General features: G+C 45.7%; 1 protein-coding gene and 2 pseudogenes across 1 annotated transcript; 2 read left to right on the top strand and 1 right to left on the bottom strand.

Annotated features, from left to right (window-relative positions):
• Window positions 1-20629: 20629 nt before the first annotated feature.
• Window positions 20630-26738, top strand: LOC120836576. Its single transcript, XM_040205548.2, has 2 exons — window positions 20630-20884; window positions 26172-26738. Exons 1-2 carry the CDS (start codon window positions 20630-20632, stop codon window positions 26736-26738), a joined length of 822 nt encoding a protein of 273 aa, XP_040061482.1.
• A 1677-nt stretch (window positions 26739-28415) lies between these two features.
• LOC115311352 lies at window positions 28416-31785 on the top strand (annotated as a pseudogene).
• Window positions 31786-50639: 18854 nt separating this feature from the next.
• On the bottom strand, window positions 50640-55731 carry LOC120836268 (annotated as a pseudogene).
• Between the last annotated feature and the right edge of the window lie 16358 nt (window positions 55732-72089).

Genomic DNA, 72089 nt, shown 5'->3' with positions numbered 1-72089 from the left:
AGGTCGGAACCACTGCACATTGGCGGAACAACTGCATCGAGGAACGTGCAAGTCATTCCATAAGATAGCAAACGTTGGAGCGCGGCCAACACTACAAGCCGACGAGCCAATAAAACGGCGTCAAAAGTGCAACGTCACTGCGCTCCTCATCTTTTTCTGTGGGTGTGATTTTTCCAGTGTGCCGTGACGTTGAGGTTTTGGTCCGCCATTGTGCAGGTATTCCACAGCTGCCATCAGAGGGCAGTATTTCGAAAAGGGTCTATTAATTGCCATAAGCGTCTAGTAAAAAAAAAAAAAAAAAAAAAAAAAAAAAACGCGCCACCGCCGGTTTTTTTTTTTTCGGTTTTGTTGTTATTGGACACTGGATCAAGCTCGTTTCTGGACAGCGAGTGCCGCAAGTTACAAATACAAACGTCAGAGTAAAGTGAAACGTTGCTCCAGAGGCGCATACTGTTTCACACATATTTCTCTCGCAAAACACATTCACACGGCGTCGCTTCTGGATCGGTATCCAAGCGTGCGAAGGCACAGAGACGCACCACTTCGGCCTCTTCGGCGTGCCACGAAAGCTTTGATCATGCCGCGAGATCGGCGAAACTTGCTTTCCACTAATTGTACCTCTATCCTGCGGCGCTGCGCTTTCTTAAAAATGTTCACGTGTTCTCAACGGCAAGTCTCACTGCCTACAGAGAGTTTAAAAAAACTTCTTCGACGAATGATAACGAACGAGTAGAAAACGTGTCTTCAGCACGCTGCCGCCAGCCTCTGCAACACTAGCGAAAACGCGATTTCTGAGCATGCAATATGGCCGTCTGGTGGCCGCACTCGCGCTGCAGCGGTTAAGCGGAAAAGCGCGATCCGGAAATTGTCAAAGGGGATCAGTGGTTTCATTTATTAATCCCCACTTCCACTACCACTCCGTGCAGACACATATATGCACACACGCACAGACATACACGCACACGTAAGTACACACAGGCATACGTAAGCGCACATGCACAGGCGCCTTCTTCCTGCACCTCCATCCAGATCGAGAGATCAAGACAGCAAGCCATAATCCTTGTTTTTATGTGCCAATGAAAATCAGTTTCAACAACAAGAACAACAATGAACTGCACATAAATAGGGTGTGTATTTTCCGGTTTTACGCGAAAAACACCGATGAACATCCGTCGGCGACGAAAATACAAAATCGGTTAAAACCGAAAAACACCGGTGGTTGGATATTTTCGCCCTGGTTAAAACCGAAAAACACCGGTCGTTGCATGTTTCCGACCTAGCGAAACCCTTTCCCCGTAGAGGTTCGTCAAACGTGTTATCTCGTGGATCCTGCATTCTTCCAGTGTCCATACACGCTTATGGCCTGAATGTCCAACGAGACTGAATGTCCAACGAGCCTGAATGTTTAACGGATATAGAATGAGCCTTGCAAAGAATTTAGAAGACATTTCTTTGTTGAATTGTAGGATTACTGATAGTTACGGCGGTGAAAAATGCGTTGGATGAAATGGGAAACCGGACATTTCAGTGCGGAGATATCGGTACGCGATCATTTCGGTTGGGACCAGACATTTCATCGAACGCCGTTTCGTCGAACGCCGCTTCATCGAAGCCGTTTCATCGAACGCCGTTTCATCGAACGCCTTTTTATCGAATACCGTTTCATCGAAGCCGTTTCATCGAACGCCGTTTTGTCGAAGGCTGTTTAATCGAACGCCGTGTTATCGAACGCCAGGGTGGCATTCCCGCTTCCTGAAGGTGGTCGGAGGTGTCCATCCCGTGTTCTGGAAGTTTTTGACTTGCATCGCCGCGGAACATCAACTGACGGAAGACAAGCTGGAGGCGATGTTGAGTTCCCAAGAGCCTCCTCGCCAAAAGAAGGCCATTGCAGCAAGAAATGAGAAGGTCCGCCTTTTTTATGAGAACCGACGGAGCATGGCTGTGGGGAACTTTTTGAGAGCAATCACTTATCATTTGAAAGGGTGAATGGCTGTCGCACGAACATATGAACCCCCGAAAGTTTTCAAATAAAATTTGAAGTGACGTACTTACTTTTGACTTCACTAAGTCTTAGAACTAAAAAGGCAATGTTTCGTTGTAGTTTCACAAATAGCACCTCAGTTTTAGCTAATGCAAGCTTCGAGCAGTAAAAAAAGTATCAATAGAAAGACATGAGAGCTACGAAGCTCACATGGTTAGAGTTGTTGCGCTTACGCAAAACCTAAGTCGCCTTCTGGCCTCCATGAGTTGGAGTGCGCTCTTACCGGGACTGCGACTTTTTATTTATTTATTACAATACCCTCAAGGCCCATCGGGTAATACAGAGGCGGTGAACAGATTAGCACAATATGCGAAACAAACATAAAAATCGGTGCAAATATCCTCATGGGTTACTTGCATCAAAATAAATTGTAACAGCTACATGTTTGGACATTAAAGAGCCTGACCATGAAATGGGTGAATGACACGAAAATGCACTCGATCCGTGCATAAAAGAACATCTTTCACACTTTTTATATAAAATACATTCGATGAAACGGCCGTCAGCGATTCGATGAAACGGTTCCCGGACATTTCATCGAACACCGTTTCGTCGAACGCCGTTTCATCGAAAAATTGGACGTTTCATCGAACGCCGTTTCATCGAACGCCGTTTCATCGAACGCCGTTTCATCGAATCGCTGACGGCCGTTTCATCGAATGTCTTTTAAATAAAAAGTGTCAAAGATGTTCTTTTATGCATGGATCGAGTGCATTTTCGAGTCATTCACCCATTTCACCGTCAGGATTTTAGATGTCCAAACTTGTAGCTGTTGCAATTTATTTTGATGCAGTAACCCATGAGGATATTTGTACCGATTTTTATGTTTCGCACATTGTCCTTATCTGTTCAACCCCTCTGTATTACCCGAAGGGCCTTGACGGTATTGTAACAAATAAATAAAAAGTCAGACTCCCAGTAAGAGCGCACTCCAACTCATGGAGGCCAGAAGGCGACTTAGGCTTTGCGCAGGCGCAACAACTTCAGCCATGTGAGCCTCCTAGCCCCTCATGTCTTTCTATTGATACTTTTTTTTACTGCCCGAAGCTTGCAGTAGCTAAAGCTGAGTTGCTATTTATGAAACTACAACGAAATATTGTTTTTTTTTAGTTCCAAGACTCAATGAAGTCAAAAGTAAGTACGTCACTTCAAATTTTATTTCAAAACTTTCGGGGGTTCATGTGTTCGTGCGACAGCCATTCACCGTTTCAAATTATAAGCAATTTCTCTCAAAAAGTCCCCCACAGCCCTGGTCCGGCGGTTCTCATAAAAAAGGCGGACCTTCTCATTTCTTGCCGCTACGGCCTTCTTCTGGCGAGGAGGCTCTTGGGAACTCAGCATCGCCTCCAGCTTGTCTTCCGTCAGTTGATGTTCTGCGGCGATGCAAGTCAAAAACTTCCAGAACCCGGGATGGGCACCTCCGACCAGCTTCAGGAAGCGGGAATGCCACATTGGAGTTCGATGAAACGGCGTTCGATAAAACGGCGTTCGATAAAAAGGCTTCGATGAAACGGTGTTCAATGAAACGGCGTTCGACGAAATGTCCGGTCCCACATATAAATATAAAGATGATTTCTATCATTAAAAAAGAAAAAAAAGACGTTTAAAAGATTACACATGCTACAAGATCAAAGACCGAACTCGTTGACCATTGACAATCTGTCACGCGTTTGATTTTAGAAAGTCGTACCTCTGGAGCGGAAACAAATGTGGGACCCACAAGCGTCCTCAGCCACCGTTTTTCCGTAACGTACGAGTTGCTGTATTTTTCTTATTTGTGACCCTAGTCCCGCAAAGATGATGTCCCTCGCATGGGAGAAAAACACCTGATTGAATTTTTACTATTACAATTATTATTAGGTGAATTCGGCGTAGTATGTGTAATTACTCTAAATCGTAGTGTTTTTTTTTTTTTTACAAAACGAGCGTGAAAGTTTTAGACATTTCTGATTGGACTTCTCGGCCCCCAGAAACAAAAATTCGATCCTCATATCAAAATCAGTGATAGAGTACAGCGTTCCTTCCATTAAGCCTTTGTGCAGCTAATCTCCTCAATTGGTGAGATTTTGTCCAGTGATTGTGCGGAGGATTCGGCACATTGACGCTTGTCGCGGCGATTAGTTTTGCATGCTTCGGCCACCAACGCGATTACTGTCGCAGTGAACCATGTATTAAACAACAAGTAGGTAATATTAATAATTAATACAACACTTTTTTAGGGTTGGCTTCCGCCGTTTCTGCCTTTTCTGGTCACGTGGCATGCAGCAATCGCACCGATACGCGCCCAGGTAGCATACGAAGGCTGCGATCGGATTTCAACTGATTCTAACTCTGTCACAGAGCCGCTTCGACAGTGCGACCGCGATTTATTCATATGCGCACATTACAAGTGCACATATGACCACGGGATCAGGAAGTCAGCCCTTTGCTCGGTCTTCCCAAATTCCATAAGGCTAGAGTTGCGAGTGAACATATTCACGAAGAAGCCGACTTGTATAGTTTTGAATAACCCGGGTACGATTCACTATCGGACCCTTGCCAATTCTGAGAGCTGCATTTGTCATCCTCTCCTTTTTTGGAAAGAAGGTCTGACTGTTAACCCCCACTGCCACCGGCAATCTACACACCCAACCCTAATCAACTCTTTTCGACAGTTCGATTCTTCATTCTGCGAATCGGGACGAATTGTCCTTCTTCCAGTTGTGCAGAGACCAATGGAATTTCGACGAAGTGACCGGATTCGCGGTGCAATACACTTACCCTACAAGAATAGAAAGCCACGTGGAACGATCTATTGTTATATTCAGACATGATGCAGGCTATTAGTACATCCGGGTGTGAAGCTTCTGCTGCACGCCGACATAGATGCGTTCGCGTCCTTTATCAGTAGTCAAGCTCCCACCTACCAAAACGTCATGAACTACCTCGACAGAATGACGAGCTTTGGAGTGTTTCCAGAAGCCAGTTAAATTACATGGGCTACTGAAAACCACTATGCATGTCACATGCCAAATAAAAAATGTTCCGTACTGTGTGATACTAGTATTATCGCTCTACTCACTGACATACAAACCTATTGGCAGGGAATGGATGCGTATGCAAACTACTAACGACTGCAGTGTACAGTGAGTAGTTGTCTGTTCCAAAGATAAACGAACAAAAATAAAAATTTGTCAAATTCACACTATTGTTCTGCATTTACTCAGGAATTGTCGGCTCACACCAGCCACCACCCCCATGCATTTATAGGCGCGTTAGATGTAGGTTTTATTCAACAAGGCGGTAAGTTGGGCTAGTTGGTTTAACATCGTCAAACGTGAAAACAGCGTAAAAAATTGAACAAAGGACAGGTGAAAGGAGTGCACAGACAAAGCGCTGTCCGTGCACTCCTTTCACTTGTCCTTTGTTCAATTTTTTGCGCTGTTTTCACGTTTGACGAAGTAGGTTTTATTCTTTTTTTTAATATATCTATATTTTTTTTATTAGTGGGAAATTACGCTTGTGCAAACTCTTGATGCCTCGCACCCACAGCTCCCAAAGCACCTTTTAAACAATTAAGTATTGACTCTGCGCATAGTCAGCGGCGCTGGCGGGCGGTCATGTGTTTACAATGCGGGTCTCCGTATGTAGCTCATCTATATAACTCCAAGTGGGCAGGGATGAGGACTGAACTAGAAATTCCTGGGATCTGAAGCGCGGCTTTCATAGACGCCCCCCAATTGCGATCCACTAGAGCACCCGCACATTGCACCCCTATTATATATTTCAAATTGGCTGACCTATGTCATCGGAACATTCCAAACATTTGAACTGTTAATATCAAAGGAGTGTTTGGCGTCGTACAATCGACACCTTTAACCGATTGGTACGGGCGGCGGAGAAAAGCTCACCGGAGATAAGCTCACCGGAGAAAAGCTCACCGCTAAACCGGCAGATGCGATAAAAAGCTCACTGATTTTTTTTTTTTTAACTTAGCGGATTTTGCGTTAAACGTGGCAATTTAATACAATTCGCATTCGCCACTTCATTAAAAAAAAAAAAAATGTCCTCTTTCTTGTAATATTCTTGAAGGTCATTGGGCATATTTACTAAATCCTCAGAAATTAGTAATCACCCATTAATATACATTCTGTATATTAATGGAGCCACAAAAATGATATCAGAACATCGTACACCGGTAAAAAAGGCAACAATTTATTGATAACTGAGGGTGCGCCGTCGGTAGCTCTGTCAAATAAAGAGGTTTGTTCTTTGTGAGCTAATATGAATAGCGGAGTGTGAAACGTTTCAGCTCCAAATATTCTGTTGTGCCTAATAGTTAAGTAGGTATTTGTTGATGCAATCAGTGTCGGCCACGCTGTCTTCCTTCTGTTAATTTCACTAAGAAAACTTTATTTGCGAGAACAGCTTCGTCCTGTCGTGTTTGTTGTCTTCACTCCGTCGTCGTCGTTTGAGCGGTTTTCATCATGTATAACGTTTACCAACTCGCCCTATTCGCTACCTTACAGAAGACTATTTTTTATATAGGTCATGAGTAACAACGGTGCCAGTGTGCAGCTCTGAAAGTCATGAGTGGCTCACCTTAGAAGGGCACTATCACACAAAGGCCAGGCGCGGAAACACAAGCACGAACGGCTAGAAAACGTGCATGTCCGTGGAAGAAAGAAGCCTCGATATCCTACTGACTGTTTTATCTTGTTTTCAAAGGTTAATAAAAGCTTCAAAGAGAATTTTAGGCACCGCGTTGTTGGGCATGCACTTCCGGATTTTTGGTGTTTACAGTTTTGATCTTTAGGTTTTAGGGAGACATAAGTTTTCGAACTTTTTCATGTTATTCAAGTACATAAAATGTTCAGTTAGGCTTTAGTTGCATAGAGAGTAAGCCGCACAAAACACTGGCCCGCCATTATTAATTTGGGAGCAATATACTTAATAAGCTTGGCAAATAATACAAAAAAGGACATTTTCTTTTTGACAAAGCTGACGAACTTTAATGATAATAAATTGGTATATGTTACGCATGATCCAACAGCCTCCATATAAAAAATTAAAAATAAATCGGGGAGCTTTTCTCCGCATCCGCCGGTTTTGCGGTGAGCTTATCTCCGGTGAGCTTTTCTCCGGTGAGCTTTTCTCCGGGATTCGATTGGTACATAGCTGCGCATCGGCACTCAGTAACTAACTATCAGGCCTTCAGGTGAAATTATAATATTTGTGTCTGCTCTGTTTCTTTGTCGGTCCGTCAACGTCGGCTTTTGTGGCACGACATTTTAGTATGATGTAACTACGGCAACGTCTGCAGGAATGCGAACTAAATATACACACATGTCTGTACATATAAGAGGGCAAATTATTCTAGCACGTGACAGGCGAGACGGAATGTCCAACGTGCCTGAATGTCCAACGAGACGAAAGATCCAACCGAGACGGAATGTACAACGAGCCTGAATGTCCATCGAGACGAAAGATCCAACCGAGACGGAATGTCCAACGAGCCTGAATGTCCAACCGAGACGGAATGTCCAACGAGCCTGAATGTCCAACGTGCCTGAATATCCATTATTGGATCTTTCGTCTCGTTCGACATTCAGGCTCGTTGGACATTCCGTCTCGTAATCGTCCATACAAGGCTTGCACGTGGCGTCAGTCCGCCCTCGTTTCTGAATCCCGGAGAAAAGCTCACCGGAGAAAAGCTCACCGGAGAAAAGCTCACCGGAGAAAAGCTCACCGGAGATAAGCTCACCGGAGAAAAGCTCACCGCAAACCCAGCTGATGCGGAGAAAAGCTCACCGATTTTTTTTCTTCTTTTTATATGGAGGCTGTTGGATCATGCGTAGCATATATCAATTTATTATGATTAAAATTCGTCAGCTTTATAAAAAAGAAAATGTATTTTTTGTATTATTTGTTAAGTTTATTGAATAATATTGCTTCCAAGTTATTAATTGCGGGCGAGTGTTTTCTGTGGCTTACTCTGTAGGCAACGAAAGCCCAACTCAAAAGTTTATGAACTTGAAGAACAGGAAAAAGTCCGAAAATTTAATAACGTCTGCATAAAGCCTAAAAAGCAAAACTGTCAATGGCGAACATCCGAAGTGCATGCGCAAGAACGCGGTACCTGAATTCCTCTTTAAAGCTTTTGTTAACCTTTGAAAACAGGATAAAACGGTCAGTAGAATATTGAAGTTTCTTTCTTCCCGGACATGCACGCTTTGTAGCCGTTCGTGCTGGTGTTTCCAGGCGTTCCCTTCGTGTGATAGTGCCCTTCTACGGCGAGTTACCCATGACTTTCAGAGCTGCACACTGGCAGCGTTGTTACTCGTGACCTATATACGAAGTAGTCTTTTGTAAGGTAGCGAATAGGGCGAGTTGGTAAACGTCACACATGATGAAAATCGCTCAAACAACGACGATGGAGTGAAGACAACAAACACGACAGGACGAATCTGTTCTCGCAACTAAAGTTTTGTTAGTTAAATTAACAGAAAGAAAACAGCGTAGCCGACACTGTTTACATCAACAAACACCTACTTGTCTATTAGGCACTACACAATATTTGGAACTGAAACGGTTCACCACACCGCTATTCGTATTAGCTTGCAAAGAACAAACCTCTTTATTTGACAGAATTACCGACGGCACATTGCCAGTTGTCAATAAATTGTTGTCTTTTTTTACCGGTGTACGATTTTCTAAAGGGGCGAATGCGAATTATGTTAAATGGCAACGTTTGACGCCTAACCCGCCGAGTTAAAAAAAAATCGGTGAGCTTTTCTCCGGATCTGCCGGTTTTGCGGTGAGCTTTTCTCCGGTGAGCTTATCTCCGGTGAGCTTTTCTCCGGTGAGCTTTTCTCCGGTGAGCTTTTCTCCGCCGCCCCTCGTTTCTGGGGGTCAAAAGCGTCTAGTTAGCGCAGTGGAAGCTAAGCTCTCACACACCTTTCCCCCATTGTGCCTCCCATGGCCCCCTTTTATGGAAAAACTAACGCAATGGAGGGTATGCTCTCACGCGCCCTTTCCCCATTGTGTCTGGCCAAGTAATGTTAGTGCAAGCCATGTATTCAGAGGTTGATGTGGTTCCTGGAAGACACTGCCAACATCCGTGTCGTCGTACGGGGCTACTGACCTTTCAGAACTGAGACGCGTTCCTTGTTATCTGTTTAGTTTCCATGGGCTTTTGGGGAAACGGAAAAAGGGTTTTGTTGGCGGGGGAGTTTTTCGGCTGTATATAAAAGGACCGTTCTGTAAAATAATTTGCAGACGTGTTTGAGAAGGCGCGTCCGTCCCGCGGCTACGGGTTTTCTCAACGTGAGACTTGCTTCCCTTCGTCGTCACGCGGAGTAGAACGCCACCAGGATGGGAAGTAAGCGGAAAGCTCAGGATGACTACGCTACAGATTTCATGGATGAATCGTCGTTCTGGTTCCGCGTGCCAATTGTTAATCCGTGCATAAACGTGGAGCTGCCAGAGGGATTTGTGCCTTATGAAAGTATTTATCGGCCGGTCCTCCGAGACGAGAGCTAGCTGAGTGACCTAGAATCAGTTTCTTTGTTACCGCCAGTATGCTGTAACTAGCACCGTTGATCTAGTGTTATTTTGAAAACTTCATTTACCTGACTGGCCACTACTGTCCCAAGCCTCGCTGGACATTTTGGGATTTCCTGTGTCCAGCGCAAATGTGGAGCGTGCGTTTTCAAAATTGCGGGTTGTGAACCGCAAGGAACGTGCTGCCATGACGGATGCCAGCCTCTCGAAGTATGTTTGCATCTACTATAATAACCAAGTGTGAGAAATATATGCTTCCTCAAAAAAGTGTATGCATGTGAATAAAATTGGAACTCTCTGTCTGTGATCAATCGCATTTTTTTCCACCGATAATCACCGATTTTAGCCTCGTCATGAGACGTTCCACCGAAATACACCGGTGTTTCGAAAATAAATAAACACCAAAAAACATCCGCCGATTTTTCTCAGAAATAAGCACCGGAAAGTACACACCCTATACGTAAACCATGTTATGATGAAATAGAAAAACCGCAGGGCGCAGGAGTCCGATGCCCGACTTGTAATTAAGGATCGGGTGTCCAGAATTCCCAACCCTGTTCCAAGAGGATTTTTTTTTTGTACTTGTTCCGGCGCATGCTTAGTGCAAGATGCTTACAACCGACTGACGGACGCTTAGCATAGGAGTGAAGGGAATAAGTGAGGTGTAGGACGTTTCGGTGTGTGACTTTTCGGTGCGCGGACATTCCGGTGCACGGCCAATCAAAATCGCGAGTTCTTTTTTTTTTTCTAAATGTAGTAAGCACTATTTTAGCTAGAAGTTTATTTTTTCGCACTTTACACTTTTCTGGACTTGGTCATCCATTTACGGCCACTTACTGATATACCACCTAAGTGACTTTGTTAGGCGCATTACCATCCTACGTGAGGACTGGAGACGTTGGACGTTCTGGTTCGTTTGTCGGTGTTTCTTTTCGAACGTACACACTAGTCGCATCTCATGTCTCGGGTAATTTTGTAGAATCTCAAGCTTCTTGCTGTTGGGGCCTTTGCTACGCAGGTTACCAATAATAAAGCCCACACCTTTACAAAAGGAGCCGAGAGCGCCTGTATCGACTCAACGCGTAGACACGATGTGATGCGTCTAGTGCGTCCGTTGGAAAAGAGACACCGGCAAACAAACCATAACGTCCAACGTGTCCAGCCCTCCTGTAGGATGGAGCTGCGCCTAACAAAGTCACTTGGTCGTATATAAGCAAGTGACCGTAAATGAATGACCAAGTCTACATATTCATTAAGTGCGAAAAAAAACAACAACAAAGATTTCTTGCTAAAATAATTTTAGAAAAGAAAAAGAAAAAAACGCGATTTTGAATGACCGTGCATCGAAACGTCCGTGCACCGAAAAGTTCATGCACCAAAATGTCTGCGCACCGAAAATTCCGTGCACCGAAATGTCCGTGAACCAAAACATCGGTGCACCAAAACGCCCTGCACCAAAACGCCCAGCACCGAAATGTCCGGACCCCACCAATGGCACATCGATTGGTCTTGCTTTCGCGCAGTACGACGAACTAGGGGAATATTTCGTATACACGTTTGACGGTTTCCCGAGTCGACGAACCTGTTTGAGAATGCAGTGTCGGGTTGCGGACCTCTTTAGCAATCTTAGAAAGACGGTTCGCCAAACCTGTCTATTAACAACGCAACTTCAAACATTAAAGCAAACCATAAAGATAAAAAAAAAAGAAAAGAAGCACTTACTAAGGTGTTTTCGCTGATAGTTGTCAGTGCTGCCAAAGCCGTCAGGAGTTCCTCGTGCGTACTGCTTGACAGAGAGAGTTTCTTCCCTTCACCTGTCTCCAGTATCGCAAAGCAAACCAAGTTACACGCCGTTTTGCTTTGTTGTAGAGGCTTCAAAGTGAATACTCAGTGCGTTGCACTCGGACTCCTTAGCAGCTGGACATGGCCGGCCTTAATAAAGCTTTTTTTTTTTCTCTCTCTCTCTCTCTCGAAAGAGGAACCTCGTGCAACACGTGAGAAAAAACAACAAAAATTCCCGAACAGATCTTCCGAGGTTAGGCTGTGAGAGGACTATGAATTGGGGAGGCGATTAAAGGAGATGGGGGAACCTCCTTGTGCGTGCACGCCTCCTCCTCTCCTCTGGTTAGAGACAACCGCGTCGTCTGCTACGGCGCCCGCCAAATTTTGGCCCCCGTCCATTCTTTTTTTTTTTTTTTTTGCAGGGGTAAAAGTGGTGGGGGGGGGGTTGTCAAAATATGCTCGTGTCCCTTCCCAAGCAGCACATAAACGTGAAGAAAACGTCGAAAGAACGTCGAAGACGTCTGTAACGTGACGTCGTAAAACGTCGAAGGTCCGGACGTTACCTTCCTTCGACGTCGATGAAACCTTTAAAGGGACCATGAAATGATTTTAAAATCGAGTTTCATCCACCGCACGTCGTAAAAATTGTGAGAAGAAACACAAAAACACAAAAATAGGGAGCCAAAAAAAATTATTTGCTATAGAACTTTTAAAAGAAAACTGGACTCTTTTGCGCCTTCCTTCCTTCGCCTGTTCACTGCGATGCATCCGCGGAAATGGAGCACGTCAGCCAAATCCAGGTCGCCTATTGGGTAAGAGCCTACCTCACCAGCACCGCGATCGTAAACAATAAATAGCCGGCGAATGTTTCCTAAAAGTTTTGTTAAATAATATTCAGATCCACATTTTGTAGCCTAATTAGAGATGTGTGGCGAAAATTGCCAAATTTGATAATGCTGAGAGCCAAGCGCCATCTATCGTGTGGTAAACCAAGCAACTACTGCGCGTGCGCAGTAGGGCAGGGCCGACAGTTACTTGGGTGACGGCGATCGACGAACATTTATTTTCTTTGTTTTCCTTCCTCTCAAAACTCTGACTGACTGAACGTTTATTTTTCTACGTGTTCTTCCCGCGCGTGCCGACTTCAAGCAGCAAGAAAACAGTACTTAAAACAGACCACGACGAACAAGAACGCTGGATCCACTGACTCCGACGAAGCGAGCTGTTCGGAATATAGGCCTAGCAGGCATTCCGACTCGGCGCTGCGTTGCTTTGTCGCAAGACCGTCTGCCTACGACCGGCTGGCGTGCTAAATGGAATATGCCCGCGCGACCCTTGTGGACCCTTCCCGTATTATAGTTTGATCACTGACCTCAATTCTAGATTAAGAGGTGAGGTCAATCTCTTCCCTTTGTTTTCCGAGGCAGTGTTGACGAACACTCGTCGAAAAGGGACTCTCGTCAATTCTATCTTCTTGTTTCGTGTGATATGGAGCTGAAATAAACGCCGTATGGATTACCTTCGTAACACGGTATGTACACTTTATTGGTATGCCATTTTTATTCTGACAGACTGCACGTCACTGTCGAGCTATAACAGTTCGTGGGAGGTATACGTACAACCCCGGTCCAACCTTTCTTTGCCGAGTGTCGCGTCAGTATCGAGTTGCAATCGTAAAATAACGGTCCCGAAACGCTTACAAACAGCGCGAATACAGCACTTCCATCAAGTGCGCACGTCCGCTCCGAGTGTAAACAGGTATTTACGTGGCTCTTGCTGACACTCGTAGTTCAAACGTATCTTTTTTAACGTCAGCTCGCTCCTGCATCTCCGAGGCCGCGAAAAACGCCATCTACGTCGCTTTGCAAACGACTGACACGGGCGGGCCGGCCCTTCTGCCAACAATGACAGGGTGGTTGACTTCTGGAGTCTTCACCGGAAGACTCGCTGCACTTCCCAACAGGCATACCGGCGTATGGGACTAGTCCCATGCTGTCGCTGTAGCGCAACATATCTCATTGAATTTCGCTCAGCTGCGATGCGGCGATGAGAGGCGCCGATTCAGGAAATACGTCGGTGACATCAGCGCAGTAAAACCTACCGGCGCACCCCAACTCGTTGCCGCTAACCAACCGCTAACACTCCCATTCTCCTACTGCCGAGAGAACTTCCGGTTCCGGAAACGGTCTACGTCACGGCTTGTTTTGCGGTCAGTTGGAGAGAATGAAAAAGTCGATATTTCAATAATTTTTTGTGTAGAAGTTAATAAACCGAGACGAAAACGGATGCCTGTTCGGCATTCAGTGAACATTGACGGTTTAATGTAAAAGTTATCTGGAAAAAGTAAAAAGGTCATTTCATGGTCCCTTTAAATGTCCGCGAGAAAAGGTGCACAGAATTTCGAGGGGACGTTCCAAATGAGGTTTGTTGCACGTCACATGCACGTCTCAGTGGGCCGTTGCGTCCTCCCTCGACGTTTATGATACGTGTGTTTACGACATCCGGACTACCAACGACATTCCCAGAACGTCGAGAAACCTTTCCAAATTACGTTCCCTAGCGGTCGTGGGAAAACTTTGTGTCCCCCCTCTCCACCCCCCCCCCCCCAAAAAAAAAAAAAAAGTAGTTTTTTAGTATTATTGCGAAGGCAAGTTGCTATCAAGCAAGTACGAAGGAAGTAACTAAAACACAGGTTTAGTACGACCTGTTTATTTGAGCATGTTCAGACACGAGATGCAATACGGAGCGCCTCCAAAAGACGTCCCTGGATGTGCCAGCCTCAAAGATATAAAAGAACAAATTCACGTAAATAAATGAACAAGAGACGATGTCACGGGGCGCGGAATGTTCCACCACTTACCTCGTTCTGCTTCTGACTCGCGTGCTTTAGCCGTCCCATTGCGCGATAGCTGGTACTCTCGCTGCGTGCACGGGAATGGTCTTAGAAGGGGGGTCCCGTCCGGCTGGGCGCTCTTGATTGGGATCATCGGAGCCGTCTGAAGGGTCTTGATCGGAGACTGGACTTGACGCGCCGTTATGTGCACTGCCACTTGTTTTCTGGGGGGCGTCATTCATATCCTCACAGGCACCTTGATCCGAGCAGTAGTACGATTCAACGTGTGAAGCGTTACGGCCTTGAAAAAGATCCTCGAGCCGTGACTGAATACGACGGCGTTTTTGGCGATCACCGACTTCTTCATGGGGGCGACTTGAACGACTCGTCCAATCGCAGCACTTATACTGTATGCAGACTCAAAAAAAAAAAAAAAAAATCACGGCGACGTAGCGGTTTGCTTCGTAGACCTGTAGACGTGACGGCCGGTGCTAGTGACTGGCTTTCGGAAAAGCTGTTCTCTCTCGGCCAATTCGAAGAACAGAACATTCAGTGGAATATTTTGGGAACGACTCACAAAATACGCGCACCCGGAACTTAGGCTTGTCAATTGTTCGTCGTCGCTATCTTCCCCCACTTTTCTCTCTCGCCCTCTTCTTGCCGAGTTTCCCAACGCATCGATGCAGATGCCACTGGCATCTCCTCTGCCTGCCTTTCCCCCTCTCTCTCGCGCCGTGCCGGATAGTTTTTTTTTTTCTTTTTTTCTTTCTTTTTTTTTTTTTTGTGTTTTTTTTTTTTTCGGCACGTAAGCGCGGACTGGGCTTGAACGCTTTTTGGACCGTCATCTGGGCCGTTCAGGGGTTGGCATTATGAATGTCAATTTCAACAAACCGTTGACAGTATCTACCGGATTTCGTCATTGCCGGGCATTTTATTTTTTTTTTTTGAGTCAACTCCAAAAATGCGCAAGTGTGCAGTGAAGTTGTGCTCTGATATAGGCTCCTTGCAGTGACGTCACATCGCATACTTTTGAACACCAAGTAAAAGGAGGAGAGGGAAGCTGCTTTTGTAAGAATTTAGAGTGGCAGGTTAATCTTCCATAATCTTCGGGGAGGAGAACAGCGACGTCTGTGCTTATCCGGGAGGCACAAAGAAGGATCCTGATAAGGGGGGAGCTCCTTCTTTCCTTTTTCTCTGGAGGGGCATCGGAAATGACGTCATGTGCACTGGCATGCAATTTTCGTTTGCGTACGTCACCAGTGGCAACGAAAGTCAGATCTGTACTGACAGTCACGGGACAAGACTTTGCGCCCCGATCTACCGAGAGCGCTAAGGCGCTGGAAGTTGGTGTTATGGATGAACTGTGATGTTGATGCGAATTTTTTGGTTGTGCGCAGGTGAGCATGGGTTACAAAATACAAAGAGAAATTGACGAACCTTAAAACAGTATGGATGCTCCTAGGAAAGGATGCAGGCCTGAAATCACCCGGAGAGGGGATAGTGTAGCCAGTGTAGCGGCGCCCCTGAGGCGCGTGCCAGGGCCCAGGACCCATGGAAGACGACAACGCGCGTGCAAAATGCAAGAATGGTACAATTCGATCCGTTCTAGACGCCATGGGCTTCGCAAATTAAACCCGTAACAATATTTTAAACAAACCAAAATTACAACAAGCACATCTAAAAGGAATGATATTCCCAACATGCTTTCATACTATTTTTTTTCTTCCGCGTACAGTGAGTTTTGTAAATGCCCTCTTTAGCGTCATCGATGTGCAATTATTAGCATTTTGAAATACGCAAATTAATGTATAAATAATTAAACTTCTCAAGCTCTCAAAAATTAAGTTTTGTTTGCGGCTCTTGAACACTGTCACCTTGACCACAGTGATTCTGCGGCTGGAGATTAAGCTGGAAAATCCAAAAACGTCGAACAAAACGTGAGTGGTCGACGTTGCCAGCACGTCTTGACGTTTATGACATTTAGGTGAGAACGCGACGTCGCTGAAACGTCACTCACGGGGCAATAATGTAACGTCACCCTGGGCTTTATTTTAACTTTGAAGACACGTCAGTGTTCGACGTTGCTAAAACGTTTTGTCTAGACGTCGTGGCGACGATGACGACATTAAAGTTGAAACGTGACGTCACCAGTACGTCACGGACAGGACGATAATGCGACGTCATTTATGAACTTCAGTTCAACGTCAAAGAAACGTGAGCGTTGGACGTTGTGAGAACGTCGTGCATCGACGTCGTGGGAACGTTGACGACGTTTGAGTTGAAATACAACGTCGTCACAATGTCACTGATTAGACTCTAATGGAACGTTATATAAGGACGTCACCTCAACATCTGAAAAACGTGATCGAAGTCATGCGGGACGTCACGGACGTCCGGAACTTTTTCTCGACGTTTCCACGACGTTTTGTGCTGCCTGGGTTACGAATGCCTTGACCATACTCATCTCGTGGGTCGGGGAAGCTACCCACAGGCCCTGTTAGCTGTAGGTCAATCGCCCAAGACCTTGGCTGCTCTTCAAGTCCCGAAAACAGGCAAGGGAAAGGCTGTGTTCGAAATCTCACCCTAATAGCCCAAATAGATCCGCGTTACTCCTGCGGGTCGTGTCACACGATGACACAGATAAAGCGACGCTGGACACAGGTAGGCTTCCGAACGCAAAGGTACAAAACACCCTGGAGTAAGATCGAGTAAATTTTGGAACACGGCCAAGGACGTGAGGGTGCCCGACAAAACAGATGGACAGCACTGGCAAGTGGCACGTGGCGTCAAGGCTGACGAGCACTGAGGTCACCGAGAAGCCAAGGAAGCGAGGACGAAAGTCGTGATATTTGCTTGGGTGTTAAACAGACACTCTACCAGGTTGACATATCCGCGTTCTTGTAACTAAATATATCTATATATATATATATATATATATATATATATATAGAATAAAGAGCCATTTCAAAAACTTTACTCCTTTACTTAGACGGGTCTTCATCAGTATGACAGCAAATCAGGAAAGCACTCTGGTAACCCCCGATCGTTGCAAAAAAGAAAAAAGGGAGGAAGGAGGCAAACAGGCACAACAATGTATTCACGCACACAAAATGAAAAAGGTCGCGTAGGGGGGGGGGGGGGGGGGGGCGGAAGGGAAAGAGAGGTGTAGCGGGACTCAACCAGGGTGAGTCCCCGGAGGCGCAGGTTCGCCCGGGCGCAAGCGCAACTGCACAGATTCGTTAAAATCTGGTTTGCGGGTAAGGCCACAAACACAACAACAAACGACAACAACAACAACAAAAAAGAGAATGGTGGAATTATTTTAGGGGACAGCAGGATCCAAGACATCAATCACGCTAAGTGTGCCCCGGCTTCTATTGATCCCATTCCTACGTGTGTCAAACTTGTGGATGAGGACGACTCCCTTTGGTCGCGTTCGTAGTTTGATTTAAAGCCGGTCTCGAGAATCGTCACTGTTACTTCCTCGAACGAGTGATTTTCCAGCCTCATATGTTTGGATAGTGGCAAACCAGGGAGAGAGTTGATGTGCGACTTGTGATTGTTAAATCGAAGTCTAAATGCTGTTTCCGTCTGTCCCACGTACTGCATTCCGCATACGATGCAATGGAGCAAGTAAATTACTTTCGCTGAGTCGCAAGTAAGGCGTCCGCGTATCTTCAAGCCGAAGTTTTGATTTTGAGCTTCTTGCCATATCAGTGGAAACAAGGGTCACACACCTTGCAGCCTGATTTCAGGCATGGCCCGCAGGAGGGAGTTGCGGGGGCAGATACTCGGGAGTTTACCAGTGTGTCTTTTAAGTTTTTTGAGCGCTTGTAGCTAACGCGGGGAGGCGGGGTAATAGCCTGGCTTAGTCGGGGGCTTTGTTCAATTATGTTAAAATGTCTCTTCAAAATTTTGTTCGGGTTCGGAAGGTTCGCGTCGTACGTTAATACCAGATTGGTGGGCGGGCGGTCATTCCTGATCTTCGGCGGATCGGATAAAAGTTTGTTACGGTCCAGTGCCGCTGCCCTGCTGATAGCCTCATCAACAATGCCCTTCGGGTACTTCTGCTTGTCCAGGACATCCCTCAGCTGATCGGCGCTGGAATTAAAGTCGCTTTCGTTTGAGCAGATGCGTTTAAATCAGTGAGCTTGTCCATATGGGATGTTATTCTTACAGTGCCGCGGGTGAGAGCTGTGGTAATGCAAATACTCCTGTCTGCCTGAATGTTTTCTATAGACCTTTGTCTCTAATACCGTACCAGATATCCGGACCGTGACATCTAGAAAGTTAATACTAATTTTTGAATATTCGTGGGTGAAGGCAATACTAGGATGTACAGTGTTGAAATCTTTAATAAATTTGAGTTCTTCTTCCGAATGCGTCCATATAAAAAAAATATCGTCAATATAGCGTCGGTAGAACAAAGGCGTAAGCCGCTGAGGAGAGAGGATTTTAGATTCAAAGCTACCCATAAAGATATTTGCATAATTTGGGGCCATTTTCGTCCCCATAGCCGTACCGCTGATCTGCAAAGAGAATTTGTCATCAAATTCGAAGTTGTTGAGCTCCAACACCAGTCGCGTGAGAATCGAGACCATGTAGCCATCAGGTGTGTCAGGGCTTCTATGAAATTCGTAGGCCTCGATAAGGGCGGCGATACCGTCGTCGTGGGGTATGTTTGTGTAGAGCGAGGAAACGTCAAGCGTTACAAGAAAGCTGTCCTTCGGGATAGAGAGGGAAGAAATCTTCCTTAAAAAGTGATTAGTGTCCTTTATGTACGAGGGTAAGCTAGGCGGAATGTCTTTTATCATTACGTCGACAAAAATAGAGAGGGGTTTTGTAAGTGTGCCATTACCTGATATGATGGGGCGTCCTGGATTGCCGGGTTTCTGAATTTTTGGTAACATGTAAAATCGCCCGGGCGAAGCTTGGAGTTGTTTAAGTGATTGAGAAAGCTTTAGCGTGATTTTGCCGCGTCCAACCAAATTCGCTAGGGTGTTGGTGACAATCTCAGTGAGATCCGCAGTAGGATCGCCATCGAGGGCAGAGTAGAAACGAGTGTTACCAAGTTGTCGGTTCCCCTCCGCGAAGAAGTCCGTCGTGTTTAAAACCACAATCGCACCTCCTTTGTCTGCCGGTTTGACAGTTATCTCCTTACGCGTGCTCAACGATCGTAAGCCATTTTTCTCAGCTAATGTTAAGTTGTGGCGTGATGTGGGGTTGCTTCCACTCTAGGCCTTTAAGACATCGCCGCTGAACTGCCTCGATCTTCATATCGAGGTGCTTCTCTCTTTGCCGTTTAGGTGTCCAACCGGTTGTAGAGCGCCAAGGCATTCGGTTGTTTGAAGAGTCCGGTTTGTCACCAAAAAATTCACGTAATTTCAAATTGCGTGCGAAATTTTCCACGTCTCGCAGAAGGCTGAATTCATCGTAGTAGCCTGTCGTCGGGCAAAAGCTCAGACCCCTAGAGAGCAGCGTTTTTTCCTCCGACAAGAGGTCAGCAGACGAGAGGTTCACAATGTTAGTGTCATAATGGGTTTCAATGTTTTGGTTCCTGTTATCCAGTGAATGTACGCCTGGTGATGCCGATTGAAGGGTGTTTGATTGTGCCTCTGTATTCGGAGACGGCGCGTTGGAAATTTGATCTCTGTTAATTTTTTTTTAATTGCTAATGAACAGTTCCTCGCGTTTCTTTCTTTCAAACTCGTGAAGATCTCTCGTCTCCACATCTGTCAAACGCGCAGAAGCAAGCAAATCCTTCGCTGCCTGGTTAAGTTGAATCGTTATCTTTTGGCTGTGTTCTATAACAATGTTTACAAGCTCCAGCGATGCCCTAGAGAGAACACTGTGCCATCGTGAACTATCCTTGGAATCCAAATCAATCATTGCGGGCCTGAGCGATAAACTTAGGCCATGCCTACCTCTAGATACTTTTTTAGCGTTTCTTTGTGAAGTTCATGCCTAATGTGCCTATCAGATATTTTCCGTAATTTTAGAAACAAAGCGGTTGGGACAGTCGAACGGGTCTCACGTGTTAGTCAAGGTTGGGAAGCGGCCGCAGCAGCGTAACTGCTGCGCAAGTTGTGCGCGCGCCCGGTCGGCCGGTCGGCCGTGGAGGTCTCGCGTCGTGGCGGGCGCACCGCTGTTGTCGACATCGAGCTGGGGGTCGCCGAAGCTGCGGAGACGGTTATGGGTCCACCAGCAGGTGCCTGGCTGGTCCCTCCGGCCGAAGTGATGCTCTCATCCTCGCGACGCTCCAGTGATGAGGCCTCGGCATCCCCGTCCTCACGGCGTTCCACAGGCGAGAGCCCGGTAGGGTTCGTCTCGGCAGCCGCGTGGTCAAGCCACCGCGGAGGGGACCCCCTTCGTCCCCGGAGAAGCACAAGTTGTAGGTTCCCGGCGATGAGTGCCACGCCCCCGAAGCACGGATGAAGGCCATCGGCAGCCAGAACCCGACGAGCGGGCAGATGCTCGAAGGCATGGTCAACGAAGAAGATGTTGCGTGTTCGTCGACAGTGTTGCCGGAGCATGCCATTAAACCTACAGGCCTCCGCGTTAAAGCGCCGCACAGGAAGCCAGTTGGGCCGTCCCCGGCGACGGTTCACGGTGCGCGGGAGCACGAGAGTGGCGTGCACGGTCCGGATCTCTGGGCGCTCGGCCCCCACGAAATGCAGAAACTGTTGGTATTTATCAATTTACCGAATGCTACGTCGGCTCCAACGATGTCCAGATCGTTCGTCCCCACGTGAAGAACCAAGGTGGTGACGGTCTGGGGAACAAAATCCATAAGGTTGTAGAGGTCCGAGATCCCCGCTCCATTTTGGCAGATGAAGGCCGGGCAGCACATTGTTGTGCCTGTTTGCCTCCTACATCCTTTTTTTTTTTTTGCAACGATTGGGGGTTACTAGAGTGCTTTCCCGATTTGCTGTCATACTGATGAAGACCCGTCTCGGGTCGAACGTTTAAGTAAAGGAGTTAAGTTTTTGAAGTGGCCCTTTATTCTATATATAAATATATATATATATATATATAAACATAAACAGTGGCAGTAAATAACTAACCGCTGAATTACATGTATTGAAAAGTAACTACAGCAGTCCTCCCTTCCCTTCTTCAAAAACAAAGTGTTTGATTGGTAGTTTTAACAAAATTGCTAGAGCGAAAAGTGGTCGCTATAGCAGACTTTTATAAAAATGCTTCATGAATGAACACACAACGACTAAATGAGATATAGTATTCATATTCAGAATGCATACCTTAAGAATATAAATTAATCAAATGATTTTCAGGTGTAAACTTCGGATTCTGACCCGCGACATCCTCGCAAGAAAAGGGACCTGCCTAAATAGGGCAGGTCCGGGCCCCTTTCATTATTACAGCTGGATTTTTTAGGACATGTTCCGGTTTTTGAAAATATAATATAATGTCTTTATTGCACGAAGAAAATATACATCATAACAAACAGGTCCGCAAAAGCACGTGAGTGCTTGTAGGCGTGACCTGGCAACCAGCAGAGAAACTACTAACATCAAATAATGCGCAGCAAAAAATAAACAGAAAAACAAAATACTCTTGACCCGTACAACAATTTAACCATCGTAGTTACAACACCAATTTCTCAGCTCTTTTTTTATCACTTTCAACGACTAGATATAAAAGTTCATTAGGCAACAAATTAAAGTAATAAGGAACGTAAAGAGACCGAACCCGCTTTCCGTAATTTGTGTGTACTCTAGGGAGGGCGAACCGCTCTATTTCGCTCAAAACCTTTTGTTTTGTTACAGGTTTCTTAAGCGTATTATTAAAATAATTCTTAACTAGTATTTCATAGATATATAATCTTTCAGTTGACAAAAGCTGTAGCGAACGCATCTTTGACTTTGTTCTTAACTCATTCGATTTGGTTCCATATGCTAAATTTTTACAAATGTTATGCAAAATATTATCTAATTCACTTTTTCTAGATTTCGAACAAGAACCATAAAGTGTGACACCATACCGAAGCACCGACTCTCCCAGAGCTTGAAAAACCCTCATTCTCAAAGTCAGGTTGGTTACAACTCGCAAACGATATAAAAATGGCATTTTTATATCGCTTGCGAGTTGTAACCATATCGTTTGGGAGTTGCAGATATCGTTTGCGAGTTGCAGATACTGCGCGAAGTCGATTTATATCGTTTGCGAGTTGCAGATACTGCGCGAAGTCGTTTCGCAAGATACTCAATGTAATTATTCCAAGAAAGATGCTCATAAAAAAAACACCCATACATTTTATCGAAGATACATATTCAAGCGGCCTACAATTACATCTCTCGCAGTTAGATCGATGTAAAACCATCGGTATATTAAATGTTATTGTTTTATGAGGATTACGGAAACACATTAGTTTTGTTTTATTCATGTTAACACAGATACGATTGTTCTTGAACCATGCCATTAGCTCGTAGATATCGGCTTGACGGGACGACAGAGCTTCCGATTCATTGTTTCCCGCGAGTTCAAGAGCGGCGTCATCGGCGTATTGAAAAACGCGTGAACAAAAGTTTAATTTACCTATTTCATTCACATAGACGTTAAAAAAAAAAAAACCGAAATAGATCCTTGGGGGGCACCAGAAGGAATTATCAGGAAACTACTTCTAAAATCACATACCTTTACTAATTGATCCCGTTCTGAAAGGTAGCTGATTAAAATTTTATAAATGGGCCTCTAAAGCCCAGGTGCTCAAGTTTGTATATCAGTAAGCTGTGATCAATTGAATCGAACGCTTTTTTCAAATCTAGAAATAAAGACAGGACGAAATTATTTCTATCAATATTATCATGAATGTGGTCGCACAAATCTTCCAGCAATGTAATTGTTCTTCTATTTTGTCGAAACCCGTACTGTGAGTGACATAGTAAAGAATGCATATCACAAAAGGAGGTCATAGACCAAAATACAAACTTTTCCATAATTAGCGATAGTACGGGAAAAATAGAAATGGGTCTATAGTTTATCATCTCTTTTCTACTTCCTTTCTTAAAAACAGGCCTCACCATAGCAATTTTAAGACCATTCAGAATATTTCCCTCAGAAAAAGATGAATTCACTATTTTTAATAAGAGATGTTTTAGTTTTTCGAAATTACCTACAATGTCACTTAAACAAATTCTATCATGCCCAGGTGGTTTGGCCACCGACATACTTTTAAAAACTAATTTTAAGGCTTCTTCTAAGATCTGTGGCAAGTAGGCGGAATTTCGACACCTTTCTTCGCACGTGGTGAAAACGGTAGAAGAGCCATGTCCCAGGGGACCTATGTTGGACAAATGTTTCGTTTCTCCTAAAAGAAACGGAAGTGACGACATCGCGTCTGATTGGTTGAGGCTCGAATGACTTAAGTTCCCTACGAAAATGTGCGCGGAGAGGGCGAATCGCCCCCACCGGAACTGACAACAGTTTCACGTATCGTTTCCTCGGTGTTTCGTCTGAAAAGGGGAACGAGTCTGTCGCTGATCTCTTCGCCTCTTCGCAATGGGAAACACGGCATCGACGGCGTCTCGGAGGCAGAGCGACAGCTTTCCTATTGTGGAACTTTTTTTTTTCTCCGGAAAGGCTTTACCGGCAGCACCGCGATGCCTTTGAACTACCGGGGAAGCTTTTCGGAGGCAGTACCGTCTCACCAAAAATGTGGTCCGCTGGTTGTGCGACGAACTGCGCGAGGAGCCTGAGTTGAGGAGGCTGCGACGCTCGTGGACGGTGATGACTGTGGAACAGCAAGTGTTGTGCGCACTTCGCTTTTACGCCACGGGGAGTTTTCAGGGAATGGTGGCGAGCGACGAGCACATAGCGAGGGATCAGGCTAAAGTCAGCATCGTTGTGCGGGCTGTGTCCCTCGCTATTGTGCAGTGTGTGGGGATCCGGCGCGGCTAGATCGACTTTCCCCAGACAACCGGCGAGAGGGACGACGTTGAGAGGGGCTTCCAACGGCTCGGCAGGATACCCGGCGTCATCGGTTGCGTCGACAGGACGATGATCGCCATCGTCGGCCCGTCAGGGAACGACCCCACCGTCACGAAGGCGGCGTATTGGTGCCGCAAGCGATACTACGCTCTCAACGTGATGGTGGTCAGTACGATCACATATATACTACGTCTCACCTTAGCATGAACTAACTGAGAAGACTGTGCAAGCGCGAACGGCTTGACTGGAGCACTCGCTGCACGAGCGCTCGTGCAGCCGCCGGGGCTTTATCCAAAGCAGCTAGCTCGCGCTTTTAGCTCTAAGCCAATGCCCGTTCTGAATGGGTTTGAAAAAGAGCGTAACGCTAATGCGGTGTGGATATGTCATTTCATAAATTAGAGTTATGGGTTGTTAGTGCTCGTTGATCCTCCGCACAAGCTTTTGCTTGACCGACGGAGGTAGGCTTGTTTTCATGTCGTGCTAAGCTTTTAAGCAATAGTTCCTATCCTGCATGATAAAGTGTAAACTCTCCTTTGAAGAAAAAAAAAAACAAATTTGTCTAAACTATTGCGTGTATCAAAGGTAGTGGCTATTTATCATATAATTTTAATCTTTGTAACACAGACAGCGCTCTGTCTGTGTCCTTCATCCAATCCGTCGTTTTTCTTTCTTTTTTTTTTTGCGCTTAGCGCTTTGTCTATATCCTTCTTCGTCCAGTCCGTCGTTTTTTGTGCTGTTTTAATATTTTAAGTTTGTAAACCACGTAATTTATGGTGGTGTGTTGGTCAGCATGTAAACAGTGTTTGACAGGGCCCCATGACCATGAGTGCAATGAACTGTTTGTTGATTTAGTTGAATTAATGACTACATATGTCTCACTATTGCAGGTGTGTGACGCCGACTGCCCGGTGATGAGCATCGACCCACGGAATCCTGGGTCGGTGCACGACTCCTTCGCGTGGCGCTACTCGTGGCTCCGGAGCAACTTCGAGCAAGGCCGGCTGATAGACGACGGCAGGTTTCTGCTCGGTAAGCATACTCCATTTGTTGGTACTGTAAATGATGGCTCTGCACCACTTATAAGCTACAGTATCACACATACTGTTCCGAACATGGATAACTGGCATGCGCTTTGGCCATACCTGTGACACGTCTCCTTGAAAACACTCTGACGCAGCTGTGAAGTACAGGGGGAAAGGTTGCAAACATGCGCCGTTCTTTGCTTAGTTGTCAACAATTTTAAAGGGATGCTACAACAAAATTTCGGTGCTTCTTCTTTGGTCTATACGTGTTCAGAAGAGCAGTATCACATCGGACACGCCAATATCTTGTTAAAAAAGAAACAAAAAGGCATTAAAAAAATTAGGCGATTAGGAAAGAGCACCTTCTAGATGTTTAGGAACCTTGATAGGTAGTGACGATAACTGTCTCGCCTAGAACTATACATGCTTTGAACCTGACGTTATCTTGACAGCTCAACGGGCAGCAGAACAGAAAAGGGGAGGGAGGAACTGCACACTCAACGGGACTCTCTTTTGTGTGTCCCAAGATTAGAGAAGATTAACCCGTCACTCAAAATTACACAAACGCAGCTTTGAGGTTTCTTACGGTGGCCTGATCGCTGGCATGCTTCGACCGATTTTGTTGCTTGAACAGCTAGGGCGTCCTGACGATGTCTGCCTCGCCGCAGCTTTGCTCATCTTAAGAGAAATTACATCACAATTGCACCGGATGTGACGTGCTCTCTGCTGGCTGCTCTCCGAGCGCTTGCCAGTGTGGCCTGTTTATAACGAAAAATATAGCCATAAGGATCAAAAGAGAAATGTACGATTGTAATTTACGGGTAGTGTGGATAATGTTCAGCCTATTTCTGAACACGACGGGTACATTTCAAATTTCGTTGAAGTATTCTGTTAAAGAGAACAGCGGCTATGCCTTGGAGCCTTGGCTCATCCCCCCTGTCCCTGGATTCCACGCGACTTCCACCGCATGCGGCCGGTTTAATAAGGCACATTTTTTGATGAGGTGAGGTCCGTTTTGGAGCGCTGCATTGGGCTGTTGAAGAGCAGATTCCGGTGTCTGCAAAGGCACCTGGCTCTGTTTTATCATCCCACAACAGCCATTGTCATTATATCGGCGTGTGCAGTGCTCCACAATATTTGCCTTTCATCGAAGGAGCCAGAACCGGAGCCAGACTCTGACCCTGACAAGCCAGGGTTGGAGTCTGGGCCGAGCTCGGACGGTTCTGAGTCGAGCTCGGAGGGGTCAGCGGCGGATGACGAGAGGCCGGTTTCCGCCCACCCTCGGGTCAGCCTCTCGGACAGGGGGAGGGCTCTGAGGCAGCGCCTTGTTGCCCAGTTCCAAACCGGCCACAGCCGTGCCGCCCCGGAGCCCCACGCAAGCCACGGTGGCAGTCCCGCCCACCAGGGACACCACCAGCGCCAAGGAGTCCGTCGCCACAACGGAGGTCCCGCCCATCAGGGGCACCGTCGGCGACAGGGAGCCACTCATCGTCCTCGCCACGGTGGTACTCCCGCACACCAGGGACGCCACCGGCGACAGCGAACCCTTCGTCGTCCTCACCTCGACTGACGCCCTCGCCACCAGAGAAACCCTCCCCGTGGCAGTATGTACTGCACTTGTTGTTCCACAGTCATGGCCGTCCATAAGCTCCACAGTGTCAACTCCAACGCCTTGCGCAGTTCGTCGCTCAACCACCATGCTACTTTTGCGGACATGTAGTACTGCCTCCGAAAAGCTATTCGGTGCATCACGGTTATGTTGATAGAGCCTTTTTTATAATTTGTAAGCAGGGTGCACAAAATGTGTGGGACAATAACAGAACATTTTTTATGGTTATGAAGCTAGTCCTTGTAGGAGATTGAGAACAAAAGGAGGCTACCGGTGAGACCCATTTTCTTTTTTTTTTTACAACAATATATTGTTTGTATCGGGTTTGAACATCGATGCATTTTCTCTACACTTCTATTGCCCTGCTCCATTTTACAAACTATTATGGCTACCACAGGGCCAGGTGTATTACTCGATAATCGCAGATTGGATGCGTGCCAACTTGAATGTATAAAGAAGACAACAAGTAGTTCGTTTTCGAAAGTGCTTTCTTTTTTATAACAATGCCGTAACGTGAAAGATAAACATGTTTGAAAACACAGGTTGCAATGCTTTCTTTAAAGTGAAATTGAGCATGGACTAGTAAACACCGTATGAATTATTTGTCATTATCAAGGATATATCACAGACATTATTTCACACTTCACTTAATTCAGCACAGTGCCATTTCGTTCGTGTTTTGTCACACAATTGAAAACACAGGTTACAATGCTTTCTTTAAAGTGAAATTGAGCATAGACTAGTAAACTCCGTATAAATTCTTTGTCATTATCAAGGATATATCACAGACATTATTTCATACTTCATTTAATTCAGCACAGTGCCATTTCGTTTGTGTTTTGTCACACATTTAAAAACACAGGTTGCAATGCTTTCTTTAAAGCGAAATTGAGCATGGACTAGTAAACACCGTATAAATTCTTTGTCATTATCAAGGATATATCACAGACATTATTTCACACTTCACTTAATTCAGTACACTATCATTTCGTTTGTGTTTTGTCAGACATGGAAGCATGACAGATTCCATAGCTGAGGCCTGTTGAGATCAACAATGATATAAGAAAAGAAACATACAAAAAAAAAACACAGAGACGCAGACGAAGGGAAACAGGACAAGGCGCACTCTGAACTGAAGTTGAATTTAACTCCAATTGAGAGTGCGTGTTGTCCTGTTTCCCTTCGTCTGCGTCCCTGTGTTTTTTTCAGCGCTTTTTTTGTTTGCCATGAACCAACCGGCTCAAATTTCTACTTTATTGCGATATAAGAAAAATGGCAAACAGAGAGGCTAGTTTCAGCCGGAAGAAAACTACAAGTATAAAATTCCCATGGCACAAGCCACTTGACACCGTTGGTGAAAAAGCACACACTACATATTGCTGTCCTACAAACATGACGAATGGCTAGTTTTAGCATATATCTGTCATGCCTGTTGCCAAGAGCATATTACTAACATGCTTCACTGGTTATAGTGACTCCTATAAACAAATGCAGAAGGCACAGTTCTTTGTAAACAAAATATGGACTGAAAAGCACGGACGGACTTTCCCATAACGTCAACATTGTTGCAAAGATGTTTAGACAGCAGAACATCAGCCTTCCTTTAAGCAGTGGCTCACCCATAGTATTATTCACGGTATGACGAGCCCAGTGTGCGTAGGAACTTGTCCATTAACACGCACCACATACCAGTGGATCAAAAGAACACATTTCTTGTCTCTGCCTGGAGAACAAAACAAAAACAAACAAAAAATACCGATTTGGCACATAAAATAATCGTCCATTAGAGTAAATTATACGTGGCTGGACTCGGCGCTGCTGGACTCGGCGGTGCTGGGCTCGGCAGTGCGGGGCTCGGCAGTGCGGGGCTCGGCAGTGCGGGGCTCGGCGGTGCGGGGCTCGGCGGTGCTGGGCTCGGCGGTGCTGGGCTCGGCGGTGCTGAGTTTGGCGGTGCTGGGCTCGGCGGTGCTGGGCTCGGCGGGGCGGGGCTCGGCGGTGCTGGGCTCGGCGGTGCTGGGCTCGGCGGTGCTGGGCTCGGCGGTGCTGGGCTCGGCGGTGCTGGGCTCGGCGGTGCTGGACTCGGCGGTGCTGGACTCGGCGGTGCTGGACTCGGCGGTGCTGGACTCGGCGGTACTGGGCTCGGCGGTACTGGGCTCGGCGGTACTGGGCTCGGCGGTACTGGGCTCGGCGGTACTGGGCTCGGCGGTGCTGGGCTCGGCGGTGCTCGGCTCGGCTGTGCTCGGCTCGGCGGTGCTGGGCTCGGCGGGGCGGGGCTCGGCGGTGCGGGGCTCGGCGGGGCGGGGCTGGATTAGGCTGGGCTGGAGGGGTGGCTGGGCAGGGCTCGGCAGGTCTTGGCTTCGCTGAGCTCGGCTTCTCTCGGCAGTCAGCAGCAGAACGACCTCGGCGAGCACGCGGGTCGTGTTTTGGAGTTCCAGGGCCACCGCCTGTGTGGCGCGAACCTGCTCCTGGTTCGCCTCCGCAACAGCCTCCATGCGGTGGCTGAGGGTCTCGATGGAACGCAGGAGCTGGAAAGACGGGGCATTTAATGCGCAGCAACAACATATTTCTAGACACCCAGAGGGTGTGAAAACCTTGCATATGTCACAGTTCGGTTTGCATTATGCTTCTGTGGATCTTCATTGCTCTCGGCTGCAGTCCCACTTTCACAGTGGCATCTTTGTTAAACTCGTGCCTATTTAGTCATGTTACGGAGTTCCATGTTTGAGCCAATACCTGGCCTTGGAACTCCACGTCCCGCGCGTCCCTCGTCTCGTTCTGCTGCGGCTGGAAAGTCTGGTTGGTGACAGCTTGCATGGCAGCCTCGTCGTGCCGCTCCTGCCTCGACATTCGGGGGTGGCACGAGGCGCCGTGGGCCGCACCGGAGGCCTTGCAGGTGGCCCCACATCTGCCAGGAAACAAGGAATGCTTCTGTCATATCACACAATCCTGGTTGTCTTCATAAGAGATCTCAACCCGTGAGGTGGAGGGCACTGGCTCGGCTGCCTGCTGCCCGTGACCTGCCTGGGCACCTGCGGGTCTCCCCTAGAAGGGAATTTATAAGTTCTAGTCAGCACACAGAACTTGTCTGTATTTTCTAGATATTGAGAGTGGGTTTGTTGAGGCTGCATTCCACTCAGGAGAAACAAAATTAGACTGTTTCAGAGGTAGTGCCATTCATATCAAGGATTGACTCCCCAAATACGTCTAGTGGCAGTTCGAAAGGTTTCACTTCCCCTGTTTTTGTGAAAATGTACCTTTGTGATACAGAAATTGAATCTGACGACAGCGTGCACACAGTACAACTGAGGGTTGCAACAACCACAAAAGCAAGAGGAAAAGAACTACACAAAAACTACACTTGTTTTGGCCTTAGAAACTCCAGTATTACTGCCCTATTGAAAATTCCATCAAGCTACGTAATTTGGGACACTGACTGCCAGTCAGCAGCCTTGGTGGAACGTGATGGACCATCAGACGTCATCTGATGGTCCATCAGATGACGTCTGACTGCCACTGCCAAGGGAATTTCATCAACAAGGGCAGCATTTATATAAAAGAGTAAAGCTATACGCACTCATAAATATCGCCAAATGCCTCGATAAAACAAAATGTTCGAGAAAAAAAAAGAAAAAAAAAGCAGGATTACCGCGGATCGAACCCGCGACCACTTGCGTACAAATCGCACACCGTAACCGCTATGCTACGCCGTTTCTTAGAGAACCAGATTTCACCATCCGTTTTACACGAGATGCTTCGGTTGCAAATGCAGTTAAGCCGTCAGCATGTTATGCAAAGCACTCGTACATCACTCGCCGTACTTCAGTTCTACTCACCTACCATGTAGAGTACTTTCGCGTCGTAGAACGATCCTTTTGTTCGCGCGTCACCGGCCCAGTAGACCTGGTACACCTCGTCGTCTTCAACTACACCGCTAAAGTCTCTTACATCGTCGGAACTCACAACAGGCTGGGTCTTGTCGAGTAGAAATTCTAATAAAACATAAGACATTGTAGAGCCCGGGCAGGATCGACAGGTTGGAGCAAGCGGGCAAACAAAACGAGTTGAGAGCGATCGTTCATGAAAGGTCGGCGAAGCCTCTATGGGCAAAGCGAAGTGTCGTGTTCGGCCTGTTCGGCGCTTCGGCGGGCTTCTGATCAAGGTTGTCGGTCGGTTGCGTGTCATATCTCTAACGTCAGCGGTTTTATGGGCTCACGTCCCGAAATCGTTTTCTCGTGCATAGATTACTTTTCGTATTCATAGATTTGACGAAATAGTGGTATCCGAACGAACTTTACGTCCTTTGACCGTACGTCTGTCTGCACGTCAAAGCTTTTTGACGTACAGTCAGAGACAATCGATGTACAGTCAGAATCACCACCAAGACATCCTGATGGCATTTCGCGGCGGCCGACTGCCACCAGGAAACCATCAGAAAGCCGACAAGCGGGGTCTGACTGGAGTTTGACTGTCGGTCAGAGTAACTTGTTGGCCAATCAGACATGCTTGACGCACAGTCAGGCACAGTCAGCGGTCCACTAGAAAACATTGACTGCCAAACAGGGCTACATTGATGGATTTTTCCTTCGGGTAAATATAGTGTTTTTTGTTGTAAGTGATTTTTGTTTTAGATTTTGCCTTTACGTAGATGAATTAATCCACCCTCCGATTCGCTGAATCATAAAAAGTGCCAGCACCTTTGATGCATATATTCACGTTCATATTTATCACATTTCACTGCAGTATACATCTTAGCTCACTGATAACAAAACCATGCACGGATATTCTTCTCCCTATTGGGATTGAACAGCTACATCTGCAATAGTATCTTATGTTCAAGAGTGCACTCACCTCGGCCTCGTCCTCAAAAGCGGGGACGGAAAACCCAGGAGCGCCAAGGGCCGAGTCCTCGCCCACCAGCGTCAAAATACGTGCGTATGACGACGCCAGTGAGCGCACCCGGCCGCCTCTTCCCCCTGTTTGCCTGCGAGTAAAGGAAGTAATTGAATAGCTTGGTCCACACTATGAGCAGACAACGCAAATTACCTCGCCTGTTTCGCCAGCTCCGTAGCCCGCGCCCGCGCCTTTGACAGCCGCACGGCCCAGTAGCGTTTCCAACCTTCCGGCTCCTTCCTCGGAGGCCCGAAGAAGCTGAGCCGGGAGGTTAGCTCGGTCCAGAGACGAACTTTGTCGTCTCTGGACAAAGCCGGGCTAAGCTCAGTTGCTCCACGTACCAGAGAGGGGTGCTCGAACATAAATGTATCGAGTTCCTCCCTCTGAGCCGCGGTCACGCGTTGCCTGCTCCCGTCGTCCATGTTGTTTGAACCATTGTCACTGATAATTTAAGAAACGCAGGGTACTGCAAGACTGGAACCTTTTATTATCGCTCCGCAGCCAATGAGATAGCCGCATCAGCCGATGAGAACGCCGAGGAACCAATCACGACGCAAGAAGAGTGAGCATGACAGGCCACATCCTCCCGTTCCTTGAGCCGTCATCAGCGACAGCGATTTGAACGAGGCGCTCATCCGCGTCCCGCGTGTTGTTCTAACCTTTTATGTGAGTTTACTCGATCTAATATTTTCTGGAACCGCTACAAAATCAGTTGTTCATTTCAATAGAACACGTGTATTTTTTTAGTTTGACAAGTCTCTTTAAAATAGAGCCGATGTGAAATTCGCCGCCGCGAGGGATTGGCTGCCATTGCTTCACAAAAAGCAGAAAATGCTCCTCCGGTTGCCAGAGAAACGGACGCTTGCGTAGGGACATAGATTCCAGAGAGGTACAGCAGGGAAAGCGTAGGTACTATCGGGGAAAAATGAAATGCGAACAGAGGAGCGCGCGGCTCGCGGTACAGGCTGCGCCGCCTGGAAGTGAACCTAGGGGCGAGGGTGCGTGGCCTACTTCGATGTGTTCACGCCCCTCGATTGGCGCCAACGAGGTAGAGGGGCTTAGAGTGATAAACCGGAAGTTCGGAAGTGGCACCCCCCCGGTTGCCGCCATATTTTACGCAAATGTGACCACTCGTCACGTGACCACCCAAGAGCCGTGACGTCACAGGTAAGATGGCAGCGCCCAGAGCTGGCGGATGCGAGTTTGTTCGGTGCGCGGTAGCCGTGATGTGCAGCTGCTTTGCGACGACTTCGGGCTTCTTCGTGCTCGCTGACGCAGGTATAATGTGAAAATATGAAGGAATGAGACTTTATACCGTTTTTGCGCAAGATCGCTCTGGATCATCTGGATATTAATGCCTGTGAGACAGCATCAGCTCTGCATCGCCGTACCGGTGCTTGGATTCCGGGATGTGTCCGAGGATTGATAGAACTTTGAGTGCTTTTAACATGAAATTTTCGCATTCTCTTAGCTTTGTTTGAACGTTGAAATATCTGAGAATCTACGCGAAATGTATACGTCGCGTTAGGGCCTAAGGGAAGTTGTTTCAGCCCTCCGTCACCGAACAACCATAGCAACGTTTAGCGAGAAAGCTCCTGCGATTTTAACCTTTTGTGCTAATCCACGATTCTACATTCGATCGCTTTTCTTCCTTTTTGTGTGTGTGTGTGTGTGAGTGCGAAGTGCACCCTTATTTTCAGCTACGAGGTTGGCGTTTTATTGAGTATGGGGAAGAATAAATCGTTGCAGGCACCTGCTTCAAAGCTATTCGACTTGCTATAAGAAGAACTGTTTCGGTGCATGCATAGATTAACTGCGCATTTTTTCTGTTTTGTAGGATTTATTGCTGATATACTCTTTTCCATCAAGAGTGCATTGTATTAGTCGGTCAATTATTTAATTGTTCTAGTTACCCGGATAAGATGATTCATATTTGTGTTCATCCCTTGCCTGGAGAGCATTCTTGTTGAAAAATGTTGACTACCATTCCTTTCGGTCTCTTCAATAGACTCTTTGTAAAAGTGTGGGCTGTCTATACTTCGCATCACCGTAACTTGGAAAAGGCCAACCGCCACAGCCCCCTCGAGCCAATCAGAGAGACGGAGCGAAGGTGTGTGACAAATCTGTGCAGACGAGCACTCTGATGATATGCTGTCATGTGCCTCTCTCCAATGTGCATATTGACTCACCGAGAGCGTAGCCTTTGCCGTCTGCCAAATTCTGATGAAACAAATTACAGTAGCTACTACTGTAATTACCCCAGGCTTTCATACTTTGGGTATTTGTTCGACAAGAATGTTATGTCCGCCATCCCTGTGAATTCGGCTCAGCACCTATTGGACTCGAATGCTGTATTGGCGTTCGACGTGAACTGGGGCCCATTCGTGTGCTTTGCGCCGAAAAAAATGGTGACGGTTGTGTTGCTTGATAAGGTTCTGCAAAGGGTCTATTGTGTCATACATATAGGAAGTGTCATGCTATATAACAATGCATCGACACATACTATTGAACTATATGCTCAGAGGTGTGTTTGTTTTTCCAATTAACAAGTTACAGCAGTGTGCTTTAATGCTATTATCATGTGTGTAGTTTTAAGTATCCTCTCTGCAATGCCTACGAAGGCCCCTGGAAGGAATAAATTAATAAATAACATTTTCACATCACTGGAGTTGGTTTTCGGATGCACCACATGTTCAGGAAAGGTTGAACGAGTGCAGCCCCTTGCAAGAAGTCTGCCAGTCTGGTATGACCCCTTAATTAATATTGAAGGGTCAGAGAAGCGAGTGTCCTCGTAAGGTCCAGAGCGTGCAATGGACACAATTCTCGGTGTGTAGACTCTCAAGGCATGAAGGCAAGCGGAAATATGTTTATCTGGTTAGTGTATCAAATATGTTTATTTCCACTTCATTACATAATTATTGATTCTTAGTAAATGGTTCCATAACGAGTTCTTTCTGCGACAGTCTCGTGTCGGGCGTTCAGTCGTAGTACCTGTGGACCTTGTTGTCGGATGACGCTCCTGGCACGTCGGTGATCAGTTTGGTCGAGTGGCAACTTTGACCGACTGATGCTGCCTTGTAATCATACGTCATGTGCACTGAAGCTGCAGGGCTGGCTTCTAATCCGAAAAATTTCCTGGTAGTTTTTGGCATCAATGTAGCAAGCTCGGGCATGTATTGCTTACGTGGCTGTGCCTTTTGCTGTACCGTTGACTTGAAAGCTGGCAACAATTTTTGTTTGCTATCCAAGTCTAGTGATGCTTGCAGTTCACTTTTGAGAGCAACCAACCATTCTATTCCTCCAAGTCACTCAGGGGCATTCTCCCTCAAAGTTGGAAATTGTGTGCTTCGTGGAGTGGACACAGAAAATTGGTGTCAGCAAATTTTTAGGTATTGTCCTTGGACGACAACCGACACCAAATCCACTGTCACTGCATCGACGCTCACCTGCTTTGTCGTGCTTACCTCTTGTTGAGGTGATGGACATGAGGAGCTTTGGGGTAATCAGGGATTCAGAATCTTCGACTCAGCACCTTCGGCATCAGGGACAAAGGTCGCCGAAGGTAATCCTTAATCTCCCGTGGTCGCTCCTCGAGACGTAATCGAGGGTCTTTTGGCACGAACCCTCGCCGACCAATTCATTGGTACGGGCTGCTTTGGTAGACATGGTCGGCTTCATGCAGTGGTAGCAAAGTGGTTTTCGGTTGCACATTCGCATCACCTACGTTTTCCTCGGTGTACTTTGTTGAGCACAGTCCCACACACGATGTCGGGAATGCTTCGGCGTTAGAGTGTCTCATTGAATTGGCATTGAATACTAAGGGGCAGCCGGTGGCGGTCGTCGTGCCATTGTGGCGTAAGTTGCCCTTGGTTTGTAAGATGCCGCTTCGCTCGCAGAAGTCTCGGTTGAAATACCTGCCAAACTTGTTCCGAAACAATCTCGGCAATCAGAATAAAAGCCGGGCAACTGATGGCAGGAAGTAGCTTCTTTATTCTTTATTCAGGGAACTGCTGCAGCGCCTAGAAGGCATTATTGCAGGGGGCGAATAATAACGAAAAGAACATATCAACATTTGCAGCACAAACTATACATTCCTGTAAAGCGTTCCAGTCCTTGACCGTCCTCACAAAAAACGAATTTTTGCAGAGCTCCGTCCTAGTACAGTATTCGCGTATCTTGTGCACATGATCATTACGTTTGGAAAAATAATTTGGTTTTAAGAGGTATGATGAGCTATTAATACCAGTAGCTTCATGATAAATGTTGTATAAAAATTTCAACCGTAAATTTTTTCGCCGAAGATCCAATGACGCCCATCCTAGTGATTGTTTCATGTTAGTTACACTAGAAAAACGGTCGTACTGGCCCAGAACGAAGCGTGCGGCACGATTTTGTATTTTTTCCAAGCCATCCATGCGATTTTTTTTGGAAGGGTCCCACACAGTGCATGCGTAATCTAGAAGTGGCCTTACATAGGCAAGATATGCTAGTTCTTTTATTTTTTGTGTAGCGTTTTTTAGGTTTCTTTGGACAAAGCCCAGTGCGCGACCCGCCCTCATAATGACATCATCAATTTGCGAATCCCACGTGCAGTCGGATGACAAAATGACTCCGAGGTATTTTACTTTATTCTCATTCGTTACTAGCTCATTGCTTAAATAATACTGTGTGTCAAATTTTTTTTTTTTTACGTGTGAAGCTAACATGAACACATTTCTTTACGTTAAGTTGCATCCCCCATTCACCGCACCATTGTTCTATTCGATCTAGGTCAGCCTGCAGTTGTCCGGAACCCTCCCCGTCCTTTATACGCGTATACACAGCGCAATCATCAGCAAATAATCTCAGCTGGGAAGTTACATTGACATGAATATCATTGATAAATATTAAGAATAACAATGGCCCCAGAACCGACCCCTGTGGTACACCAGACGTAACTTCAACAAAATGAGACGCCTCGCCTTTTAAAATTACACATTGCTGACGCGAACTCAGGTATGACTGAATCCATTTTAGTGTGGTAATATCTATGCTCAAACAATTCAATTTGTGAAGTAAGAACGAGTGCGACACTGTGTCAAACGCTTTCCTATAATCAAGAAAAACACAATCAGTCTGTTCACCCTTATCTACGGACATGACAAGATCATGATAGAGCTCGGTTAGTTGCGTGACACAAGAATAACCTCTCCTAAATCCATGTTGTGAATCTATGAAAAAATTATGGTAATTAAGATGCTGCATTATCTGGCTGTACAAAATGTGCTCAAGTAGTTTGCAACAAATTGATGTTAAAGAAATCGGCCTGTAATTTGTAACATCTTTTTTGGGTCCCTTCTTGTGTATTGGTATTACATGAGCTACTTTCCAATCATTCGGTAATGACCCCTCAAGCAAAGACTGGTTGAAGATTATAAAAAGATATGGGGCAATGGCGTGAGCACAGCGCTTCAGAACCCTAGGCGAAATTTGATCAGGGCCAATCGCTTTAGTTTCGTCAAAATTTTTTAGTAGCTTTAGGACTCCCTCGACACCAACCTCAACTGGAGGCATATCATCGTATCTGTTTGTAAGCGTTACTGGCGTTATATTGTTCGCAGGCAAAAATACCGATTGAAAATATTCATTAAAGATGCAAGCCTTTTGACGGGCATCTGTAATTAGTTCGTTATTTACTAATAGGTCAGGTATTCCCATCTGGTCATTTCCGCAACGTTTCATAAACTTCCAGAACTGTTTATTGTTATTTTTCATTCCGTCTTCGAGCCGATGTAGTTAATCGCCTTTTGCTTTCCTCACGGTGATTTTGTAATTTGTCGTCAGTTCTTTCAGTTTCCCATGGTTTACTGCTGACTTTTTCTTTTTGTACCGTGCGTAAGCACGCTTTCGTTTTTTTGTTAATCGTAGAACACTTCCGTTGATCCATGGTTTGGCTCTATTTTTTAATTTGGATGCATCAATACATGGTATGTATTTCTCTGTTAGCTTTATCACTCTCTGCCTGAACAGTAACCACGTGTTGTGCACATCTGTTTCTTCGGCAACGCATTCAAACGAAAGAAAGCCACTAGAAAGCTCAGAGCTAATGCCTTCATAATTTCCCTTTTCATAAAAAAACACCTTTCGATCTGAACTCAACTTTACACGTGCAGATTGAAAACGAAGCGTCGCGACTACAGCGCCATGGTCGCTTATGCTCGGTATGACATCGATTCGTTTAACAATGTCGGGATGATTGCACAACAACAAGTCGAGTATGTTGTGTCCGCGCGTAGGTACAAGTACATGCTGGGTAAAACCTAGACTATCAACCATGCACTTCATATCAATATTAAGTCGAGTCATTGTTTTACAGGAACACCCGTCATCGCTCCATGTCAAGTCTGGCAGATTAAAATCGCCACCAAGTACCACACATTCATTGGTAACACTAGAAACTATTTCGTTTAGGGTGTCTATACAAGTAGAATCAGAATTTGGAGGCCTGTAGAAAACTCCTACGGTAAAACATAGGTTATTGGGCAGCCTGACCCGACACCATACGGATTCTATGTTTTCAGCTAGATTGAGTTGGTGGCTTTGCAAATTATTGTTAACCAACAGAAAAACCCCTCCCCCGTGTAACGACCTATCCTTTCTGTAGACGTTAAAGCATCTAGGGAATACTTCATGATCTAAGATAGAGTCGTCAAGCCATGATTCAGTGCCGAGAATGATATCGGCTTGAACAGATAGGATTAAACCCGATAATTCTTCTACTTTATTTTTTACGCTTCTGCAATTCACGACCATCACGGTGATATCCTTTTGCACCGCTTTCTTTGAATTCGTTTGACGTCAGTTACGTTGCACAGGTACAACCTCCTCTCTTTCACTGTTCCAAGTAAACATTTTCCCATTAATTACAAGCTTATCGTTCGTTAGATTTACTTTGCTGATACCTTCTTCCCTTCTAGCTTTTGCGTATGTCCAAAGATGGCGGCGCTTTTCTCTTACTTCTATTGAGTAGTCGTTCGACAGAGACACCGTTGTACCCTTTAATTTAAACGCGTTCCTCAAAAGTGCAGCTTTTTCGTCTAGAGAAGAAAAGCGTATTAATATTGGTCGTGTTTTATTGCCCAGATGCCTTCCGAGCCTGTGTATTTTTTCTATCGTTGATACCTTCACGCCTAGCTTCTTGTCAAAAATTTCGGTAACCACTTTCTGGTTCAACGAAACGGGTGATTCAGTAGAGTCTTCCGCCACACCGTAAATAATGAGGTTGTTATGGCGGCTCCGGTTTTCAAGGGCGTCAACCCTTGCAGCCATTGCAGTGACGTTTCTTCCTAAATGCTGGACATAATTCTCGCATCGCTTAAGGTCAGGCTCTAATTTTGAGAGACACTCAACTTTAGTTTCTATTGAGGATAGCCTTGATTCTGTTTGTCTAATGTGTTCGTCAAGTTTACTTTTAATTTCTGATATGCTGTTGTTTAGCGTCCTCTGGCCATCAAGAATCGCTGCCAACTGAACTTCCGTCAGCGGGCCAGGGTTGAGTTCCACATCCCCGCTCAAAAGAACAACGAGGAAGCAGAGTGAATCAAAACAGGCGGCAACACACTCCAATAAAGCTCCTGGGCGAGGCAGCACTACAAGACAGACATAATTGCTTTTCACACTAGTAAAGGAAGGAGTTTTACCAACCTGGATAGCAAACAAGAGCTGGTTTAGCCGTGGCCGCATCGTTGCAGTGCTGTCTCGCCCACTGAGTACGACGACGAAAGGGGCAGTGCAGGAAAACTTTGCCCCTGTCGATGACGATGGTGCTTCATACAAAGTTGTAGATAACACCGGCGGAAATGTTCCAGCGGCCGCCAAAACACACGGGAGCTCGCTGTCATCGGCGTAGTTCTTGAAGGACGTTGCGTTGAAAATGCGATGACTGTCACATGATGATTCCCCGCATTCGTTGACGGGCCACACAGTCCAGGATGCAAGGACCTGGATAGCAAACAAGAGCTGGTTTAGCCGTGGCCGCATCGTTGCAGTGCTGTCTCGCCCACTGATCTCCTGAGCTTCCTGATCTCCTCCCAGACAACGTCGTGGGTGATGTCGTGGATGCCTGGGAGGCTGGCGTCGAAGTAGTAGCTGGACAACTCGAGTGTCGAGACGCCGGGAAGTTGTTCATAGTGGCAGGCTCGGGCATGCGGTGCACATTCCATGTTGGAAGCCTCAGTGATATGAACACTTCGACTGTTGTTGGGGGGTTGCGGACAAGGCTGCCGAAGGTGTTGTCCCTCACGTGAGGCGCATGGGATTCTTAGGTTCTTGTCTTCTGTAGCATCAAGGTCGGCGTGAACGTGGGCGTGGGCGCTCGATCAAGTGCAAAACATCCTCCACGAGTGCGGTGGCGCTCTCATTGGGGCAGTGTCCTGGACAGAATCAAGAATGCGGCTCTCTTTCGTTGATGTTGGCTGACGGATGCGCGCTTCAGCTTGATCTTGCAAACTTCCCATGACGTTAAGGAGGATCCATGGTTCTCAGACCAGCGCCGGCGGTTGCTCCCACGAGAAGTATAGGTTCTGCAGGAGCTGGTTGTCTGTCCACCCAATGTGGCGGGCGACACTGTCATATTGTTCAATCCAGTCCTTGACGTCTTCATACAGCTTGCGTGAAAAAGCGTCGGAGTGTGATTTGCGACGGGCATGCAAACAATGGTGGGAGGGGACACGGTTTGCTGCTACAGGTTTGTCATTGTTGGCTTAGTCAGCTTCGGATTTTCTGGCAGGAGACCGAATTCCGGTGGTTTTTCCTGGTAGCAGCAACTGGCTCGGATTTCAGGTGCTTTGTGGTGTATTTCCGAGGTTACTCCTTATGGTACTCGGTCGTCTTGCGGTTGTTCTGCCAGGCTCGGGTCAGGACTTTGCCTACGGCTCGACAGGGGTATAAGACGCAGAATAGTCCGCCAGCCGTGTCCCATTATCGGGTAACTCGGCTGAAGAGCCGCCGGGTTCACACAGAGTGAAGGGCTACGGGTAAAGTGTCCAGCACCTCCACCTGAACATACGATTACAGCTGAGCATGACCTGCAGTGTCCCAGAATAGTGAATATTGATAGAAGATAGGACTGGAACAAGGATCCGTGACAGTATAACAAAACTAGCAGAAGAGAATCTATCCTGACCACTGAAGAAGCTGCATTGCTTTAGTAGCATTCTGTCCAAATAAATCCTCTCCTTCGGGGTTTGGCGACTGCCGTGGACGAACTGAACTGAAATGGATGTGGGACCACTTTTCTGGTAATGAGCCACTGCAGGCTGTTGCCACAAAGCGGCGTGAGCTGGGTACGTAACACGCTCGGTGAAATGTCCGGACAGCTTGCAATTCGGGTAACGAGTGTGGATGAAACGTTTGTGTTGACGAAACGTGCGACAGACCAGCGGGATCAATACCAACTGCAACACCTGTGCTCCGTGAAAGTGCACGTCTACGCCGGAACAATTTCGGAAGCAGCACAGCATCACCTAAAGCATGGCACAGGAACTACCAGCTTGAAGGCAGCTCTTCGGTGCGCCGCACACCCGTGCTCCGTGAAAGTGCACTTCTACACCGGAACAATTTGTAAGCAGCACAGCATCATTCAGCACGGCACGGGAACTACCAGCTTCAAGGCAGCTCTTCGGTGCGCCGCACACCTGTGCTCCGTGAAAGTGCACTTCTACACCGGAACAATTTGTAAGCAGCACAGCATCATTCAGCACGGCACGGGAACTACCAGCTTCAAGGCAGCCTTCCGGTGCGCCGCACAACCGAAGTGAGCCCTCGGTCATTTGATCGAAACTGCACCGCGATTGCACACCGCCAAGCACGACTCACGCAATTTCCGTCGCTAAACTGTGTATCCAAATATATTGCACACGCTTCACTGCAAACCTCGAAGATTCCGATGGTCAACGAGAGCACAGAAACGCCGCCTTAAATTTTATCCTAGCGGTATCCGAATCAATCCGAGGTTCGAGCAACGTAGGTCAGATTGTCTCTTCCGTGGCAATATCCCGGTCGGTCACCAGCGAAATGCACACCGTTTCTCCGTATTTTCACGTTATACCTACGTCAAACACCACGCTGAACTCTGAACTCGCTTTCGACCGGCCTCATATGACGGCTTCCGCGTCTGAAATCAACTCGCCGAGACGAACGACAACCAACAAAGCATCCGACAAGCTCCGGCCCAGCTGGGGCCAGCCGCTGCATGGGCGCTGCCATCTTTCCTGTGACGTCACGTATTTGGTTTGGTCATGTGACGTGTGGTCAAATTTGCGTACAATGGCAGCCTCCTTATGGGGGTCACTTTCGAGTGCAGACCGGAACCCCGGTTTATCGCTCTAAGCCCCTCTACCTCGTTGATTGGCGCTCCCCCAGCTTCGGTAGTGCGCCTCTCAGTGCGCTGAAAGCTGTCACCGCTATCTTTGCCTGCTCGGCGAGTGCGGCGAGCTTCTTTGCACCGCACATGCTGAGCCAGCAAAGATAGCGGTGATAGCTTTCAGCGCACGAAGAGGCACACTGCTGAAGCTTGGGAAGCGCAGAGGGAGGGGCGTGAACACGTCGGAGTAGGCCACGCACCCTCGCTCTTAGGCTCACTTCCAGGCGGCGCAACCTGTACCGCGAGCCACGCGCTCCTCTGTTCGCATTTCATTTTTCCCCGATAGTACGGCAGTGGGACAGCGTAGCTACTTCCGCTCTTCGGCAGTTGGCTCTTGCCGCCTTTCAAGTGAGTGACAGACGCCAATCTTGCCATGTCGTCACGGCGTCAAAGAGGGCGGTTTCGCGGTGCGCGCCGTTGCTTGGTTACGCGCTTCCTGCCGCTACGTCACCTCTGTTTCCAGTTTCTCGAAAGTCCAACATAGGTCCCCTGGTATTGCAAACCTGTTGCACCTTGTATGAACGAGGCATTGAACTTATTGCACAAGGACTCTACATCTGAGTCTCCAAAAGCTTTTAACACCGTTTAATCAGTATTTTTTTTTTTGCCTTTACCCCCTATTAATTCGTGAACATTCCAAGTTTTTTGGGGGTTACTCTGATGAGTCTGCAAACGGGCAACGTAATGTCTTTTCTTTGATAATCTTATTTTTGCAGTTACCCTCTCACGGAGACTTCTAAATTCTTCTTTCAATGCGATATTTCCAAGGTTGGTTTTACATCTGTGCCACAGTTTGTCCTTTTCAATGCACAGCTCCGTTATTTCTGAAGTGATCCATATATTCTCACATTTTCTTTGTTTAAGCTTAATTTTCCTTTCACACGTACTGTAAATATTCGCAAACCATTCGGTCATTCTTTGGTAGGCTGTAATATGATCTAAAGTGAGTAAACTATCCCAGTCGTATTCATTAATTTATCTACTTTTTGTTATCCATAATCAGCTTACAGGGACGATCAGGCTTGCTGTTCAGGACGTCCCCATACACAACAAAGGACTTAAGCTGGATAAGTTGTTTCATTATTGTAAAAATGACCAGCTAAACTGAATAGACAAAAAACTTATAAATACAAATTCTTCAGCTGTGTGACTGCATTAATTTGTGTCTGTGTGCGATTTTCGGTCTTTTGTGCTCACCTGGCCACCTCAAAAAGTATTGAAAAACGCCCCTATAATACTGCCAGCAACCAGTGCGCATCTACTAAGCGATTTCCACCAGGCTTTTTTCTACTCTGTTGTCCCGAATTGTACCGAATTACTTTTGAGTGTTCCCACACATTACACACTGTCGCCATTGTCCCGATGTTTTATTAAGCGGTTTGTTGTTTAACTTACACGTCTCTACACCATGAGCGTCTCATCCTTCGTAAATATCTTTGCATCAACGAGGGGCGAGCGAGGCGTTCTTTCGCCAACGCATGTTCTGGCTAATACAAGAACTTGCCTTCATATAACGCGCGTCCCTGTGGAACATGGGGCACATGGAAGGGGTCCCGTATAAAAGACTGATTGTCGGACGATTGACCAAGCTTTGTATATAAAAGTTGTGTTCCAGAGTCTCAAATGCAGGTCTGTTAACCTAAAGCTTGTTACTTTTCAATCTGTGCATCGCGTGACCGAGCAGGCAGATTCTAGAGATGCACCCGACGGTAAGTTTGTTTGTGTCTGGCAAAAATAGGGCTCACAAACTGTGGTAAACTGATGAGAAACATTTCCAAGAGCGGCGATGTGCGCTACGCACAAAACTGCAGAAAGTTGTTAAATTCAATTAATGCTGACAAGTGCTGTTGCTGCTGCAAAGCTGCCGCAAGGAATTGTAACTAGCGACGCTCTTGTCAATGCGCTGTACAGTACCGAGAAGTACGGAGTTATTCCGAACGCGATTGTAAGGCTGGAAACGGCAGTGCTTATCCAGAGACAAAGCTGGCTATCTTGGATTTTGTGGAAGAAAGGTTGGACGGCCCTCGAAAGACAAACTTTGTAAGTCGCGTGAGATAAGCCCTGAATAGAGTGTTCATACGTTCACCGAGAACTCCAAATGCCCCTTATCATTTGGATACAAAAAGGACATTCAGGTTTTTGCCCGTCGTCTTCATAGAAGTGGAGCATTCGTTATCCGACTAAATGAAAGATACCACCTAAGCAAACATACGCTTGAGATACACTTGCCCATTCCTTTCAGAACACGCAACGCAAGTTTTAATGATAAACAGCACGTTAAATATTTTAATGTAAAATCAAAGCACATTGAGCCTATTCACCAAAGCACAAATTCTCGCAAAGTGTCCCAATCTTCTGACATTTCCGATACCGGTTTTGCTCCGATTTCAGTAATATTTTTGTACCTGTATTTCCAGCTGTATTCATTAGCATTAGGAGACACTTATAGAGTCAGGACTTGTGCTAACTTACGCTGGGATTAAAAATGCGAGCGGCATTTTTTTATTAAGTTTTTTTCCAGTTTTTTCACACCCCTGTTACCGCGCGTATATAGATGCTGGCAGGCTTGTAAACGATCATGGCTCGTGGATCGAAAGCTGCAGTGCCGTTGTATGCTTGATGCAAACATGATTTGCGGCGAGAAGTGTGGGTGTCGCCGCCTAGTGGAATTTTTTTCACAACCCAGAGTGGGGATACTTCAATTTCCTCTGCTTGTACAAACACGTGGAATGCCAAGCTTCTACGCACCAATAAAATTAAACCATAACCGCGTGGGTAGCACGTGCACTACCCATGGTGAGGAAAAACAAGCGCCCCTATCGAGCTTCACCCCTAAAGGCACGTTCACACAGTGGCCTTTGACTACTGCTTTTGACTGCGTTAAGATTGCTTGCGTCACGCTGTTGCTATGGCAACCCTTATGATGAGCCAATGGGGGCGCTGTGCTGCACAGCGCAACGCGGTCGACGCAAATGTGTGAACAAGCCTTAAGCTGAAACTGCGGTAGGAGCTACGTGCCCGCCGGACCAATGAGCCGCCTCCCTGTCGTCGCCCGACCCGGCTCTGCGCGTGGCTGTGGATGGGGGTGTGGTCACGTGGCAAAAGGGAGACGTACGCCTGGTCCAGCGAGGACGCGGCTTCCACCACAGTCTGAGTTTGCAGAGCCGCATATTGGGAGAGTCTGGCTAGTGGGTGTGGCTGCTGTGGCGACGAAGGTGAGACCCCTATATACTGTAATGTAGAGCTATCCATTCTCTGAAATGAAGAAGAGAAATTTCTCCTCGCTCATGTCCTTTCCCTCTCAAACGTTCGCTTTGCCCTCGCTTCAATTGGAGCAGGCGCAACACAAGACGGTTGCCTTCCCATGATTCCGCGCGCGTTCGTGTAATCACTGCTGCGTGATGCACGTTAAAAACCCCAGGTTAGCGGTTGTACTGCACTGGCTAAATTTCTCATCTACAGCTGAGAGACCGATTACCCGATGAGGCGCATCTCCATCGAGGCTGTATAAACATACAGAGCAAACCAATGTTTACAGGACGCTTTCGTTGGGCTCAGAGGAGCGGCAGCTATGCGGTCGCTTCAAAATTCTTTCTGCTTCATCCTGCAGGTTCCTAAATATTCATTCTTACACGTTAAAGGATCTTGCAATGGTTTTGTGCTGCTCCAGTGCCCGCTGGTTCTTTTTAGAGTTGGTTACGTTTGTGTTCACGTTTTTAAGTTACTTTTGTTATCTGGGGACGTTGAAGCAAACTCCGGCCCTATCACGAACGCTGATTTTCTGGCTGCCATTGCTGAACAGTCCGCTAAGCACCATGCGCGTCATACCGAGATGGTTGACATGCTAAATCCGGTCAAAAATAACCAGCATCAACTAGAACTAAAAGTGCTATAGACGTCCATTCAAGACTTGCAGCAGTCGAATCACTTGTGGAATCAATAGATATGCCAGAGTACCCTGCTGAACTTCCTAATGTTGTTAGTGAGGCCGCCCGAGGCGAAACTACCGTTCTGAATTCAAGAATTAATGAGCTTGAAGATAGGTGACGTCGTGACAACTTACGTTTCTACGGGATTGCTGACACCCCTTTCGAGAACGGGTCGCAGTCAGAGACTCATATCCGCGACAATCTTTCTACGATATTAGGACTAGATATGCTTGGCGAGGTGATATCCCGTGCTCATAGATCAGGCACGTACCGCCGGCCAAAAATTGTTAAACTTTATTCCTATAAGTTTAAGGCGAATGTTTTTTGTCAGCGTTTTAAGTTCAAAGGAAAAGGAATTTCAGTCAGTGAGGTTTTCTGTCCGGCTACGCAGCATTTACGCAAAAAAGTTAATCGATTTCGGTAAAGGCACCGGTCAGAGGTTCTCGCTCATACTAAACAGGCCGCACGTTAACCAAAGGATGTATACTTACTGCCCTGTAACAAATTGTGTTTGTGAAGTGACTCCTAGTCATGCTCGTGAAACTAACAACACCGCGCCTTTCCCTGGCACCAATAATACAGTTCCCGCCCCGCACCTGTCTCAAGAAGTTGATGTATTTTTACTACATTGTTTGGCATGGCATAGTAAGCAGATGCTAAAGCATGACTGATTTGTTCCTGTGATTTTAATTATGACCTTGCTGGCGATGGGGGCCTAGTTGTATGGTGCATAAACAATCGGCTAGGGCAGCGATACTAGTTCACATTATGTGCATCTTGTTACTATCTGAGGTGATGTTATTTTACTGTGGGTTGATTTGATTGCATATAGTTTCTTGATGCTTTTGTTCTAGGTTCACAACATTTCTGCTCTTCGGAGCCGTCTCTTCCTTGAGTTTTTTGTATTCTCATGTGTCACCTATGTCATCCTTCTGGTTTTTCAACAGGAAGCACCGGCATGTGGCGTACCGGCAGTTTGTCTGGTGGATCTGACGCCGCCTTGGCAGAAGAAACCGGACAGTCTTGCCCGCTTTTGTTGTACACGCCATTCGAAACATGTATCCATCTGATGAATACCAGGGCTTTGAAGCTCTGCAAGCCGTGGGATTTATGAGTTAGAGCACTGCACGGGCCCGGGCCAGCCCGAAAGCCCGAGCCCGGCCCGGCCCGCGGGCCGGGCTCGGGCCGGGTAGCATGTATTTTCTCGGGCCCGGGCCGGGCCCGGGCTTGAACAAAAAAGTTCTCGGGCCGCGCCGGCCCGGGCCGGCCCGGGCAATCTTGTGTCGTAAATCATAAATTGTTGCTGATAGCAAGAAGTTTGCTTATTAATCTTCTAGGTTCATTGAATACAAAAAAAAAGCGAGGTGCAAATTCACTACAGCGTCGTTAAAAATAATAACTAAACGACGTCTTGAAGCTAGAAAGCCTTCAAGCTTTTTCCGTGTAAGCGAGGGTTCAGTGTTATAAATTGTAAGCAAAATAAAGTCCCAGTCATATGCTTGTCAACCTGTCTGATTCATCGCTCTCAAAAATATCTAGTCCACTATTAGGAAGATTTAGAAAAACGTACGCAAGCGCTTTGGGTACCGTAAAAATAGCGTTGCGATGTAAAACCTATGGCGATGCTAATTTTAGCTTGCCCAAAGTGCTTGAGTACGTTATTCAAAGACTCCCTTGTTGCACAGAGCGCGACACTATATTAGCGCGAACAAGCGATCGTCGTGTTTTTATGTTTATCTCATAGAATCAAAACGCTGTTTTCAAAACTATTAGTGTTTTTAGAAGTGCTCATCTGGGCCAAAGACCTAAGCGGTATACTTTGGTGCCTACTAATACCGTTTCGATGTAAAATTCGAAAAAAGAGCCAACGTCGTGTTCGCGGTATCAGTGTCGCGCAGTGTACATAGTCCGTTCCGCGCTTGCACGTTTTGGGAACCATCTTGAAAAAAACGTTTTAAGGGGTTAAGTAGGAATATATTAAACTTAATCTTGCCTGAAAGGGTTGTATATTTTAAGAACGCGTTAACATGTAAAGCTACTTGAGAACATATTCTTAAACAGAAAAGGTGCGCACACCAGGCTTAGAACGATGGAGACTTTTTGCGAAGAGGTTGCGATGTGCAGGGCCTTATAAAAGTAAGTTGAAACGGAACGCGTTCAAACGCAAAGGGTGTTTCGGAAACTGGTTCAAATAAGAAGGGCGTTTAGGGAATGGGTCGAAACAGGACAAATTCAAACGAGAAGGGCGTTTAGGGAACTGGTCGAAACGGGACGAGTTCATATGGAAAGGGCGTTTAAAGAATGGGTCGAAACAGGACGGGGTTCAAATGGGGAGCTCGTTTCGGGAAGGGGTGGAAACGGGACGGGTTCAAACGGGAATGGGCTGTTTCGCGCTACAGCCATCGGGCCGGGTCGGGCGGGGCCTAGAAATTGAAATTCTGTCGGGCTCGGGCCGGGCCCGGGCCGTGTCTCTTCCGGGCCGGGTCGGGCCGGGCCTAGAAATTAAAAATTCTGTCGGGCTCGGGCCGGGCCCGGGCCGTGTCTCTACCGGGCCGGGTCGGGCCGGGCCTAGAAATTCCGGCCCGCGCAGTGCTCTATTATGAGTACACAACTTTATCCCCAAAGTTACGTGAAGAGTTAATGGGTGCTGCTCTGTCGGATGAGCCCCATGTCGTTTAGCTCCATCGCCCTCATTCGGTAGGCGATCTGGAGCACGACTGGTTTTAGGATGCCACCAAAACAGTCGGCGTGATCCGTGATACAGCGGCTACCAGCCTTTGAGGCGACCTCCGGGACGCATGCCGTCAAACGAACTTCAGAATTTGTTTCTTTCGAAATAATGAAACCAGAGCCAGAAAGTACGTTTGACGATGTCAGTGGTCTTTTTACATTTTCTTTCCCCAATTCCAACGGCCAATGCTCGACAGTAGAAGGGATCGCGTATGATTGTAAGGGACCGCCGAGGCGCTCGGAATGTGAAAGGATCACGTTAGAACGGTGAGGTAATGCCGAAGTGGAAGAAGTGTACGAATGACAGTTCTGGTTCTAAAATTATTTTTGTTAAAAAAGTAATTACCAAGCTTTAGATTTTAAGCGTGATCACTGCACAGCTAGTGTCTTGACGCTATTTGTTAACTTTTCAATTTCGCAATCATTCATGCCATGTTGTAGGTTTTTGAAGCATCTTGCATGAAGCATCTTGCGTTGCACTGAATTGCGTGTTTGCGAATTGTGGTCTTCGGTTTTTTCCTTATTTCCCAGTAACATGACACATTTATTATTGTATTCAAGAGGTCGACTTGGTGTGCAGTGTTGTATGCAAATAAAGAAGGTCTGGGAAAAAAGTCAGTGGAGTGAACTTTTTTTAATATTTACACATGCTGTGAGAAAGGAGGGATGCTTAGTAAACATGTACGTTATAGAAAGCCTCAGAACATGGTGGCGTGTGGTTTGCATTACACCTACCATTCATCAACGGCAGACCAGTTCAAGGGGGGGGGGGGGGGGGGGCGGGAATGAAGGAAATAGGCGCTGGAAGCATTCTGAAAAAAAAAAAAAGAAAACCAGACGGGAAGTTACCCACACTGCAAAGAAGTAACAATCAGATGGAACTGTCGAATGCAATACATTTTGACAAATCGCAAGAAAAAATTAGATATGAGCCCGCACAAGACACATTTCCTTTATGCCCCGGGGTAATGTTTCGGCACGGAGGGTACACCTGGAACTTTCAGGACAGAAATGATCATTTCCATACATGTTGCCTACCTCATGCCCGAGGAGGAACTCGGTCACGTGGAGAAGAGTGGCTAGAACACCTACGTGTACCTCTGAAATAGAAAAAGACAACAAAGAAAAGCAGCACACAGGCAATTACCTGCACTGAAAAGAAAGCAACAATAAACGGAACTGCTCAACGGAGTGTAAAGAAGTAAAAGACAGCAAAAACTCGTGCCCGTAGAAAAAAACATTGCCCTTACGCTTACGGATGAAACTTGCAGGAGGAAAATAATCGCTTCACTACGTGTTGCATACCTTATGCTCGAGGCGCAGACTTGACCGCGTAGAAATGAGTGGCGTGAGCAGCTACCCCTGCTTTTGGAATATAAAAACGCCACACAAATGCAGCAGACAGGGACACTAACTTCTGCTGCAAAGAAAGCAAGTCTAAAAGAAATGGTGTGCAAGGGCACTTCGGTATGCTGTAACAAACGCAACTAACAAGTGTGCTGACAGCAATTAAGAAAAAGGCAACGTATGGCATGGTACAGGCATGGTATGCCACGGTACAAACCTTTCTTCTCAAAAGCTGGTGCTTAGCCTCTAGTTTCAAAGAAACATTTAATGTAGAAAGGCAATCTTTTATACATCCCGTACCTCATGCCATAAAAAAGGGACTAGCAGAGGGAAAGAGATCAAGGAATTAAAGGTGCTTCAGGACAGGTCCTAAGACGATCTGCAGAGAAAATTTAAATATTAGCAACAGTTAAAAATGCTTGTATTGCCAATTATCAACAAAAACAGATAAAGACATGCAGTTGAAGGCTATTGTAAAAGGTAAACATAAAAGAAGCATTTATCATCTCTTGGATTAAGCAGCTATGGTATTGAGATATTTATTACTAACAAGGCTGTTTGTTATCAGGAATATTCGGTACTTGTGTTAACGTAGCCGGCATGAGAGGTAAAGCGGGATCGTCTGGCCGCAATCAGGTCACTCTTTGGGGGCCTCGGGTACCTGGCAAAAATCGGTGGCAGATGCTGGGACGCATTCGCCTCGAGGGCTTCCTTCAGCATCGGCCACTCTTCCAGGCAGGTCATGACCTCATCCATCAGCTCATCACGGTACTCTGAAAGTCAGAATCTTGTGTCACAGTTTTAACCCCAACCAACGGAACAATAACATACCAAGCGTTGCGTCGCTTGGAATCGACCGTGCTGTGGAATGGCCCTTCCGTGCTCTGGACGTGACGACCATGAAGCGACGTACTCCTTACTGGGTTGTGACTGCTCCCGCCCAACGTTTTCATTGTACTGCAGCGCAGCAACCAGGGTCCTGCAGAAAAAACAGACAATATATGGACTGGTGCTATACAAAAAACCTGGTTTGAATGTGGAGACCGAAATGTATACATACACTTGATGGAACAAAGTTTAGACTCTCTATTACCCTAGTTGCACGGGCGCTCTTAACTGCTTTTGAGTCAACAACAGTTGACTCAATCACGATCGGCCGGAGGTACACGGCGGCGCCAACTGTCATCGAGCCGGTAATGACAGTTGAGTTCAAGTGAGCTCCCTTACCTCGGTTCAAATGAACGGACTTCCCCAACGGAGGTAGAACGGACCGTGTCCGCGGGACCGCTGCCGCCGACCATCGCTTGCGAGGCACCTACTGTTTAGGAATGTAGGGGAAGGCGTCTAGAAAGAATCATAGCAGCAAAATATCCGGGAAGGAATAGGTTTAGGCGTCAGAGCTGCCGCTAAAACAATCCCGGCAAGCCTGCAAGCCACCAAACGAGCGAAGATGGCGGCGGTACCAGCTGTATAAATAGACGAATAGTAATGGTAGCACCCATCTTAGCGGGCGGTAGTTTGCACCTCCTAGCCTAAAATATGCGGAACCTAGCCCTGAATTTGCTTTGGTACTCGTGTTAACGCCGCTAAAAAGCAACAAGGTATTCAACATAATGTACGATATACTTATAATAAATAAAATGTGTGTTTTCAGTAAATTACTTTAACAATTAAACTGATCACGTGGCACGAGAACTTGTTTCATTTTAGCTTGAACTGGGTTCTAGAGTGCCGTGTAGCATTATCTGAGCTCAGTTTGGTTCAATCACAGTTGGGGCCGATAACTGTGATTGAACTCAATGACAGTTCAAAGCACCCGTGTAACTAGGGTATATGTTACTGGTACAAAAGCAAACTGAAATTCGAAAAGATAATTCACAAGTTCATAAGACTTAAAGACTTGTTTGCAGGGTGCTGGCTTGAACACAACAGACATAACTTTTGACCTTGTAGAGCACATGCCTATCATGCAAATTCCATGAAAAGAACAGCATTAATGAGGTCCTTTTATTAAATATTGTTTTCAGAATCGGCTGCAGGCAACTATGCCAGGAATGGTCGTTCAATTAGAAGAGTTGTTTACCTTGTTCCATTCTCTCTGGCGTAAATGCCCGAGACTTGGAGGCAAACCCGATCAGTACGCTGTTGAAAGCTTCCACGGAGGATGTCTGGGACCCGGGGGACAAATGTCCTTGCGGAGCCGCGGGCTTGAAACAATAATCCGGAGCTTGTCACAAGCTGGGGTTCCTGGAATAAGCCTACAGCTATGATGGACGCCATTCAGAAGTATTTTTATTTCTCCTACATCAGAATCGCAGGAGGGGTGTACTGGACAAGGAACGGTGAAATGAACTTACCCTCAGCCAACCATGTACGGTCAGAAAGTGGCTGGTGTAGGCACTCGCTGAACGGTCCGTCGTGGCCATGGTGCTTGTCCACCACGTGGTTCAGCAAGCTGAGCCACATACTTACTAGGAGTGGGCCGTTTCCATCACCCAGCACTGCACAGTAGTACAGGTGATTGGTGATTAGCTGCACCCACACCTGCAGTTCATTGGACTCGCTCTTCCGGCTCGCTGCTTGGAGCTTCTTTTTCAACCCTTGAAAAGTGTACAATTGTTAGCTATACGTCAGAAGTGTCCACTGCCATATAGAAATTTGTCGGGTAGTCGGGTATGGCCGTGACTATTTCAATGTCTATGAACAAACTAAGTCTACGGCAGGGTGTAAGATAGACAGATGGGTAAACGGACCATAGAAGCCTACCGCAGCGCCGTGACCGGATTGTGCACTCGTCTGCTTCCGGATACCCCCGACTTGCGACAGATGGCGCTGCGGCGAGAGAAAAAAAAATCAGAATCGGATTTGCGTGGAACTTTATGGGAGAGCGCAAAATAAACCGAAAGCACGACAGTCCTCCATTGAAAATCCACGAGAAACCATCTCCGTCAGTTTAGCCGGTCGCCATCGGTCGCCCACCCGGAGTGAGAGTTCGCGGTGCTCCACATAGATGGCGCCACAGAAAAAGAGAAAACCGAGCGGGACACAATGCGGTCGCTCATTTGGCTCTCGTTTCCCCACCTGTCTATCTTACACCCTGGTCTACGGCATTATTTCCGGAAGACATGCAAATAACTTTCAATTAATATTTGGACAGCTTCAGGCATGTCAGCTTTTACGCTCTTTGCAAGGCGCGATGCTTCAACGGTTCTACTTGAAAATAAATCATCATCTGTTCGACGTGTGTGGTGTGTGGTCAAGATTCCAATATGTATGGTTTGTGCTCCCGAGTTCGACCGGTGACGGGCGGTGGATTTTGAAATGGTGTTCTCTCGTAAATTTAAGAAACACATTTTAATTTAAGTATCGTCTTATTCTGCATGTAGGCAAGATATTTATTGACCGGTGCCTTGTGCAGCAGACTGGGTATGGGTTCAGGCGTACAATGTTTGGTCTCGTTCTCATTCCCACGGCGATAGCAGCACCAAGGAGCAACTATTCAGGCTAGTGGTTCCCATTTTCTGTGAAATAATCTACGAAAAGCAATGTTTGATTATCTCTATATTAATGCCAAGTCTTGATTCGAACCACATTTCAAAGGTTCCGTTTCTCTGTCTGTAAGCAAAGTGCTCAACAATGCCGTTAATGTACAGGTCGTATAAGTGGCCTTTTGTGTCGGAAAACGCATCGACTTTGTTTTATCAAAGCCCTTGAAATGGTTATCTCCATGTATTCCATTACATCCAGTGAGAACATCAATATTTCTACGAGGGACGTCGAAATAATAAATAAAGCATTTTAACGGGTGCACGTATTTGGAATCAAAGTCATACACATAAAAGTAATTTATAATGTTATTTTGACCACGGATTGTCGAATTAGTCACTGCCTATCAGTAAATAAAATGAAAAAAATAATAATGGGAAACCAACCTTTGTCAATGTGCCACGTGTCGAAGTAGTGCTTTGTGCCCCTTTCTTCGGTCCTCATGCGGTGCTCGACGCCTGGGTGACGGTCTGCATATAGGGCTTGTATTGTAAAGGATACGAAATAACAGATAGCTGGTTAACCTTACAGAGAGTTAAAAAAAAACAAACAAATAGGTGGGTAGCTTATGATGAAAGTTTTACATACCCGAGATGAAAGAGCCGATGGTGAAGTCTTCCTTCTTGAGCTTGGTGAGGCTAGGGACGAAGTCCACCTTTTCCACGGCGTTGCTGGAGGGCACCTCATCTGACTGATCACAATGTGTATGCCTTCATTAGTTCAAAAGTCACCCTACTGCAGTCTGATTGCAATGTTCTTAGAAATATCACACTTAAAGAGGCAGTAAGGATGATTTTTAATTATTCTAAACAAAGGGGTGTGTGACGCAGGGTAGGCCTTTTGTTTTGGTTAGTAAATCTTACCTCACCGACTTGCACCTGCTCAATGTGAACGACCTTCTTGGTGCTCGGCTCGTGGAAGCTGAAAGTGCAATATTTTGCACTAAACCACGGCGAGTCGCTGCGCCCATCTCCAGCTAGGTCGATGGCCTTTCCTTGAATCCTTCCAGGAGCTCAGAGTTGTGCCGCTTATAAACCTGGCAATGAATTATGTCTTGTAAGTTAGGCTATGCCATTTTTTTTATTTTTAGAACCCCTTCCTACACCACATAACCTGCTTCACAGCGGGCACCAGGTAAGCCTGCTGGTAAAAGTGGAAGGTGCGCTCCGAGGCTGTTGCGACGTTGATGGACTTGAGCAACAGCAGGGCAGAGCCGTATATGTAGAGAGTTTGGCCATTCGTTGGGAAGTATAGGAGACAAATGAGGAGGCGCCATTGGCCGAACGCGGGCTGGGCGTGTTCCAGGGCGTCTTCAAAAATTCGAATCTGACCAACCAGGAGCCGGAATTAATACCCTGGCGGTGGTCGCAAGAAACAAACTTGACCACTGCATTAGAGTAACTCTGGGTGACTGAAAATAGGGTGCACGTGATGCTTTGATCACTTTTTTGCTAAATAGTGGAAGAAGCGAACGTGCTCTCCAAGCATCACGTTTATACGACCACGTGGGAGCCCCACGTGGGAGTGGTGGGAGGAACGTCGATCCCGTTTGAAAAATGGGCGGTTGCTGCGCGCTGGGGTGTACAAACCACAGCTCCAAAGGAAATAGGGTGTTTAAACTCCCGAAATCGCCGAGGAGAAGGAAGCTGTGGCTGGACCGAATCAAACGCGGCCCGAAGTGGAATCCCCTGGACTATACTTTCCTTTGCGAGGTGAGGCTTTTGCAGTGCCTCTGTAGCGTCCTTGCGCGCTTCCGCTGCACTGCAGAAAGACGACTGATCACCAGGTGCTCAAGATCTAACGGCGGTTTATTGCAAAATATCCTCAGGTAGTCAAAATTAATCCCCAGTTTTGTTTTTCGATGGTGCGTGCCAGATGGCACGTCTCCAGTGCCAGACGTTTGGCACGTCTACTAATCTTACTTGGATGGTTACCACTCTGTTGATTGGGGTTGCTGCTAATGTGTTCTAATTTGTATAAATGTGACTATGGGATCATTGAAACGTGTTCCCAAAGCGCAGACCTACCTTCCTCTCGTATGCTGGAGCGGTTGCATTCTTATTGCTGCTGTCGCTCAAAGAGTTACTTACCGACTTAACTGCAGGCCCATTTCGACGCTTCCTAGTTCCAAACGAGATCTTATGATGGCTGGAGGAAGCTGAAAAGCACAGCTGTTCCCACCATTTTCTCTCAACCGAAAGGCCAAGTAAGTATGACGCGACGGAAGAAAAATAACTCAGCTGTTATGTCTTGGTGGGATATATACATGAATGTGCGGTGATGCGTCCAGGAAACTTCATGTACGCTGTGCGACCATCTGCACAAGCAAAAACAAAATCATGAAGATGTCTAGAAGTTCTGGAAATGTTATATAGTGCATCACCACACCTTAAACATATGTGTCATTATCCTTACAATAAACAAACCGTCTATGTATGCACGTTAAAAAAAAATTATTGATATCCGCACATCCCCAGCCTGAGGGCCATTTTGCATATTGATTGCTGAGTACGGTGCATTTGTGCAAGAGTGCATGAGACATCATCATTCAGTGTTCCAGCATGATGCAGCACCGACCATCATCTGGTAAACTTGGCTGATCCACTCCTGCCCCCTAGTGCAATGTAAGTAAAAACCCTAAGTTCCAGGAAAGAGGCACATATATGAGTCTCACTTGTGCTGCTGCATCCATCGACAACTATCAGATTCGGCTAACTGGGTATGTGTTTGACTCTTCGATCGAGGCTACACTGGGAGACTGAGAATGAATTTTGCCTTCAGCCGGTGGAGACTCACTCACCTTTAGCTCCCTCCGTAGCTCAAGGTTAACGTTACCGACCCTGATACTGCAGGCAGCCAGCACTTTGCAGCAGTACCCTGCCAGCACCCCTGAGCAGCAGAGGGCCTCTGCCCTTTTGGTACGCATCACAGTCCTTGCGTAGCTTGGTGTGAATTCTGGCACTAACCAGTTTTTAAACCTTGTCTGCAGGAGCCTGCTGCCGGAGGCGGTGCGGTTCTGGTGCAAGCTGTCCAACAGGCCGTGCCCTCGACTGGTGGAGCCTTCTTCGTAAGCATCTTTGAGCTCCCTCCATAGCTCAGGGTTAACGTTACCGACCCTGATACTGCAGGCAGCCGGCAGTTTGCAGCAGTATCCTTCCAGCGCCCCTGACCAGCAGAGGGCCTCTGCCCGTTTGGTACGCATCACAGTCCTTGCACAGCTTGGTGTGAATTCTGGCTCTAACCAGTTTTTAAACCTTATCCGCAAGAACCTGCTGCCGGGGGCTGTGGGACCCTCCAGCCAGTGTTTTCACCGACACTTCAACCTGGCCTGACAGACGATGTGTTTGAGCAGATGACCCAAACCAACAGGCGCCTTGAAAATGAAAATCGTCGTTTATCGAGGCAGGCTGCCATCCAGAAGACTAAGGAAGACACATTCCATGCGCATCTTCAAAAACTCTTTTCTGCAGACCATTTGTCTGCCTTGTCAAGGAGTAGCAACAGGGGGTCGAAGTGGTCAAATGCCACGGTTAAGTCGTCATTGCAGATGCGGTTTGCTTGTGGCAGCATCGGCTATGACCTGCTACTGGACAAGGGGTTTCCGTTGCCGTCGGCCAGAACACTGCGGCGGAGACTCGAGGGTAAGCTTGCTGTCGGGCTACTTGGTTTCTTCAGAGCCCCATGTCATCAGTTAGTGAAATTGGTATTCTTGCTCGAAAATCAAGCAGTACTCTTATGCAGAAAATATTTTACTAAAGGGCTGTTCCAATTTTTTTGCTTGGTTATATTGATATGCAAGTTCTGTTAAAATCATAAAGGTGGTCTGTTTCAATTTTAAATTAGCTAAAAACGCAGTCGGATATTGATGATTGATTGTGGTTTCCTCATTGCTGTGTCAGAAGTAGTTTTCTCTATTATTACCTCTTCAAATCAGAGTGGTCATTTATTTCCATGTTAACATTTTGCGTGTGTGAGCTGCTGCATTTAAAAGTTAAAATATAGTTCACAAGCTTAAATTGTTAAATGTTTACCTTGGGTTTACAAAGTAAATTCAAACCTTCGGATGTTGGGAAATCCTGCTAGCCATGGTAATAAAAAAAATGCAGAAGATTACAAAAAAAAACATGGGGATTTTGGCAGGTCTACTTCACTGGACATGCAGTGCTGATATTTGGACGAGCTAGTGCTGAATTTGAGAACACCACAATGGTGTCCAGTTCTTCTGCTTTTCTCCTTGTCTTTGGCCACTATCATATATGTATTAGCATTTCACAGATTGTGATTTGTGAAGAGTATCGTGCTGTGCATGCCAAAATTATATTAGCTACAGTACTTTATTTCAGCTTAAGTCCAGATGCAGCCGACACTACGAGCTAATGGGATCAATGAAGCAGTGTCAGAAGCACAGGTTACTGGGCCTTGTCTCTTTATGCTTGTTTCAGCGATCATAGAGCACAAGCAGAAACATGATACACACCATGATGGTACCCTTTTTAACTCTGTCTGATTGGTCCCATCAGCTCGTAGCATCAATTCCATCTAAGTAAGCTGAAATGAAGTATTGCAGTGAAATTACCAGACTCAAATGGGGAAAAATAATGCTTTCCTTGCTGTAAAACTAGGAAATTTGTTTACTTATGATTAATTAGACCTTCTGGTGAGTAACTTTTGTTATCAGTTTAGCATTTTCTTGAAACTGGCTTACTTTGGCTTGACTTAAATGCTGAAAAATGAATGATAAAAGATACACTTTTAACTTATATTTATTTAGAAATCCTCAGACGTTCTTGTCTTCCTTTTACTTTTTTTTTTGTTTTTTTATGCAAAATAATTTTTTGGAGTAGAATGTCTAAGCATGTTCTTTGCCAGAAACTAGACACTCAACACACCACAGGCGAAATGAAATGTGCACCTCGTCTGTGCACTCTGGTCATACGCTTCTCTGCAGCTTCGCTTCGTCAGTAGGGGCACATGCCGATGCTGGCCTCATTGCCAGGAGCATTAATTTGTAGCCTACGCTGGACATTACAGTGCTATAGTGTTATACCTAACACCAGAAATAATAGTTTTTAGGCTTCCATGCGGAAAACAATGATAGTACTCAAAATAACATGTTCACCCAATAACATGTCATATCTAGTATGCACTTTAATTGATGAACAAATGCTCGGTTTTTCATTGAACCGTTGGGAAACCAAAAGTAAATTGCTAAATATTTTGACATTAAAATTTCTTCGTCCCTGATATCTACTTCTACAAGAAGTGCTCAGTGCCACATGCCCATGCCAAGCGGCACTATACACTGCTATAATGCGTCAGTAACTTGTTTATTATTTTCAATTTTAGCTCCAGCTTCGGTTATTCCCAAGTCATTATAAAGATTCTGCTCCATTTATGGTTCCAAACAAAGATTGTTCTTTAGCGATTTGCGTTTCTGGTGAACATTGTGGATTGCTGAAATGTGCATGCCAGGGGAAGACTAGTTTATGACCCCAGGATTTTGGCATGGTAAAAGGTAACATTTTTAAGCTGCCAATTTCTTATATTCCAGGCATCCGTTTCGAGCCTGGGGTGTTGGAGGAAGTGTTCAAGCTTCTGGAAACAAAAGTGGCGCACCTGAAGCCTCAGGAGCGCAAATGCGTTCTCCTGCTCGATGAGATGACCCTTTTTGAGAAGTTTGAGTACGACCCCAGTACCAGCTGCATCCGGGGTTACGTTGCAATGTCCGTGCCCCGAGCATTACCCTCGCAGCCACCACCTGCCAGCCAGCCCAGTCTCAGAACTGTGTCCGGGCCTGGAGCGCCATTCTTCAAGCCACCATCTGGCACCCACAAAAGCACCAGTTCTGGACCAGGTCAGACAGCAGTGCCCGTGCCTCAAGAACCACGCCCCGAGCCACCGTCTGCCACCCATGCCCTGGTGTTCATAATTGCTGGCATATCCTCCCGATGGAAGCAAGTCATCTGCTACCACTACACTGGTGAGTCATGCTTGCATGCCTTAATGAGTTGTGTTTAATTTTATACCGGGTGTTTCAGCGAAGGGTGAGAAAAATTCCTGAAATTTGTGTATTATAGGTAAAAGGATCATTTTCTCGGGACCACATTACTCGTTGTGGCGCATGTCAGAAAATGTGCGACTTGTTAGTCCTGGGTGTACTCTATAACAGCGGTAGAACTGCTGCGCCAATTGTGCCAAACTGCTCCAGAACGTATAACATGCGGCTCCAAAGGCTGCTTTCGTGCACAATTTGCGTCATGTCTGCACCGAAAAGGAGCTGTTCCCGAAAAGGAAACTGGAAGTGTCTGGCACGTGGCATTGTTGGCGATGCCATTGAAAATGAACAAAGTAGTTTTCTTATGCCTAAGTATTATGTTCTAAGAGTAGGGTTGCACAAATATTTTAATCTACTAATAGCAGTTTCAAATAATATGTTATTTGATATTTGCTTCCAAATAAACTGCGATATTCATACTTTTCGAAGCGTTGATTGCGGCGCTAGCCCCCTTGAGTGGCTTCTCCTCAAGCGAAGTTGCACTACGGAGAAGCAATGCGGAGAGCAAGGCGTCTGCTTCTTGCGCAAGGATCGCGGGGACGTCAGAATGACACCGAGCTCTGATTGGCTTTGATTGAAAGGATAGTGGGTAAACTTCAGTGCTAGATGCCTTGAGGTCTACCCCCTATTTGTTTTTTCAATGAGCCAATAAGAGCTCGACGTTCTGAGATCATCGCGACCCCTGTGCAATAAGCAGAGAAACTATCGCTCCGCATACCCGTGGAGTGGACGCAGCGATCTCGCAACTCGCTTCTCTGCAGCGTAGCTCCACGCTTAGGTGAAAAACACACCTTCAAACTAGTATAAAGCATGTGCACACCTGGTGCAATAAAAAAAAACACTTAAATTTGTGATTATTGATATTACATTGCAGTAAAATCTTCAAAAGTTAACTGTGACTATTATGGAAGGGTATATATTAGGCAGCAATGTTCTAAAGACCTCCATTCATTATTTTTGCTTGTTTTCTTTTCTTTTTGAATCAGAATAAAAAAAAAATACTTCATATAACAAAAAAGATTTACGAATCCCCCTCATTTAGGTATGGCTGCGCTCCTTTATAGGTTTAATTTTATGTCAAATCTGTCGTTTACTTGCCATCCCAATGTAGGTACTGGACTTCATGAGGCTGGTCTATAGATATAGCTAGATTGAATTTAACAGAGCTCATCATTGGGCTATTAGGAGCTTGGGAACAACCTTCGCGAGTTCAGCTGACTTCTCGTTTAAGCATGGTGTAACAGTAGTAAAAGGCAAGGAGAAAGGCGCAACAACTCTTTAATATTCAATAAAACAATATTCAGCCAAAACCACGATTCACTTTGAATTTGTTTCGAATGCAAAATTCATTATTTTCACATGCATAACAAAGAGTTATCGGTTTTTGTGCGAACAGTGCCAACATCGATTGCAATGAATAGCTAGCGCTACTCGTGATCGGTTACAGTAGCTGTGTGCTCCGCTTAGCTGCTTTGTGAACAGCAGCAGGTTGAATACGAGCAGGGCAGTGAACACAAAAGTGTCCGTTTGATGTCGAACTCTCAACAATTACGTCACCGTGATACAAACCCTCCGCAAAGCAGCCAAAACATTGGTACTCATAATAGGTTCATTGAGCAGCACTTCGACATCTACTCTGGCAGGTACAGCAGAACAACAAACAAGACCCCCACCCGCAACAACCTGGGGAGGAAATATTTTTTTTTAGTTGATGTTCCCCACTTGATCAAGAACTTGAACAGGCACCTTGTGCGTGGGCAGACGATAGTCCTGTCAGCAGACGTTGTGACCGCCAACACCCTCACGTGCCCCACTGTGTCCCTTGACTCCATTCGCCAGCTGGTGGAGTTCCAGAAGGACCTGACATTCTAGCTGGCCCCTAAACTTCGTCCTGAGCTTCTGGACCCAAATCATTTTGAGAAAATGAAGGTGAGCATTTACAGCAAATAACAGGTCTTGCTTTTCTATTCTATAGGGGAACGAACACTTTGTTATGCTATGTTTGTGCTTTTACCAGAACCCATGGAGACCAATCCTGAAAACGTATGGAAGGAGACGGCGAATGACGAAGCAGAGATAATGTTTGGAATAAAAAAAATGCGATCCACATAAATTTCATTTTAGCATTCCGATGTTATCGGTGCCTCCTCATCCCGGGCCTCTTCCGTAAATCGCAATAATTGGCTCTTCTTGAGCATTGTTCGGAAATAGGTCCACCTATTTTTGAATAAATACGGTAAGTTACTGCACATTTGCGTGATAAGGTTAAATGTGGTCAGGAAGAATACTATCTTCGGTATAAATTTCACGATTGGTTAGGCTTGTCGTTTCAACATGATTACCTAAATGCATCAAAAACCTCACATTATCGACAAAGTTGTACCATATTCAGTTTTAGTAGCACCATCTGCCCGAGGTGAAAAAAAAAACTATTCCTCCCTTGAGCCTCACCTCGTTGTGCCACTAAGTCAGTCGAGCTTCCTTACGGCGAGGCACGCTCTTCTCTCTCTCTCTCTCTCTTCCCCCCCTCGCTTATCTTTGCCCCTCCCCACATCACTTCTACTAACCTTAAAAGTCGCCATTTGAAATGCTAGCAGAGGCCATGTGCCTCATGTGCAATGGAGGCTCTGAAAGAGAATCCAACCAGATCCTTTCTATCCCCATTGTGCCTCACTGCGCACGTGACTCGGTAGACAGTGTACAAGTTGAGAGTGGTTTGGAGGTGTCCAAAACGTCAATTCTTTGACATTCTTTTTAACTTGCATGGTGGAAAATTTTTTTTAGTTCTTTAATTTAGACGCGACAAGGAGCAACTGCCACAATCATTTGACTGAAGTCCAAACATTGTTGCATGGCCCCTTTAATAAGAGAAGACTGTGACTGCTGTAGCATAGAGCTTTCTTACGAGATAAGGCATGTTGGAAAACAGCTGGGGCACCACTCCCCTAAATGCCTTCAACAAAGTTAACGAGTGCTTCTTACATTGAAGTTGATATTTTCAGCACTTCTAGACTATCTAGGTGATAGTAAAGTCTGCTTTACTACTGTGCAGACAAAGTGCAGGTATTTATCAAAGAAAAGCACCGGTAAAGGAAAAATGTTTCTAAAATATTGGTCACATTGAAATGCCTCCCTCTATGTTCCATCTTTAGTTTTAGGGTAGATAAAACCCTAATAGATACAATACATTTTGTTGTGTCAAAACAACCAATGTAGCATGATTGTTTGTGAAATTGTTACTTGCCACAGCAGTTTATAGGAAGTGAGTGGTCAGTACCTGTAGAAACTAGTGTCTGCTGATTGCGGCAGGTGCATTTTTTATCTATTTGTATTTTTAATGTTTTTGCTTTAAGCAAAGCAACAGGAATTACCATATAGAAGATTAAGTCTGCTGCTGCAATAAAAAAATGATCACTGTCTGTTTAATTCCCACTAGAGAAAAAAAATTGGCTCCATGCTTCTTTGCCAATAGATGTTTGTCATAAATTAGGAATTGTTATAACTTCCTAACTGTGCTTAAAATTGCAACCACAAAATGTGTTTTAGAACCTAAGAAAAAATTTCACCAGGAAAAACTGTATGCAGAAAAATTACAATCATCTAAGAAAATAATAATAAGAAGCCTAAGAAAAGCAATCCAGTGTGCAACCTAAATGGAAGTTCAGTTAGTCTTCACATAGTACTTCTGCTGAGGAGGAGGTTACAACCTTTTTAGTTTTTCATAGCCTCAGTTGATTTTACAAAACGTTTTATGCACATGAGAAACTAAAGAAAAATTCATTCTGTTGTTTGTAGGTCAGCGCTGCCCTGCAGGTCCTGAGCCACTCCACGGCCACTGCCCTTCGTTTCCTGGTGGAGAACCACGGCTGGAGCAAGGACTTCCTCACCACAGCCCGGTTTTTCGAGCAGGTGAACAAATGGCTCGACCTCATGAGCAGCAGGCACCCAGTCCTTGCTATCAGCAAGCAAAACCTGGCGAGCTACAGAAGCGCAATCGAGTTTCTGGCCAGTTTCAGCAGCTTTTTCGCCAGCTGAAAATTGGGGATGGGGCATACAAGCCCGTACAGGCAGGGGTAGTGCTCTCAACGAAGTCAGTTCTAGACCTGCAGGAGATGCTCATCGAGAAACACTCATTTTCTTTTGTTTTGACATCCCGGTTCACGCAAGACTGCCTGGAAAACTTGTTTTCGGTAGTGCGACAGGGCAATCCAATACCAACTCCCTTGGAGTTTAAGATGGCCCTAAAGTTGATTACCCTGTCGCAGTACCTCAAAACTTCCAAAGCAGGCTCGTACGAACTGGACGACGCCTCGTTTTACCTGACTGACCTGGCAGCCCTCACTGCAGTGCCAACTGCATGCAGTGATGTTTCGCCTGAGGAAATTGAGCTACAGATGTCTGATCCCGAGAACAATAGCTTTGTCTATTACTGTGGGTACATTGTGCACACAGTGATCAAGAAAAATGTGACGTGCGACATCTGTGCTGCAGCAGTTCAGGTGACCACAACGCCTGCACATAGCCTCCTTAGGCTCAAGAACTATGTCCCCAATGCGCTGACATGCCCCTCTGAGGCTGCAAGCACACTGTTTTCAAGGTGCGAAAGCGTGTTTCGCAGTCTCATGCACAATTTAGTAGGTGCACAAGGTATCCTGGAGAGCCTGTCAGCAAGGATGGCCGCAGAGTGCCAGTCTGTTCGGCTGCCCGATTGCCATGACATCAAAACTAAACTGATCAGGCGCTTTTGCCATGCACGGCTGCAACTTTTCCTTCGTGAAAAAAGTCGCAAGGCTGCAGATAGGGCAACTGAGAACAGAGAATTTGGCAGCAACTCAATGGCAGCACCTCGCAGGAGGAATTAGTGTTTTAGTGTCTCAGTGACATCAGTAGCCATTTTCTCCCTGTTGTCATTCCAATCTTCTTTACTTTCTTTCTTGTGTTTGGGATGGCGCTCTTTCTAGCATTGTTCCTGTATTGAAATTGTTTTTATTATTTCGTGCTTGCTAAATATGTTTGCAGCTCACACTGATTTTTTTACATTCTGCGTGTAAGCCTATGTGCAACTTCTCTAATGTGAGATTGTCCTTTTACCCTGCTGTTATATTTGCTTCCTTGCTGGACACTTCCTTGAATCTGTGCACTGTTTCTGTGTGTCTTTTTTTTCTATTTATTGTGGACATTTTAGCCACCCCTTTGTCTCTTGTGCCTCTGCATGTAAGCTTATGCCAAGACTGCCTTCTTATGTGCACGAGCTTGTTTCTTCCCCTTGTGTTCTTTTGTTTGCTTTTCCTTTTAGCACATCTTGAGTTCTGTACACTCCTTCTGTGTTTACGTTTTCTTTTTTTTTTTGTTCCTGGCTAGTGATGCTTCCGGTCATTTTTTTGTTTTGTTTCTTTCACGCATGTAAGCTTTCAACATGCAAAACTTCTACGCTTCTGCGAGCCTGTCGTTTTGCTGCCAGTCCTTTCTGTTTAGCTGTTGACTTAATTTAACTTTTCAGTTTTTGGTGTTTGTTTCAGAGGTACGAAATGCGCCTCTCCTCCAATGGTCATCGCTCGAGGCTTTTAGCTTTGTCTCTTGTTCCTTTTATTGTACAGTATAACCTCGTTACAACTTATCTGGTTACAGCAGACACTTGGTTATAACATACCGATTTTGTTTGGTCTTCCTGCCTATGTCATTGAGCCAACTTCGATTATTACAGTTTTTGTTATAACATGCATCCGGATATAACGGACCCTTCAACAGCAGTCAATATTTCGGACATTTTGCAGCTTTGGTTTAGTAGTGGTGGCATCTATTTTGTGAATTTTGTCATTGTTCTCTGCATCTTGTGAGTGTACTATGAATCATAGCGCACAATGATGATGATCACCAATATAGCTCAATGTAAAATTACTACTTCTCAAAGGTCAGAAGTGTCCAGAAGCCAGTTGTTTTCTAATATTCATTTCCATTTAGTCAGTCTCAGTGGTTAGAAGACTAAAGTCATAATCCACCTCCAAGTCTGTAGTAACAATATCTGGATTCTGCATACTCCTTTTGCATTGACTTTAGCTTTAATGTACCAGCGTTCCTCAATATCAGCGTGTACCAGCTCACCAAGGGAAACATTTAAATCTGGCTTGTTGTATTGTGATGTGAAAGGCGGTGATGCATGCTTGGAGAGGCATACACACTTGAGGCGTCTTACTTTCTTGAAGGTGTTAAACTTATTGTTTCTCGCGGTGTGTTAAGTTTTTGTGGGTTTATGCCAGCTGCTGCACCATTGGCATTTGATATTGCAATGTGTTCCCTTGATATTGCAATGCCCTTTATATTGCAATCTGTTCTGGACCTGTGGGTCCCTTCACTTGCTGTTCGCTTTAGAGTATGCTTTTCTGAACTCCTCAATTTCCCTGGACTCTCTTACTGCTTAACTGCTCCATCTGTTGGTGCTTAATGGTTTCTTAGGGTCGGACTACAGCCATCGTGCTTTGAAAAGCGAGCTTAGCGTTGAGGTGGAGTTTCTCGCTTCGGTTTGTCTAGAAGGTGCACAATGGAATGATCGCAGCAGGTGAGCTCCTCGCGAAGTGGTGTGTAGTCTCAGGAATATGCCAGTCTGTGTAAGGCTGTAATAAGAGCCTTTGCTGTCTCATTTGGTTCTTGCTTTCTTATGTTGAGTTTCACTTTCCAAGACGACATTTATGCTCCAAGTAAAGTGGGCATTGAACTTCCTTCTCACTACGCAGTAGTCGTTGAATTCTGCTTCTGACGGGTTGAGCGACGTGAGAACATCTTTCGCTTCTTTACCCACGGCGTACAGGAATGTCTTTACCTTCGTGAAAGCATTTTGGAAATGGAGTCTAGAGGTGATCTGGTAGCATTCCCACTGGGTAATCCATCGCTTCCAGTCGTTTGGCTTCCAAAAATCCAACTTCGTAGTTTGACAGCGAATGGGTTGAAGAAGGAAGGCTCGCTGCTGGCCTGGGAGGCTGAAGGGCCGGAGCCGTCGCTGATCCCATTCAAGGAGTAGGCCTAGTGGAAGGTTCTGCTTTTTTTTATGAGGTTTCTTTGAACTGGAGTACTTTCGTCTTGGCCTCGGAGACGATAGAATCCTGTTGCAGAGCACAGTAGCTGCCTTCATGGCGCATTATCAAGAGGTGTGTGAAAAAGACTTGAAGCCTAGAGGAACTTGAAACACTTGTCTTTATGGCACTCATGCTCTGTACTTTTTTTTGTCTTCTTTACATACATGTTCCCGATCGCATTCTTCTTTGTACAACAGATCCCAACCTCATCGCCAGTGTTGCATCCGTGGGTTCAAAGAACTTAGTATGTTACTATGACATGACTTTGTCATTACATCAGTTATATGGTTTACAACTACACAGCAAAGTTACATCGTGGCAATTGAGATAAAACTTGAGGCAGCCATTTCACAGGAAATCCGCCGGAGGTAGCTGTACCCAACAATGGCTGTGTCGTACGGATTGCTATGAAGAATAGCCGCATTCATCCTGTTGTTCTTTATTTTCTCTACATAATGAGATACCCTTGGAGACGGTTTGCATGCTTTTTCCTGGATATCCTTCGTCAGAGAGTAATACTGAATGTCATATGTTACCCACACAACACAGTGGCTTCTTTGATCGGTTTTTGGCTCAGTGCATTTTGAGGTTCGTCTCCACTCTTTGTTACGACTTGGTTAAAGATCTAGTTTCATCAGTGACTTCCCAGTCATTACGGTAAAGAATCTTATTAGCACTAATGAATAAGCCTGCAATCACCGTGCAAAAAAATTCCAGCTGAGGCTTGCGCTTCAATGTTCAAGTACCTCCACACAGTCGAGGATCTGTTCCCAGAACACCAGCAGTACTTCCATAACACAGTTGTAGACCCTTAAGAAACATGTAAATCAAGGGGTCTTTTCTGGATCTGACAATACTATGCATGATAGCCACAAGAGGGTAAATTTGAAAGTGTCACCTTTGTCACCAGCAAAAAAGTGTGATGGAAGCAGACCTCACAAAAAACAAAAAAAGGCTGGCAATGATAGGATGGAGAAACCTCCACAACCTAATGGGGTGCCATAATTTACCGGACAAATGGTGCTCATACAAGAAAGAAAAGACAGAAGCAAGAAAAAGCTATAAGCACAAACAAAAAATGGAAAGGACCCAGTACTGCTTCCACCACTTTTAATGTCATTACTTGCTTCTGCTAATTTAAATCTCCGAGAGTAGCAAACCATTGTTGGTGATGATAATGTTTTTACTCGACTATACTCTTCATGTTACATTTAATCTCAGCATTGTTTGTCTCACCTATGTGTTATTAAGAAAGTCCACTAAGCAATATTTTAACATTTGTCTAATACACCAGATATTGGTAATCAGAGCTCTGTTGGTAATGAACCTATGTGAAGAGCTATACTGCATTTAAAACTGTTATAAGCTTTTGCAACTGAAACACCTTTCTAGGCTCTGGATACCAATGATTTTCCTGTGGTTCCTTCCCATGCCCTTTAAAATAAGGTATGAGGTCAGAAATTGAAAAAAAAATATTTTGCATTTTAAGGACATCATTTTAAAGTGAGGCCAAGCAGCTAAAAAATTGTTTGATCTAGCTTAGCAACTTGAGGGATACAATTTTATGCACCTCTACTTTGGTGGTTATATTCCAGCCCATTTTAGAGCGCAGCTCTTAGGGGCCCGTTTCCGGCTTGAGCGGCGTCGGCGTCGCCGTCGGCGTAACCGCGCGATGCATTATGGGTAAATTCCCCCGCTAAATCTAGCGGAAAAATTTCCCCGCTAGATTTAGCTGAAAAATGTCTCCACTAAATCTAGCGTAAATATTTTCCCTGCTAGATTTAGCGGAAAAAATTCCCCGCTAAATCTAGCGGAAAAATTTCCCCGCTAAATCTAGCGGAAAAATTTCTCCGCTAAATCGAGCGGAAAAATCTAGCGGGAAAAATTCCCCGCTAAATCTAGCAGAAAATATTCCCCGCTAAATCTAGCGGGAAAATTTCCCCGCTAAATCTAGCGGAAAAATTTCTCCGCTAAATCTAGCGGAAAAATCTAGGGGGAAAAATTCCCCGCTAAATCTAGCGGAAGAAGTTCCCCGCTAAATCTAGCGGAAAAAGTTTCCCGCTAAATCTATCGGAAAATATTTCCCGCTACATCTATCGGAAAATATTCCCCGCTAAATCTAGCGGAAAATTTTCACCGCTAAATCTAGCGGAAAAATTTCCCCGCTAAATCTAGCGGAAAAATTTCCCCGCTAGATTTAGCGGAAAAAATTTCCCCGCTAAATCTAGCGGAAAAATTTTCCCCGCTAAATCTAGCGGAAAAACTTCCCCGCTAAATCTAGCGGAAAACTTTTCCCGCTAAATCTAGCGGAAAAATGTCTCCACTAAATGTAGCGGAAAAATTTCTCCGCTAAATCTAGCGGGAAAAATGCCCCGCTAAATCTAGCGAAAAAATTAATCCGCTAAATCTAGCGGACAAATTTCGCCGCTAAATCTAGCGGAAAAAATTCCGCGCTAAATCTAGCGGAAAACTTTCCCCGCTAGATTTAGCGGAAAAAATTCCGCGCTGACTGGCGGAAAAATTTCCCCTTTAAACCTAGCGGAAAAATTTCCCCGCTCAATCTAGCGGAAAAAATTCCCCGCTCAATCTAGCGGAAAAATTTTTCTGGGGGGTCAAGTGACCCCCCAAGGTCACATGACCCCCCCCCCCCCCGCCCCGAGAACAGGTAACCCTCAGTACCCATCCCTCCTCCTCCTCCTCAAGAGCTGCGCTCCAATTCGGTGTTACAGGGAGTTGTAAACGGCTTTCATTTATATGCAAAACAGATATCATCATCATCATCATCATTTATTTTCCTTGAGGACCCCAGGGGCATTATACAAGGGAGTGAACACAATAAAAACACGCTGTAACCTATACTGGTATTTCAGAAAGAAAGAGGTTAACGGCTGCAGCAAACTTGTTAGTGTCAGTCATGTTTACAATGAGGTCAGGTAATGAGTTCCAATCGTCAATAGCAGATGGTAAAGTCGACATTTTATAAGAGACAGATGACGAAGTAATTGAGCGCAGTTTACAAGAGTGGTCAAAACGAGGGAAAATAGGTAGAGAGGTGATAGTAGAGAATCTTTTAGATGGTTGTTGTGGTAAAAGATTTTGTGAAGAAGAGTGAGACGTGACATCCTTCGACGTAAAGAAAGTAAGTCAAGGTTAGCTGATTTGCGTAATCCTGATATGCTAGTGTATGGGGAGTAGTCAGAGTAAATAAAACGAAGACCTCTGTTTTGAACCGATTCAAGGATGTTAGTTAGATATGATTGCCATGGTGACCATATGGATGAGGCAAATTCAAGTTTAGATCTGACCAAGGGGGTATAAGCTAGTAGTTTTACTGAAGGTGCAGCTAGTCTCAGGTTACGGCGAAGAAATCCGAGAGTACGGTTAGCATCGGCAGTGACAGCATTTATGTGAGTAGTCCATGACAGATCAGAGGTCAGGTGAACGCCTAGGTATTTATATGGGGAACAGGTAGCTACTGGGATAGTGGAAAGGTGATAACAAAAGGATGAAACATGTGAACTGCGGGTGAATGATAGATATTTACATTTATTAAAGTTTAAAGTCATTTGCCATTTGTGACACCACTGAGTTATAAGTGCGAGGTCATTCTGCAAAATTTGATTATCGTGGTTTGAATTAATAGGTCAATAAATTACACAGTCGTCGGCGAACAGACGTATTGAAGAGGAGATGTTGAGGTAGAGATCATTAATGTATATTAAAGATATACATTAATGATATTAAAAATGTACATTAACATACTAGAAAGATTCTTGATTTTTAATGGTTTTAGAGCAGTTGGTTCTTATAAAGCACATGTTACGTATTACACTGCAAGAACAGTGAGTTACCACAGAAACCTTCAGTTTTTGAAGATTGAAGGAGGCTTCAGGTCAATTGATGGCCTTGAGTTAGGCATTGTCTGGACTAATTTCATCATGTTCAGTGATGTGGCATAGGAACTTTTTTTTTGAACGTTGAATTCACACTTCTCTGTCTTAAGAGTCATTCCTTTTGCTTGAATCTATTTCAGAGGTCGCCGCAGTCTATCATAATGCTCTTGTTGAGTGCTGGCATTGATAAGAACATTGTCCACGTTCCATATATAACACCTTCAAGAGTGCCCAAAAACTTCAAAACAATATTTTGCGAAAATTCTGAAGCGAGTGATATTTGCAAAGTGATTGTTTTAAAGTTGAACCTTCCGAAGGGTGTGATAAAAGTCGTTAAAGCTGGAGACTTCACCAAACTTGAATTACCAATATCTGGGATTTACATCATCTTCGTAAAATACATTGTTTCAGCAAGCTGTCCAAGAATGCATTCTCCTTTTGGTAGAGGATGAACTTGTTCAGTTTGGTCAAGTCCACACAATCTCACACCTCCCTTGGGCTTCTTCACAATCACCATCTTGGAGCTTTTCAAGGAGCTCCACGGTTCCCATATTGGCTATCTCAAATTTAATTTTGGTTTTATCAAGAAGTGGAAGAGCCACTCTTTGAGGCTTCATCAGTGACTAGAGCTTAGGGTCAGGCCCTAGTTTGATTGTGTGCCCGGTTGCTTGGTTCAGAAAATAACTTTGGGTATTTTCTTTCTGGGTCAACTGCACTGATCCGTAAGGTGTCAACTTGATGAACACACTGAATGGTGCCTAGTTATACACTTGCATCTCTCAATAGAACGTGCTCTTCCAGTCCTACAATGTAAATACCAGTCCTGAAGTTGTTGTGCCTATAGCAAAGGGTCTCAATCATGATGCCATTAACAGTTAAGACCTTGTGACTTGAAGCCTGCAGGACTTTGGAATTTTGTAGTGGAACACTCTTGAAAAAGTTCTTGCATGCTGTCAGGAGTTGTGGAGATGCCAGCACCCGTGTCGGTTTTGGGTGTTATAGGAACATCTCAGACGTTGATGATCTTGACTCTCCATTGCTGTCCTTGCATGCAATAGAGCACCGACTATGGCACTGTGCCAAGAAATGCAAATGCAGCCTCCGCCTCTGGAAATGCGTAGAGTAGCTTACTGTTTCTTTACAGCTTCTGACTGTTTGACCAGGCACATAGTTTTCTCCGGAGTGAGTTCCGGGTCTAGTTGCACAGTTTCTGATAGCTGGTAGTTTTTGGACTCTGACTACAACATGGTCTCTAATCATCTCTTCGTGTAACACTTTAAGTTAGCAAGGTTTCACAAGGCTATGAAGTTCCGTGATGAACTCTTGGATGCCTTCCGCTTCTCGCTGGATTCTTTCGTGAAAGTTTGCTTTTTTATAGGTAATGCGACAACAAGCTATAAAGTGTTGTTCGAATGTTGAAAGGTATTTTATATATACTTTGCCACCTTGA

The sequence above is a fragment of the Ixodes scapularis genome, unplaced genomic scaffold, assembly GCF_016920785.2.
Source record: "Ixodes scapularis isolate PalLabHiFi unplaced genomic scaffold, ASM1692078v2 PGA_scaffold10__122_contigs__length_95168666, whole genome shotgun sequence".
Lineage (NCBI taxonomy): Eukaryota > Metazoa > Arthropoda > Arachnida > Ixodida > Ixodidae > Ixodes > Ixodes scapularis.
This window is presented reverse-complemented; position numbering and strand designations above follow the sequence as displayed.

Bases quoted from the DNA above. Each gene is read 5' to 3' on its own strand.
- LOC120836576 (XM_040205548.2), top strand. From the start codon at position 20,630: ATGAAGGCCATCGGCAGCCAGAACCCGACGAGCGGGCAGATGCTCGAA. The intron at 20,885-26,171 runs GTATTTATCAAT...TTTTTTGATGAG, and splicing joins ACGAAATGCAGAAACTGTTG to GTGAGGTCCGTTTTGGAGCG.